At 32.8% G+C, this 72,089-nt stretch overlaps 3 protein-coding genes, 2 long non-coding RNA genes and 1 pseudogene across 11 annotated transcripts; 2 read left to right on the forward strand and 4 right to left on the reverse strand.

Annotated features, from left to right (window-relative positions):
- The first annotated feature begins 13,466 nt into the window (after nt 1-13,466).
- Nucleotides 13,467-16,877, forward strand: LOC114395802. Of its 5 annotated transcripts, none has more exons than XR_003663108.1 (6): nt 13,467-13,714; nt 14,694-14,808; nt 15,400-15,492; nt 15,592-16,339; nt 16,473-16,598; nt 16,679-16,877. It is a non-coding gene; the product is annotated as an uncharacterized LOC114395802 (long non-coding RNA). The 5 variants fall into 5 exon arrangements; XR_003663110.1 differs by lacking the exon at nt 16,473-16,598 and having other exon boundaries at nt 15,592-15,777; nt 16,196-16,339; XR_003663106.1 differs by lacking the exon at nt 16,473-16,598.
- A 2,866-nt stretch (nt 16,878-19,743) lies between these two features.
- Nucleotides 19,744-22,305, reverse strand: LOC114394534. 2 transcript variants are annotated; one of them, XM_028356143.1, is made up of 7 exons: nt 22,200-22,305; nt 21,921-22,035; nt 21,609-21,757; nt 21,185-21,332; nt 20,971-21,013; nt 20,417-20,622; nt 19,744-20,160 (listed from the first exon to the last, which is right to left on the reverse strand). In XM_028356143.1, exons 3-7 carry the CDS (start codon nt 21,630-21,632, stop codon nt 20,138-20,140), a joined length of 444 nt encoding a protein of 147 aa, XP_028211944.1. In that variant the 5' UTR covers nt 21,633-21,757; nt 21,921-22,035; nt 22,200-22,305; the 3' UTR covers nt 19,744-20,137. The 2 variants fall into 2 exon arrangements, with proteins under 2 accessions (XP_028211944.1, XP_028211945.1); XM_028356144.1 differs by lacking the exon at nt 21,921-22,035 and having other exon boundaries at nt 22,200-22,290.
- A 5,321-nt stretch (nt 22,306-27,626) lies between these two features.
- On the forward strand, nt 27,627-28,800 carry LOC114395724. The gene is made up of 2 exons (XR_003663091.1): nt 27,627-28,239; nt 28,566-28,800. It is a non-coding gene; the product is annotated as an uncharacterized LOC114395724 (long non-coding RNA).
- A 4,303-nt stretch (nt 28,801-33,103) lies between these two features.
- LOC114395725 (hevamine-A-like) lies at nt 33,104-34,269 on the reverse strand. The gene has a single exon (XM_028357563.1). The coding sequence runs from the start codon at nt 34,113-34,115 to the stop codon at nt 33,228-33,230; it is 888 nt and encodes a 295-aa protein (XP_028213364.1). The 5' UTR covers nt 34,116-34,269; the 3' UTR covers nt 33,104-33,227.
- A 2,258-nt stretch (nt 34,270-36,527) lies between these two features.
- On the reverse strand, nt 36,528-37,619 carry LOC114395703 (annotated as a pseudogene).
- An 8,034-nt stretch (nt 37,620-45,653) lies between these two features.
- On the reverse strand, nt 45,654-53,715 carry LOC114396000 (acidic endochitinase-like). 2 transcript variants are annotated; one of them, XM_028357892.1, is made up of 3 exons: nt 53,568-53,715; nt 53,115-53,118; nt 45,654-46,572 (listed from the first exon to the last, which is right to left on the reverse strand). In XM_028357892.1, exons 1-3 carry the CDS (start codon nt 53,607-53,609, stop codon nt 45,722-45,724), a joined length of 897 nt encoding a protein of 298 aa, XP_028213693.1. In that variant the 5' UTR covers nt 53,610-53,715; the 3' UTR covers nt 45,654-45,721. The 2 variants fall into 2 exon arrangements, with proteins under 2 accessions (XP_028213693.1, XP_028213692.1); XM_028357891.1 differs by lacking the exons at nt 53,115-53,118; nt 53,568-53,715 and having other exon boundaries at nt 45,654-46,652.
- Between the last annotated feature and the right edge of the window lie 18,374 nt (nt 53,716-72,089).

Genomic DNA, 72,089 nt, shown 5'->3' on the forward strand with positions numbered 1-72,089 from the left:
TCGTGGTATTCTTGAATCTGGAAAACTAGTCGGAGCCAATTATGATGATTGGTACCGCAACTTGAGAATTGTTCTCATGCATGAGAAGCTTATTGACACTATTGATAAGCCTTCCATGGAAGTACTTGATCTAAGTGATGCTGAAGCAACCAAGGTTTTTCAAAAGTACCTAGATGAGTGCCTTACTGCTAAGTGCATTATCTTGGCATCAATGAGTTCAGAACTCCAGAGGCAACATCAAGACATGGACCCATATGAGATTATCAAACATCTTAAGAAGACGTAGGGTGGTCAAAGCAGGACAGCTAGATTTCAGTTATCTAAGGACCTATTTAGATCCTCACTTGCTGCAAATGAAAAGGTTGGATCCCATGTTCTTAAGATGATTGATCTCATAGAACAACTTGAGAAGTTGGGATGCACTCTTGGGAAAGAGTTTTCTTAAGATTTGATTCTGTAATCACTTTCTGATTTATTTTCACAATTTATTGTGAATTTCAACATGAATAAGATGAGTTATGACTTACATGTGATGCTTAATCTGCTAATTGATTATGAGAATCAAATTGCTTTTGAGAAGACGAAAGGAACTGTCATGGTAGTTGGCAAGAGCTCCAAGAAGAAAGGCAAAGTACCAAAAAGGAAGAATCTTGGACCTAAGGGTGGTATGACCAAACCCAAGAACAAAAGGAACAAGATTGACCAAACTGATGCCGAATGTTTCTTCTGTAAGGAGAAAGGTCACTGGAAGAGAAATTGCAAGAAGTATTTTGATTCTTTGAAAAACAAGCAACAAGGTAAGACATTAATGAAAAATGTTTTCATGATTTCTTTAACTGTCACTGATTCTTCAATGTGGGTATTAGATACAGGCAGTAGTTTTAATATTTGCAATATCTTGCAAGGGACTACAGATAACTAGATGGTTGAAGAAAGGAGAAATAAATCTACAAGTAGGGAATGGAGCAAATGTTGTTGCCTTAGCTTTAAGATCAGTTTCTTTAATAATGCCTATTGGAAAAGTACTAGTATTGGAAGATTGTTATTATGTTCCGAAATTTGTTTCAAACATTATTTCAATTTCCATGTTGGACAAGCGAGGTTTTCGCATTATCTTTAATAATAAAATTTGCTTAATTTATCATGATGATGATTTATCTGTGAATGATTATCTCCAACGCGGCATTTATGTCTTACTCAATGTGAATCATAACTCGATTATGCATGTTTCTTCTAGTTTCAAAAGAAAAAGAGATAACCAAGTAAGTAAAACATATCTTTGGCATTGTAGGCTAGGTCACATTGGCGAGAAAAGAATTAACAAGTTGCACAAGGAAGGTTACCTTGATAATTATGATTATGAATCATGTGAAACTTGTGAATCTTGTCTCAAAGGAAAAATGACTAAATCTCCATTTACTGGAAGTGGAGAAAGAGCTTTTGAGTTATTGGGACTAATTCATACAGATGTTTGTGGGCCCATGAAGATTCAAGCCAAAGGAGGATATTCTTATTTTATCACTTTCACTGACGATATGTCTAGATATGGATTTTTGTATCTTATGAAACATAAATTTGAATCATTTGAGATGTTTAAAAGATTTCATAGTGAAATTGAAAAGCAAATTGGTAAGAGTATCAAAATGCTTAGATCTGATAGAGGAGGAGAATATCTTGGTGATAACTTTATTGACTATCTAAAGGAGAATGAGATTCTCTCTCAGTGGACACCTCTGGGAACACCACAACATAATGGTGTATCTGAAAGAAGAAATTGAACCTTACTAGATCTGGTTAGATCCATGATGGTGTTCACCGATCTTCCATTAAACTTATGGGGATATGCTTTAGAAGCAAATATGCTTTAGAAGCAGCAGCCTACTTGCTAAATAAAGTTCCTACAAAAGCAGTCTCTACAACTCCACATGAGATATGGAAAGGAAAGAAACCAAGTCTTAAACACATCAAGGTCTAGGGTTGCCCTGTTTATGTTAAAAGATTGCAAACAAATAAACTTGAGGCAAGGTCTGATAAGTGTAGATTCATTGGTTATCCTAAAGAAACAATGGGATATTATTTCTACCAACATTCTAACCATAAAGTGTTTGTGGCAAGAGGAGCAAACTTTTTGGAAAGCGAGTTTCTTGTAGAAGGAAACCATGGTAAAGAAACTGAACTTGATGAGACTCAAGTCACCAATGATGACATAACTCAAGAACATGAGATGGAAACTGAGAGGCCTTTCTTTGATGTTTTGAAATTAGGACAAAGCTTTTCAACTCAAACAATTATGGCTCAAGAACCAGCTATTGTTCAAGAACAAGTCGTTGTTCAAGAAGTTAATAAACCAATCTTAGAAAAATTGCAACAACCTTTGAACCCAACACAAGAACCTCTTAGAAGATCTACTCGAATGCATCATGCACCTGATAAATTAAACTTAATGGTGCTAGATGACATGTCAAATGAGGTTTATCATAATGATGATGACCCTAAGAGCTATGAAGAGGCCATGAAAAGCTCGGATTGCAACAAATGGCAGAAAGCCATGGAATCTGAAATAAAATCAATGAAGACCAACAAAGTATGGACTTTAGTTGAAGCTTCAAAGGATATAAAACCAATTAGTTGTAAATGGGTTTACAAGAAAAAGATTGGAGCAGATGGAAAGGTCGATACCTATAAAGCTCGCCTTGTTGCTAAAGGATATCGTCAACAGGAAGGAATAAATTATGACAAAACATTTTCTCCTGTGGCAATGCTCAAATCAATTCGGATTCTACTTGCCATAGCAGCATAATATGATTATGAGATATGAAAAATGGATGTGAAAACAACTTTCCTTAATGGTGAATTGAAAGAGGAAGTCTACATGACACAACCTGAAGGATTCACATCATTGGTTGGTTGTAATGAAGTTTGCAAGTTGCAACGATCTATATATGGATTGAAACAAGCTTCTAGAAGTTGGAACATTCATTTTAATAAGACAATCGAAAAGTTCGAGTTTGTTAAATGTGAGGAAGAGCCATGTGTTTACAAAAAGGTCAATGGGAGTGCAATTATTTTCTTAGTGTTATATGTAGATGACATATTACTAATTGGAAATGACATACCAACATTGCAAGGCACAAAGATTTGGATATCAGAACAATTCTCCATGAAAGATTTGGGAGAAGCAGTCTACATTCTAGGTATAAAAATTTATAGAGATATAAAAGGTTGCTTGGACTCTCCCAATCTATGTACATTGACACTATCTTAAAGAGATACAACATGGATAATTCCAAATGAGGCTAGTTGCCTGTAGATGTTGGAATTACTCTTAGTAGGGAGAATTGTCCAACAACTCCTGAAAAAAGAGAACGCATGAGTAGAGTACCATATGCTAGTGCAGTGGGAGCTATCATGTACACCATGACTTGTACACATCCTAATGTCGCTTATGCACTAGGTGTAACTAGTCGATATCAAGCAAACCCTGGTGAGGAACATTGGAAAGTGGTTAAGACCATACTTAAGAAGAACTAAAGACCAATTCCTCATTTATGGAGACTCTGAATCAAAACTAAAGGGTTATATTGATGCAAGCTTTGCATCAGACAAAGATGATGGCAAATCCATTTCAGGATATGTTTTCACTTTAAATGGTGGTGTAGTAAGTTGGAAAAGTTCCAAGCAAGCTACGGTAGCAGATTCAACTACTGAAGCAGAATATATAGCGGCAAGTGAAGCCGCTAAAGAAGTTGTTTGGATTAAAAAGTTCATATTTGAACTTGGTGTGGTTCCTTCAATAGAAGAGTCGGTCCCATTATTGTGCGACAATAATGGGGCTATTGCTCAAGCAAAGGAACCAAGATCACACCAGAAGTCCAAACATATTTTGTGAAGGTATCACTTGATTAGAGATAATAGAACGTGGTGATGTTAAGATTGAAAAGGTAGATGGAAAGAAGAATGTAGCAGATCCCTTCACCAAGGCGCTTGGCATAAAAGAGTTTGACAAGCATAAATGGGAATTAGGAATGAAGTTCATGAATGATTGACTCTAGGCAAGTGGGAGATTGTTGGGAATAAATTTGTATGCCGATGATCCAAGTCAACATGTAATCAATTCTAATTTTAATAATAAAGTATTATTTTATTTTCATTGTCATATTTCACTATTTGATTAAATGGTCCATTTGATAATGTCCTTGATTAAAATTAAAGACTTGTTATTATAATAGAGATTATGATAATGAGAAACAAGTTTGTTCTTATTTTAATCTAAACCGTTCTTGATCATAGGATTATTGTAAATAAGATATCAATAATCCAAATAGATTAATATATATGTGATAGTATTTATTGGATAAATATTAATAGATCTCATTTATTAATTTGCATATACAGATGAGTCACATGTTGATGTAATCATTGAACTGACTTAATTAAAATTTTCTAATGGTTAAAATTTACCATAAATTGTCAATAGAAAATTCTCAAGAAGAGGTATAATAAATTTCTTTGACCTGAGATTGTCATAGTAATGAACATTTTATTTATTGTATTTTGATTCCGGACACCGAATGCTTTAGAACACTTGTTGAATGGATATTGGATATGATTAAATACCTGTAGAATTAATGATTAATCAAGAAAGAATTCATCAACTCTTGGTAATGAGTTTGAGCTCTATGAATAAAATTATATCCTAGCCAGGAAAATTAAATGAAAGAAGAAATGAGTTTCTTAAGTCATTATGAGTTAACTCAAAAGGGTTTGACAGTAATACCATACTCTAGAGTTAACCCAGAGCTGTAAAGATGAAAGAAATTATTACACTACTCTTCTAATGGTTCTTGAAAGTAAAATGTTATTTCATGCTATTCGGACGTTAAGGAGTGTTGCTAGACGCCTACCTTGATTAGTATATTAATTTGATTAATATATTACCGGCTTAGTATTGAACCTATGGGATCACACACTAACGAGTGTCCTAATCTCTGTTAAAGAAATTATTTTAATATTTGATGATTAATTAAATTAGAGAATTTAATATGATCAAATGATTAATTGATTTCAAAAAGGTGAAATATTATTATATCTTTGCTAGCACTGAAAATATAAATAATATGAAAGATTTGGTGAAAGAAGAGAAACAAACATGTATGATTTTGTATTTGGAATTTGGGTTGAAAAGGCAACTAGATACAAGTTTGACTTGGTCAATTATTATTTCAATTTTAATTGCTAAATGGTTAGCAATAAAAGGTAACAAGAAATAATATAGCTTAAAAAAGGATACTATCAATAATGATTTTGATTTGATCAGAAATTTGGTATCCTTAGCGTACTATAAATAGAGCCTGGGGCTGCACTTTGAAACAATCACAATCCAAATATCACTTCTCTATTCTTATTTTTTCACATGTCAAAGTTGTTGATGAATAGAGGTTAGTCTCGGTGTGGATACACGTAAAGTCTTCACACTATTAATTTTTTTTTTGCTTCAAGAGTTCATCAAGAGGTACATTTTTAATATGTCATCTATTTATAATATAATTTAAATACAAAATAGATCCTTTTATTTCGCAATATGTGTTTTTGAACACCTTTTTTCCTACATAAACTTCATGGCTATGCAAAACTTCCAAGTGGACCTAGTGCTCATCATGCCAAGACTGCACCTTATTCTGCTGCAAATGATTAGATCATAGACTCTGGTGCAACCCACCACATCACACATGTTCTTGACAATTTGCACTGCAACAATCCTTATCATGGTATTGATCAATCACTAGTTGGGGATGGCTTGGGTCTCAACATAACACACACTGGTAAAACCCTTCTACACACCCATTCTCATACTCTACGTATTTCCAAAGAACTACATGTTATTGGTTGCTTGTCTCATCTTTTTGCCAAACTAACCCAAACACATCCTTTCTTTTGATGAAGGATCTGAAGAAAAGGGTCCGTCTAATCAAAGGTCACCATAAGAATGAACTCTACACCATGCCTCAGCCCACTCCCAATGCACTCCTTTCCATAACCCTTCAACACCTTCCTTGGCATCACACTCTGGGGCATTTGTCAGAGAACATTGTGAGACATTTTTCTTTCTTTCCAAGAATAAAAATGAGCACTAATCTCCCTTGCATCTCGTGCAACACAATCAAAAGTCATAAGCTTTCTTTCTTTCCTGTGAGTCTTACTAGCATAAAACCACTTGATTTAGTGTATACATATGTTTCGGGACCAACTCCAACAAAATCCTTAGATCAATTCATTTACTATCTTGTCTTTGTTGATCATTTCACCAAGTGCATTTGGTTGTATCCCATGAAATATAAATCAAATGTCTCAATAATACCAAAATTAAATGTCTTGTTGAAATTTTTTTAATTTACCATTATTACATTTTACTCTGACAACAGGGTAAGTTTATCAAACTCAAACAGTTTTTAAGTAGTCAAGGTATATCTCATTATACCACCCCCACCATACACCAAAGTGAAATGCCACCGCTAAAAGGTGCCACCGACACATAGTTGAAATCAGGAAAGCCTTACTCCACATAACCAACCTACCCCTCTAATTTTGGACATATGCCTTTCGCACTGCCACTTACCTCATAAATAGACTTCCTACTCCTGCACTTGACATGAGATCCCTATACCAACCCTTCACAAAATAGATTCAAACCTTAAACACCTTCATTCCTTTGAATGTCTATGCTTTCCATGGTTGCACCCTTATACCACTAACAAACTTCAACCATGATCAAAACCTTTCATCTTTATAGGATATGTAGACTCCCAATATGCCTACCATTGCCTTGGTCCCATAACTTATAAGATATATACCTCAAGGCATACAAAGTTCCATGACAGCATATTTCTATACCAGATGAGCAGAAATCAAACATCATTCGCACCTTATCAACCCACAATCCTAGCCTAACCTATCCACACCACTATTCCTATCAATCCAATCTTAAAACCACCCACCTCCTACTCCTCCACCCAACATGAGATCACAAGAGGGCTCTATGTGTTCAAACTCCTCATCAAGTAATGTATCAGATCCCTCTCGTTGCACCTTAAATATTTTTGCCTCCACTAACCCTTCCTCAGATGCCACAATCAAAAATCGATCCCATCCCATGGTGACTTGCTCTTAGAACAATATATTCAAGCCCAAAAAAAGCACTGACAACATCGAAGTACCCAACACCACAAAAACACAAGCCATCAAATGTCAAGGAAGATATGAAACATGAGCATTGGAGGAAAGCCACTACTGCTAAATTTAATGCCTTTCCCAGAAATGGAACATGGTACCTGATCCCTCCTCCCAAGTAAAAAACATAATGTTTTGCTAGGGTTGTTTTGAATCAAAAGGAACGCAAATGAATCCATTGCTCTCTATAAAGCGACACTTGTTGCCAAAAGGTTTACTCAATGTTCAAGTATTGACTTCTACTATAATCTTTGAGTTACAACCAAACTTACAAGCAAATGCACACCACAAATGCCTAAACTTTGAAAAATCTATCAAGAATTAAACCTTCTTGTAGAAAACCCACTATATGCTCACCATTGAGAAACCTACTCAATGAAAATGAAAATAAAAAAAGAAGATTAAGGAAAGATTTCACCTGATACGTGAAGGATGTGAAAGTTTGAAAACATTTTCTTTGTAGTATTAACTTCCCTTCATGATCCTTTGCAAAGATCCATTCCAAAATAAGGATAAAAGTGGTGATAACACTCAGAGGTTCTAAAACTTTCTCAATGAATATTGCAGTGTAAAATATGAGTGAAAAGCGTCACCCCCAAAGTCCTTTGAAAAACTTATTTTTATAGCCTCAGGATAGATGTAGTCGATTGTCTGCTAGAGATAGTCGACTAAATTGTACTTCGCTTCACCTGGGTTTCCTGATGAACAAATAGTTGACTATATTATCATATTGTCGATTGCTTGCGAAAGAGGAAACTCATGAAACTTGATATAGTCGATTATATATTAAGGATAGTCAACTAAATGCGAATCAATCTCAATTCTAAAAGAACAGAGGATCAATCTAATATACTATTTTAGGATATAATCGATTATATTGATGCAGAGTTGAAACTTTGTGATTTTAAAAACTAAGTTACGAGAGTTCCAACTCTTTAAGGCTAATGACCATGTGAATTAATGCATTGCCAATCATTTTGAACATGCTGAATTGCAACTCATAGTCTAGGATGCATGTATGCATCATATCACACACAATGAGGCATTAAAGCAATAAAAATCATCCTAATCAACTAGTGCTTATAAATTTTATTTATAACTCATCATCAACAAAAACTAAGAGTTACAATGGTCTTCATAAACCCTTCATGTTTACATCAAAGACTCCCAACATCCACATTATGTGTGCCAACTTTACAAAGCATTTTACAAACTGCGACAAGTATCACATGCCTGACATGACACACTGAAAACCTTCATCGTTGCTTATAGCTTCACAACAAGCATCAGTGATCCTTCATTATTCATATATAATTTAGAAGACATCACAACCTACTTCCTAGTATACGTGGATGACTTGCTTATCACTAGCTGCAACTACAAATTCTTGGAAACACTCATTGTTGCACTGTCACAGTAGTTCTCCCTGAAAAATATGGGCACTCATTATTTTTTAGGCATTGCATTGTCGCAACACAAACATATCCGAAAAGTCCTTCAAAGGTTTGACATGGAAGAAGTAAAGCCATCCCCCATGTCTCTATCATCATCAACCTCACTCAAGCTTCACGATGGAACACCTTCAACAGATGCAACCAAGTATCACAAAATCAAGCCTTCTAATATCTCACTCTCATTCAGCCAGACTTCTGCTTCTCTGTCAATAAGCTCTCTCAGTTCATGCATAATCCCATAATACTACATCTTCAACACCTGAAATGTGTAACAGCCGTAATTGTTAATAAATAAATAATACAGTAATAAGTTAATAAATAAATAAATAAATAAATAAAAAATATAATTAGGTCATAAATCTCCACTATATAAACCAAATGTTAACTTAGAGCAGCTTTTACAAAACACTTATGTCCCTTTTTCTTTTCTGACGCACAAGAACCCTAACAGAGCAATCAGAGGAGGAGCTCTAGAGAGCACCAGAGACGCCACCATTGCTAACAGAGAACATTTAAGCGACTACCTCGAGGTAAGGGATGAGTTACTCACGCTTGGGGATTAGAATAAACATGTATAGAGATCCCTAGAGGATCAATTTTGGGTTATTTTGGGTTGTTTCTTTTTAATTTAAACTCTATTTTCCCTAAATTTTTGTTTGTCATTGTGATTTAAATTCATTTGTGCAAAGATTAATTTATTTGCATATGCTGCAAGTTTTAGTTTCATGTGAATTGTTTGCCTAATTGCAAAGTTTGACTTAAAATTGAATTATATAATAATAGCAATCATATGTATATAACTGGAAGTGGGGCTCCAATTTGAGTTGTGTGGAGTGGATTAATTTTAAAAATAAACCTAGGGTTCCTTGATGTTATCTTTTATGTTTTTCATAAAAAAAAAAACCACAACAAAATATTCTATTGAGGCTAATGGTTTTCTTGGAGTGAATTTGTAAAAAAATGCTGATACTTAGATGTTTCCCTTGAAGGTGTAATATATGTGTTTAATTCGTTAAGGATCTGCATATTTAATTGGTAAATGGATGGTAGCTGAAATATATATATATATATATATATATATATATATATATATATATATATATATATATATATATATATATATATATTCTTTTCAAGGTGCAATAATATATGTTTAATATGATTGATCATTGAAAATATTATAATTGTGAGTGCAGCACCAGCAATACTGATACGCGTAGTTCTTGCTTTTATTTGTATTTATATTCATACTTGATTCTGGAAGATGATTCCCTGTACGTATATGCTTGTGAGTTACAAAGAAAAAAAATAATATATCAAACCAATTTAATTGACTCATTGTATATGTGCTTGTGGTCTATATCCTTGCTTTTAAGTTTTCAATAAATAAAATAAGGTTATAGAAATTATTTGTTTTTCAAAAAAATTAAATAGTGTTGTGAAATTATTATTTTATTCTTTTTCTGTTATATACGTTAATAATTAAAAATAGTTACTGTTACGTATGTTTCAAAATTAAATAGTAGTTATGTTTAAACATTGTTACTTATATTTCACGTTTAAACAATTGCAAATGTTATATATTAATAATCAAATATTTGTACAACAGCTTTAAATACTTTTTCTTTCTCAATTATATATATATATATATATATATATATATATATATATTTTTGTTACTTTATAAATTAATTGTTGTAAAAGTTTTTATTTTATTTTATTTTGTTGAATTAATATATTTCAATTTAATTTGTATTTTGTTATGTCAAGTAAATGTTACTATTGAATAATATGTGTAGGGTGCATGAGATGCGATAAATTATTTTATTAGGAAAATGTGATTGAGATGATGTGTAAGTGATAATCATTTGATACGTAATGGATTGTGAATTACATGACTCTTGAGATGTTGTATGTTTTGAGTTGTGAGCCATGAACTATGTAATCACACAACTGTAAGACCCTTTAAGGGCGACGAGTTAATGCGCGATGAGTTGTGATGGGATCCACTGTGGGAACCCGACGAGTTAATCACTTGAGGCGCACTGAGTTAAAATATTTTAAAAATATATATATACATTCGAGATTTTGAAAACAATTAAGTAGTTGTGTGTATTGCATAATTCAAAGGTAGAGTCTGTGTGTTCAAATGTTTTTTTTGGGTTGGACCTGAATCAGGAGAGAGAGGCCCTAACGGACTCTTCGGAGTGTAGGCCTTGGGGGTCATCCGGTTTGAGTGCTCCTATAAGTCTGTGCCGATCCCACATGGTTGGAGCATTCTCGCAAAACAGCGTGACCCTGACTGACCTAACTTACCCATTGCGAGGCATGTCCTGTCATGTACTCCTAGGCGCCCGACGAGGTTTTTCACTGAAAAATGGTACCACATTGCATGTAGGCTTGAGTCTAGAGTATTTGTTGCATAACGCATGTGTTTGTCTTTCATTGGGTTAACAATTGTGGTTTGATGTTATTTTCTGGAGTGGACGAACTTAAATGAATGTGCATAATATGTGTGTTTTTGTGAAAACGGTGTTAATTATATAAATTCAGTTGTAAGTATTATATGCTTACATGCTCTAATATTTTATTATATATGAATGTGATAACTCATTCCCGGTGTGTGTTTGTGTTTGGGCTGATTGCCATTTGTTCAGGTGAGCTATCATATGATGAATTCCATGTTAGAGCCGAAGAGACTTAATCTGTGATAGAGACATGCTCTGATAAGTGTGACATTGGGGCATAGGAATTACTTCGCATGCTATATTTTTCCGTAAACAATATCGTTGAGTTATGTTTTCTATTTTAGTTTTTTTTTTATTATTCATTCAGTATGGACGGCCTTGTTTTGAGCCGGAATAACTTTGTTGTTTTTATTTGAACAATTTCTATTATGTTTTCATTAAGTGAATGTGAACTCTTTATCTTTTGAAATCAATTTAAAGTCAATATGTTTAAAAAAAAAATTTCACATGATTTTATTTCCTTGTATTTGTTATTTGTGAGGGTAGAGGGTGTCACAAAATGCATCCTTTGCTACTTAAAGTCCACCTTCAACTATGGATTACTGCTACAACAACCTTCTAGTTTTAACTTGGTGGCCTTTTCTGATGCTGAGTGGGGAGGCAATGCTAATGACATCACATCTACTTCAACGTTTATCATTTTCTTTGAAAGAAATCCAATTTCCTAGTTCTCCAAAAAGCAAACAGTCGCTCGATCCTTCACAGAAGCTAAATATCAAGCAGTGGCTACAACTACACCTAAGATCATGTGGCTTTAATCTATTAATTGAATTGAAGGTACCAATGCAAAATCCACCAAGATTGTTTTGTGACAACATTGGTGCTACTTATCTCTGCTCGAATCTAGTGTTGCATTCTCCCGTGAAACACATCTCTCTTGACTACCACTTTGTGAGAGAACAAGTCCAAGGAAGCAACTGCACGTTTTGCATGTCTCAACAACAGATCAACTGGTGAACATTCTAACAAAGCCATTAACAACCGCCAAATTTCAAGATCTCACAGTCAAGATAAAAGTTATAGATGACAACTTTATCTTGAGGGGACGTATTAGGTGATATTAGGTGATATTTGGTTACAAGTTTAGATAAATATATTTATTTGAATTCAGCTGTATATTTAAATAAATACATTTATTTGAAATATAACCTTCTGTAATTATCTAGATGTTAGGATTATCGCTAGGTATATTTGAGAAGTTGTTACATGTACCTACTACCCTATTAATATACATCCTTGGTTCATCAATAAGCACATTTGAGAATCACATCTATTCTCATTATCATACCCACTGCAGCTAAATTCTAAATTAGTCACTCCACGTTATAAAGAAAAACCCTGACCAAACTCTCTCATCACTCTGCAATGGAAACATCAAGGTCCTTATTAACCATGATAGCAATATGTCTTAACAGCGGATAACAATATTATAATATTTCCTTATTAAACAATGATAACAATATTTATTTAAACAATGATATCCTTATTACGTTAGATTCGTAGAGGTAAAGAGCAAGTAGTAATTTTTAGTGGAAGAGAGAGATTACTGGACTAAATTCCTAAATAGGAGAGACATTAGTATTTTTTTTTTAAGAAATCATAATTAATAGTATGACACTGGTACAATACGACACAGATAAAAAAATATGATAATTTTTTTGAAATTAAAGATACAATACGTCTTGGATATATTAATAAAACAATTACATATGGATGTAAAATAAAATGAAATAGTATTAGTGTTAAAATGTAATTATGCAAATACTCTTGAGTGTTCTTAAAACACTGCAAGTTTTGTTTTAGCAAATACTTGCAGGAAAAATAAACTCCCTCATCAGAAAAACGTGCAGAACTATAGAAAGGAGTAGTCATGCTTGTAGAAGTGGGAAATGGTATGTGGTGTTTTTGTTTATGTTTTGAAAAGAGAAAAAAAGTTGTATTTTATGTTTGTTTCGATCTTTTTTTTTTTTAAATCTTAAAGTTAAAATGATAAAATTTAAAAAAAAAATCAAAAGTATATCAGAATATCTGAAACAACTTGAGCTATATCAGAGTTATGTGTAACCATCTTGAGTCGTATTGCAACTGTGTTCTACCTTTTTTTCCCTTAAAAATAAAAATAAAAAATTAAATACTTCTTAGATACGTATTGGAACTACTAAAAAAAGGGTTTTTCACGATGATATTTTATAAAATAAATTATTTTATTTAAAAGGATTTAAGACGTGCGGATATGCACCGTCTTTGAAACGTTGAGAGACAAGGACGTGATTTTAGGAACACCCTCTTTAATTGGTTTAATTAAAATTAAAAAATGACTTGCAGCCCATACGCGCCTTTTCATCTCCTAATCCCTCCTTCATTCGCTAATCACTGTCGTGTTGACGGAAGCTCCGCCGATGCCATCTCCACTCCTGTGTTGACCCCAACTCCAGCCGTCGTGCCATCTCTGTAGCTCCCACCATATCTCGAGTGACCGAAGCTCAGATCGCTAGCTGTACCCAGGTATTTATATGTAATCACTATTGATAGCTACTAACAATGATTTGGGTTTTATTCGTGTGTTGCTCGGCTGATACATTTGCTTGGGTGTTGCTATTTCTCAGATATTTGGCCCTTTTTATGTAGAGTTGTCAATGTGGGTTTTGGCCTAAGGGTTAACCCTACCTAGGGCTTTAACCTACTACTAGGGCTTCGGCTTCAACTTCTTGAGCTTCCCTTAAATTCTTTGCTGTCAGCTTCCCTTAAATTCTTTGTTGTCATGCAAACAAACACGACCTTGACGACCGTTTTTTTGGAAAATAAAAAGTATAAAACCGTGTTTTGTGAAGTTGTTGGGACTTGGAAGTGTATTTGTGTTGCTTGATTCTAGTTTTAGGAGTTCTTTGTTCCTGAGCGAGGTCACAAGTGGTGGATAGGTTTGTTAATTTCGCAATTCTCTACGCGTGCCGTGTTAGAAGTTGGGTGAATTTGCTTTGAACGGGGAAGATTTAAGTGACATGTATAGATTCTTTGTTTTTTTTTTTTGCTGGTTTTCAAAGTAGATTGCCATATAAAATATTGACGGAAGGCATTATTACCAGGTAGCATCTTTAAATGGAAATTCTCATGGGATAAGCAGTTCCAGTTAACAAGTAAAATCTGATGTATGGAAACTTTAGTTACCAGCATGATTCATTGTTAATTTTACTGCCTAAATTTCCTCTTAGTAATTTGGCTAAGAAGGTGAAACTAAATTGTTTTTCTTTCATTCTTTCTTGTGCATTTTTTGTTTTTTTTAGTTGTGTGTTTGGTCTATGCTAGATTTAACAAATGATTATCCAACTTGTGAGCTGAGTTGCATTGGCAGATTTTGGGAACTTCAAATCAAAAACAAAAAATTGTGGCTATAAAAATGTCTTCTAGTTAGATTAACACATGAATAATAGGATTCCATATTTTAATTAAAATTTCAATGATGTTTCTTTTATCTGTTTCAATGCAGGCTGCGATATCTTCCTGGTGCTATTGTAGCTGCGATATCTTCAATTCAGCATTTATAGTCATTTTCTATAAATGACTATAAATGGTAGGAATTTTCTTGGACTGATCCAACTTTTGTGAGTCTGTTGTGTTGCTATCATAATTTTCACTTAAAACTATGAATGACATCCCCTGTTTGATACTTGACCAAATATCAACAATTAGTTAGAATAGCCTGAATAAATTGGCTACTGTATCAACACTCAACATTTAGTCAGTTAGAACAGTGGACATATATAGTAAAAAAATATGAGGGAATTTAGTTCTCTTTTTTTTAGAATTTCAGAATTTAGTTCTTTGTTTATTAGAATTTCAGAATTTAGTTCTTTGTTTATTTACATGTTCTATGATTATTTTTATTAAACCTATAAAGATGTTCCCAATTGTTATTCACATACAGGACAACCCAAAACAAGTTCTTCGAGACTTGTGATATTTTCTTGGATTTTAGTCTATGATTCTATTGTTTTTTATGCTATTTTCAATTTATTTTTGCTGTTGTTTTTAGTGGATTTTCATCTGTGATGTTATGTGTTTTTATTTATTTATTTATGATATTTTCATGGATTTTATTCTATGGTGTTATAGGTGTTTTATCTATATTTTCTCTGCAATTCAGTGATATTAATCTGTCATTGATGCTTTTAATTGTGAATTCTTCGTACCAGTTAATAAGTGGCAAGAATGGGTATGATTTCAAATCTGTGAGGAGATGGACCAGCCAAAACAAATAGGGATATGGCCTACATGAATGTGATAAAGTAATTATGTTGAAAAAATTATCAAGTTTTGCTTTTCTTATAACCAATCAAATTATCAAATTGGTTTTTATGCTGATCTTTTACATTGTTTGATCCCAGATATTTGTACCTATCCATAAAGAGATTCATTGGTGCTTGGCTGTTATCAATAACAAAGATAAGAAATTTCAGTATCTGGACTCACTGAGAGGATATTTGAAGTTTTCTATCTGAAAATTAGGAATTTGGTTGTTTAGTTTTGTGTCTGAAAGGATATTTGAAGTTTTCCTGAGCATCATAGGTTTGGTATGAATGAACTCTTTTGAATTGTGCAGCTTTTTGCCAGTATAGTTCCTAGGACAGCAGAGAATTTTTGGGCACTCTGTACAAGTATCTTTAAATTGTTCAAATAACCGTCTTTTACCATTTTTTAAAAATATTTTTGTAATGTGAGACTGAAGCATGCATATGTATATTGGGTAATGTGAGACTGGAGTTTCTTGTTGACCAACAAGAATGTTTGGTCCAACAGTAAGGTACACACTAGTTTTATTGTGCGTGTGCGTGTGTTTGGATCAATTTGCCTATGCTGCTCAACTAATTATGAGCAAAGTTCCTTCATTGCCTTTTTTGTAATAGTTTATGCTTGGTGTGCTGTGTTGGTCTTTTTTTTAGCTTGCCTCGCATTTTGGTGATTGAATTGGTCTTTTGATTGTATTGCCAGGGTCATGAGAATGTGGTTGAAGATGTGCCATGGAATTTGAAGGATGAGAATATGTTTGGGTCTAGTGAAGATGACTGCAAATTGATCATTTGGGACTTGCGGACGAACAAAGCCCAACAATCAGTCAAACCACATGAAAAGGAGGTATGCTTCATAATCCTTGCAGTGTCTCTTGTTCGTCAAGTGTGTAGAATAGATTTAGTACAAGTCTTATTCTTAAATGGTTAAAAGTTCAGCAGTATGAGTCTGATGACTCTGATGAGAAAGACTTTGGCAGGGTTGTTTATAAATTGTGAAACAGGCAGAGCTAGCTAGTCAATTATCTTATTCAATATTTCTGCACAACCCTTTTTTTGGTGAATTATTCTGCACCTACACCCCTTGGTGAAGAATTATAATTAAGGTCTCTACTTAAATATCTCTTTGCATATATATATATATATATATATAATTGTTTTCTTACCTAAAGCTCTCTTTGTTCAGTTTGCAGGCCTTCTAATTAACATGGAGCCACAGTTTGCAATCAAGAAAGATGCCACTGAAGTAATATATTTTGTCATAATAACATTTTATTTTGCTGAAAAATTCAAAAAGGAAATATACGGACAATTGTTAGTGCTAGTTGCTTAATTTATTATTATAAGTAGTAGAAATACAATCGGTGCTCACTTCTCTCACTCAATCTCAGTATTTCAAATAGGTGAAATTTTTTCTCTCTCATAAAAATGAAGAGAGCTGCTCTTGGAGTAGGTGAAATTTTTTCTCTCTCATAAGAAAAAAATTCAAATTTTTTTAAATATAAGTAAAAATTTAACTATTTTTATCTTATTAATTTCTTTAGTTTTTTTATAATAAAAAATTCAATTTTTTTTAAATATAAATAAAATTTTAACTATTTTTATCTTATTTAATGATATTATATCTAAAACTAGTCTGTAACCTTGCGTACGCACGGGTCACTTGGTTAATAAAATTGCAATCACAGGAGCATAATTGAATATTAAATAGATATATAATTATAATGTTGATGAAATAGAGTGTTCGTGCTATAAGTATTATCTGTCAGGATGCTGTTTGTATCATTAGACTGTAAGTGAAAAAATAATATTTGTCAGGGTGCTGTTTGTATATTTTGACTATAAGTGATATAAATACTATTTGTTAAGATGCTCTTTGTATATAAGATAAAGATAATTTGCATGAAGACTTGATTGTGTTGAAAATATTTTAGAGTTGATTTAAATTATATAAAAGAAACATGAGAAATAAATTAGAAATATTTTGTTTTTCTGGAAAGAAATTATTTTAGATGTATTTAATTGTGAAGAGGAACTAAATTTTAAAAATAATTTTGTAAAAATGTTTAGTGAGCATATGAAAATAATATTTTGATTATAAAAGATAATTTAGACTCATAAAAAAACTGTTTTAGTCTTTGTTTAAAAAAATGTTTCAGTGTATACAAATAATTTGTTGTGATGTTAAATAATTTTGTTATCTTTATAAATAATAGTATTTAATTCTGATCCAAAATAAAATTTAATTTAATTCACTCATAAATATAAAGAGAAATAATTAAAATACACAGAAAATTAGAAATATATTATGTAAATAAAAATGCAGAAAGCAATCAACAAGATAAAAATAGAAATATTATTAATTAACTGAAAAAGAAAAAGGTGATTTAAAAAATAAAACATAAAAAAGGATATATAATAAGTTGAAAAGTTAATAAGATAAAAAATAAACACACTTGCTAAAGTTAAATTAACAACACATAATAATAATAATAATAATAATAATAATAATAATAATAATAATAATAATAACAACAACAACAACAAAATTAATTAATTAATTAATTAAATACAAAAAGAGAAAGTAAGGAAAATTTCTAATTTTCATTGCACTACCAACGTGATTTGTCTCCCGTGTGAATCTCGGCATTAAAGTTGATAGAGTATTTTCAATTACAATAAATAAGAAATTAAGAGTATAATTTGTTTTCACCTATAAATATAAAGAAAAATATCTAAAATACACAAAAAATATTATGTAAATAAAAATGCAGGAAGCAATCAACAAGATAAAAATAGAAACATTATTAATTAACTGAAAAGAAAAAGGTGATTTAAAAAATAAAAATCATAAAGGATATATAATAAGTTAAAAAGCTAATAAGATAAAAAATAAACACACTTGCTAAAGTTAAATCAACAACATAATAATAATAATAATAATAATAATAATAATAATAATAATAATAATAATAATAATAATAATAACAACAACAACAACAACAACAAAATAAATTAATTAATTAAATACAAAAAGAGAAAGTAAGAAAAATTTCTAATTTTCATTACACTACCGACGCGATTTGTCTCCTGTGTGAATCTCAGCATTAAGGTTGGTAGAGTATTTTCAATCACAATAAATAAGAAATTCAGAGTATAATTTGTTTTCACCCATAAATATAAAGAGAAATAACTAAAATACACAGAAAATAAAAAATATATGATCTAAATAAAAATGCAAGAAGCAATTAGTAAGATAAAAACAGAAACATTATTAATTAACTGAAAAAGAAAAAGATGATTTAAAAAATAAAACATCAAGAAGGATATATAATAAGTTGAAAAGTTAATAAGATAAAAAATAAACACACTTGCTAAAGTTAAATCAACAACACATAATAATAATAATAATAATAATAATAATAATAATAACAACAACAACAACAACAACAACAACAACAACAACAACAAAATAAATAAATAAATTAATTAAATACAAAAGGAGAAAGTAAGGAAAATTTCTAATTTTCATTGCACTACGGACGTGATTTGTCTCCGGTGTGAATCTCAGCATTAAAGTTGGTAGAGTATTTTCAATTACAATAAATAAGAAATTCAGAGTATAATTTGTTTTCACCCATAAATATAAAGAAAAATAACTAAAATACACAAAAAATCAGAAATATATTATGTAAATAAAAAATGCAGGAAGGAAACAGCAAGATAAAAATAGAAACATTATTAATTAATTGAAGAAGAAAAAGGTGATTTAAAAAACAAAACATCAAAAAGGATATATAATAAGTTGAAAAGTTAATAAGATAAAAAATAAACACATTTGCTAAAGTTAAATCAACAACACATAATAATAATAATAATAATAATAATAATAATAATAATAATAATAATAATAATAATAAAATAAATTAATTAATTAATTAAATACAAAAAGAGTAAGTAAGGAAAATTTCTAATTTTCATTGCACTACCAATGTGATTTGTGTCCCGTGTGAATCTCAACATTAAAATTGGTAGAGTATTTTTAATTATAATAAATAAGAAATTCAGAGTATAATTTATTTTCATCTATAAATATAAAGAGAAATAACTAAAATACACAGAAAGTAAAAAATATATCATGTAAACATAGAAACATTATAACTAAAATAGAAATATTATTAATTAACTGAAAAAGAAAAAGGTGACTAACCCATTATTCTTTTTTATATAAAAATTTCCAAACTCCACGCGAAAAAGAAAATCTACTTGACATATCCTATTTTATACATCTAATTTACTAAAACATGGGTTTTCAATTTAATCATAATTCATTAAGTATGGTAGGTAGAACACCAAATCTAAACTTAGTATTTAAATCTACAGGTGTGGAGTTTTTGCTAGTTTGTAGACCCAAATCTAACACAGCAATCTCGAACCCACCATCTTGAAACCATGCTCCCTGTGGCAGACCCAAAAACTGGTGTGGAGTTTTTACTTGGAGTTGGTTTTCAAAATAATCCACAATGTCTGAGATGACTGCATGAGAATCTTCCTGGCCCACTCTGTTAATAACAGCAACAATATCATTTTGCCCAATATCAAATATGTAGATAGCCTTGACAAAGTCCTCTAGCCTATGAAAGTGTTATCTGAAGGAGTTTCTCCCTTCTGCATGCATATCACCAACACACATTTAAGTAGCATTTTATAACATAAAATTACTTCACGATAGAAATATAAGGTGAATTGAAAGGAGAAGAAAAAGAAAAAAGGTTATAAGTTCAATCTCTAATAAAAACTAATATTCTAACAAACTAACATATTTGATGATATAGAAGAAATGTAAAATCACTTCATCATCGAAATAGAGGCTAAGTTAAATATATTATGTCATGTGTATATAGATATCTTGGAAGAACCTTGCCTGAAGAACTTTCCGATGCGTGCCTTAAACTGGTTGAACTGTGCAACCTGTATTTCAAAAGTGAAAGGAGTGCCACCCTCAAAGACTGTCCTTTTTTGGCGCCTAATGGTTGATGATCCTGCAGCAAATTAAGTTTGCTCCATGCCTGTAACTTGTTCCAATTGAGTTTATGTATGCACTGAAGAATGGAAAACCAAGATGCTGGGCTGCATAGATAAATGGCACCATATCATTATTTTGAACGAATAAAACTATATGATCTTCTCCTATTTTGTTTTCAGTGAATGAAAATTTTAGATTTTTTATATGACCATTATAGTTTTTTATGAATAATAAATACATAAGTTGATATCTATATATTTAATTATAATTAATATAATTATAAACAGAGATATATGTACAAAATTAATCTTCACGATTCATTCTTATTGAATCCCAGCTTTATAAACAGAGATATATAAAAAAGGACACCCAACTACATAATAATAATAATAATAATAATAATTAAAGAAAATAAAAAAAAAACACAAACTAAGAGAGAGCAAGAAAAAAACCTGTGCTTCTTCCTGTTGAACAAAAAACCTGGGCTTCTTCCTGCTGAATAATAGATTAAAATAATTAAAGAATATAAATAATATCAATACCAATCATGTCAATCTCACAAAGAATTGAGTAAATTATCAACTAATAACAAATGCAGTGTATAGGAGACAATAACATTTAGCGAGAATCCTAAGAACAAAATTACAATACAGTTAGAAAAGTTACAAATTGCAGCGATAGGGAGTGGATGAGAGGCAGTAGTGTGAAGCAGAGCACACAGCGGAAGCCAGAAGTGAGGGAAATAAATAATATACATGCTAGGAGTGAACCCGGAAGAAACATCTTGACCCAGAATCCATGCCTCTTTCGGCCACTGCACACCATGGCAAAAACAAATGCCACAGGAACAAAGTTTAGAGTACGATTTTCAATCAACCAAAAGAAAGTACACAACTGACAATTTTGTTCTTGTGCTTCCAACCAATAATACAACATGTATTCAACTATAAAATTTAGTAACTTCATTAATAATTTATGTAAATTTTTGAAGTGAAATATATTGATGTAATTAATTCATTAAAATCTTATGAGTATAATTTAATTCAATCTTTGTCCATTTGCTTAAATAAGATTCAGTACTAAAATAAACCTTCAAATCAGCCTTGATGGGCATGCAAGGCACACTGCGTGAATTTGGGTTTTGGGAATCTTTCGCTGCGTGATATTCTCAAACACTTGGTGAGCACGCTGCAAAGGGATTACTCATTGCTTTCTAAGAGTAGCACGACCCTGAACCATCTACTCTCACACACAAATAGATAACAAAAAGAAAGCAATACATTAGAACCCCATTCAAGTCAAGGGCAAAAACAAATAAAATTAAATCCTTCACAAACAACAAAATAATATCAAATCATATATATTGTTAAGCAACTCTCTTGCCCTCTTCATCTCCACTCACACTCTCTATGTATCTTGTTTGTGTTTCTTTTTGGATTTGTTTTGCATGAATGAATCTTCTTGTCTCTTGATTCTGGAGATCTTATAGAAATCTTTGATCTATTGGACAGCGTCAACTGTTACCAATTCCCAAAAATAATCAGAATTTTAGGATTGAGATAATGAACTTTGGGATAAAACAAAATTTCAATAGACATATATTATTTTGACATATATTATTTTTAATGAAAACTAAACTAATTATATATGGTATCATTAAAGAAAAAGATGGAGTTCACACCTTGCTTGGATTGAAGTTACAGAGAATCTCCAATAGTTTGAAGAGCCTATACAGAAAACATGCATGTAATTAGATTTCATATTCAAGAAATTGAAAATCACACTCATATATATTGTTATAAAGTGCGTGAACAACTTTAACAGGAGAAGAATCTCGTGACTCAACCACAAAAATAAAATAAAAAGAGAGGGAAAAAATTTTAAGATTAAAAACTAAAACTTCATTTAGGCATTTCATCAAACACATAACTTACAACCCATATGGGGAAGATGACAAAAAAATTAGCTTGGGAAAATAAAAAAGGAACCAAAAACAGAGTTGAAAAATCAGTAAAAAAAAAAATAACTATTATTAAGAAGCAAACATGCATAACAACAAACAAAATTAGAACCTTGCAAATAAAAACAAATAGTAATGAAACAAACATGCATAACAGCAAAAGAGGAAAAAACATGCTTGTTGGATGCTTCTTCGTCGATAGCCCGACAAAATAAAAAGGAACCAAAAACAAAATTGAAAAATCAGAAAGAAAAAATATAACATTGAGATGTTAATGCTATAAAAGGACACTCGTGAAGAAAATTGCAAAGCAGTGAAACCTGATAGTCTTCTGAACTGAGAAGAAGCCATGGCAGTGAGAATAAACTGCTCCATTCAAAACACCCTCTGTCTCCTTAACCCTCCCTTGTTTTCCCTTCGTTACAGAGCTTCTCCCCTGAAGCTGAAACCTCAATTGCATTTTCGTCAAAACCCCTCTCGAGGAGCTTTGTTTTGAGAGAGAGAAAGCTTCCAAGTTGTACAGAGAAAGAAAGTGAGTGAGAGAGAAAGAGAAAGGAGCCTTTTGCCACGGGAGAAAGAGAAATGGAAAAATAAAAAGAAAACTGAAAAGACTTGGGATGAAGATTGGAAAAGGAGACACTTGCAACAATACGTGGAACAACCAAGGGAGTGGAAAATGAAAAGGTTAGAAAAGAGGACACGTGGAGCAACCAAGGGAGTGGGAAATGAAAAGCCTAAAAGACCAAAACCCAACCTAGAAGGGCATAAATGACCAAGAAACAAAAAACTTGGACAGGTGTCAAGCTCTCAGCTATGGGTATTTTGACCAAAAAACCAAAATTCTGGACAGCTGTCAACCTCTCAACCATGGGTGTTTCAGTATTTTCAATTTCCTTCTCTTTTATATATAGATACCTTCATTTAATAAAGAGTTGCGCTTAATATCAAATTTGATTGAAGAGTAATTTAGAAAAAAATTATTTTTAATTGGAAACAATATGATTTAATAAAGGTAATGGTTTCTTGATTTGCGCAATAAACAACATATTGATACACTTTTAATTGAATTGTGTTCATGCTATTTGGGTTTTGGACTCTCTGTCCATTCAATACAGGGTGAGAAGATCAAAGAGAAAGTAAATAATGTAGATGAGAATGAAGTTGTTAGGTTGATAAAAGAGCAGGAGGACAAAAATTTGGAAATTTCAGCTTTGAAGGTAGAACTGGAAACAACCAAAAGAACATATGAAGTACAATTCTCACAGATGGAAGAAGAAGCTAACAGTTTTAAAGCAGCATTGACACGAAAGGTCCGAGAATATGAGCACCAATTGGAAGAATTAAGAAATGAGGTAAAGGTTTCTTACTTTGCACAAACAGCAGTATATTGGTACACTATGAGGGGAAGGACAAGACCAAGAGGTTTTAGTTAATCATAATATAATTTCACCTTGGTAATTTATGCTAAAACTTCTATCGCTCAGATACTTGACATAAAGCTCTAATTCTAATTGGAAAATAGCACTAGATACATTTAAGTTTTATTCTTTGAGAAATTAGTTTCATGTTATACGTATTATGAAATATTTGGCCCTTCAATACAGGCTGAAAAGATCAACGAGGAAGTAAAAACGACAGATGAAGAGGAATCTATTAAATTCATGAAAGAACAGGAGGACAAAAAATTGGAAATTTCATCATTAATGCAATGTTCATAGTTGGAAGAAGACGCTAAAGATGCTAAAGTAGAATTGACACAGAAGGCCCAAGAATATGAGAATCAATTGGAAGCATTAGGGAATAAGGTAATTGTTTCTTTACCTTGACTGCCACTCGCTAATAGTTAGTTTTTTTAACCAATCGATCAACATTGAAACTTGTATTTGCTAAATCTAAAAATTTGGAATTTGACATCTGTGTTGTTTCGCTTGGCTAGAAAGAACCTAAGCTGCTTCTTTTTTAGCCACTATCTTTGTTTTCTATATATGTTACATCTAAATTCATTGGTACTGCATAATTTGCTGATATCGGGTCTGCCAAGTTGTGTTTTAATGTCAAAATGTGGTTGGGGTTTACTTAGTTTGCTGCACAAGGTTAAGAGGCAAGTGTGAACCTAAAAGTCAAGTTTGGAAGATATATGCATTATCCTGTCTATTGCTCAAAAGTCAAGTTTGGTATTGCATAATTTGTTGATATAGGGTCTGCCAAGTTGTGTTTTATTGTCAAAATGTGGTTGGGGTTTACTTAGTTTGCTGCACAAGGTTAAGAGGCAAGTGTGAACCTAAAAGTCAAGTTTGGAAGATATATGCATTATCCTGTCTATTGCTCAAAAGTCAAGTTTGGTACTGCCTAATTTGCTGATATAGGGTCTGCCAAGTTGTATTTTAATGTCAAAATGCGGTTGGGGTTTAGTTAGTTTGCTGCACAAGGTTAAGAGTCAAGTGTGAACCCTTGTGCTAGCTGTCCAAATTAGTTTTTCTGTGTAAAATGGCCTTAGGAGCTGCATTAACATATCAGTACCCATGTCATGTAAGAGTTCATATTTTCACGAAGTACTAGTGTCATCAATGCACTTTTTCCATATTTGTTCATTTGCCAAATTCATTTAGAATTTATTTAGAATACACTAACAATGTAAAGATTTTTTATACTATCATCCTATCATAGATTGTCATGTATGATAAGTTTATTAACGTTAATAATAACTATCTTAAAAGTCAAACCTATTATTTTTGTATTGGTTAATCTTTACACTAATAGTGTACGAAAATCCATTGATTTATATAGAAAAAAAATATAAAAGAATATTTAAGGGATTATTTGAATTTTCATGACAAAAACATAAATGTACTTGAATGGTCTGCTAGGCAAAAGATTGCAGTTGGAGCAGCTCGTGGCTTGAGATACCAAAATTCTTAGGTTGGAAAACTAATTGACATGCATTTTGTCTTTAATTAAAATTATCTTAATCTATTGTAATTTTTATTAAAATTTATTTTAGAATTCAATTTTCTTAATCTGTTGTAATTAATAGTAAAATTTATTTTCCTAATCTATTGTAATTAATATTAAAATTTAATTTAATAATGAATATTTAAATGATAGATTAAATATAAATAATACATAAACCTCTTATTTTTATTTAATCTATCATTTAAATATTTATTTATTAAATAAATTTTACCATTAATATTAATTACAATCATGCTAATATATATTATTTTTAATTATTTATATTTTTTCTGATGAGATATCAACCATAAAAAATAAAAATAATTAAAAATAATATTTAATTTAAGGACGGTGCTTACATCAGCAGCGTCTTAGAATGCCTACCTTCAAAGACGTTGTTGAGGTAAGCGTCGTCTTAGAATGCATACTTTCAAAGACGATGTTTACCTCAGCAACGTCTTTGAAAGTAGGCATTCAAAGACGGTGCTTCCGTTAGCAACGTCTTAGAATGCCTACTTTCAAAGACATTGTTGATGTAAGCACCGTCTTTGAAAGTTGTTCACTTTCAAAGACGATGTTTTGGAATCCGTCGTTGAAATTTTTAAGCTTCGACGACGTCACATTCTACGATGGTCGAAAAACATCGTTGTATCCCTTATTTGACCGTCGTAGAAACACTTTTTCAAGTAGTGTGTATCGGTGCCCGACACAGTACGAAACCAATACTTTTTCATTTTTGTGGTATTGAGGCATCATAACTCAGAATTGATTGTGAGTGGATGTTTAATGACTTAACCTTTGCAATGTTACACAAAATAGAAAAACCAATTAAGAATAATAAGATTAACCCTTTGTTAGTGAATATCTCTTTGATTTTGATTATATGTGTCACGTGATTATTAATCCAAATAATAATGATGTGACGGTCTTAAACTATCTAATAATTTATAACTGGTCCAGCTCCTGCCAGAGAGTAACCATGAGATTGTAAAAGGTTGTGATATCCTTGTCTCCTTGTTTGGACTGCCACATCCGAGTCTTAAGTTCATAAATCTGAAAAAAGTTTTCTAGATCAGAATAGCAATCGCGGACGGCCTCCCACACATCTTTCGCAATTGGGAGGAATAAATATGGCTTCCCAAGGGAAGAGTCCATTGAGTTGATCAACCATGCGATGATTAGTGAATTTTCTGACTTCCATCTTAGGAGAGAGGGGTCGATCACTCCTGGTTGAGAGGTGTCTCCTGTCAGGTAGCCCAACTTTCCTTTGCCATCAAGGGTCAGTTTCACGGATTGAGCCCATTCAACATAATTTTTACCATTCAACTTTTGAATCACAAGCTGTAAATTGGTACCCATGGATAGAGAATCAGATATGATAGGGGATGATACAATTTCATTACCACCAGAATTCGTAGAAGTGGTGGAGGAATTTTCTTTGATCGCAGCGTTTTTTTCCATGGCGGGATAGCACAAGATCAGAGCCGAAGCTCTGATACCATGTGATTTTAGGGACTGCTGAGGAGAAAAACAATAAGAGAGGAAGAATAATTCTTGTATATTATTCAAGAACAAAAGATTTACATATATAGGCAAGGTTGCCAATTACATAATAAATGCAAAAAGGAAAGTAAATAAAAAGGGATCAGATCAAATAAGAGAGATTTGATTCTGACCCAAAATAATAATCAAATCAGATCAAATCGGAATAATCTGATCTTGATCCTAATTATTCAATCTTCTAGAAAATTAATTCCAAAAATAAACATCCAGCTGTCTAATTAATTCTTAATATAGATATACAGCTGTTCAATTACATCTAGCTCTGATACCATTATATCTGATTCTCTGTCCATGGGTACCAATTTACAGCTTGTGATTCAAAAGCTGAATGGTAAAAATTATGTTGAATGGGCTCAATCCGTGAAACTGGCCCTTGATGGCAAGGGAAAGTTGGGCTACCTGATGGGAGACACCTCTCAACCAGGAGTGACCGACCCCTTTCTCCCAAGATGAAAGTCTGAAAATTCACTAATCATCGCATGGCTGATTAACTCAATGGACTCTTCCATTGGGAAACCATACTTATTCCTCCCAACTGCAAAAGATGTGTGGGAGGTCGTCCGCGATTGCTATTCTGATCTAGAAAACTCTTCTCAGATTTATGAACTTAAGACTCAACTGTGGCAATCCAAACAAAGAGACAAGGATATCACAACCTTTTACAATCTCATGGTTACTCTCTGGCAGGAGCTGGACCAGTGCTATGAGAATGATTGGGAAAATCCCAATGATGCAACTAGGTTCAAGAAGAGAGAAAAGAATGATAGAGTTTGCATGTTTTTAGCAGGCTTAAATCAAGAACTGGATGAGGTGTGTGGTAGAATTTTGGGTAGAAAACCACTGCTGTCAATGCGAGAAGTGTTCTCTAAAGTTAGGAGGGAGGAATCCAGGAGGAAAATCATGTTGCGAAACTCTAATGGTACAAGGATGCAAGAAGCTGAAAGTTCAGCCTTGGTTGCAAGGGGACACGAACCAGAAGGAGAAAAAAAGAAACGACATTGGTGTAATCATTATAGAAGACCATGGCACACTAAGGAAACCTGCTGAAAACTCCATGGAAAACCACCCAACTCAAAAAAGAAACCAACTGGAGAGGGTCGGGCTTTCCAAACCTCAAATGCTGAAAATGTGGAGCAGAAAGGCAACTCTGAGTCATCTTCATTCACTAAGGAACAACTAGAGCACCTGTATAAACTCTTTACCACAAAAATGTCAGTGACTCCATCCTCTTCTTTGGCTCAAAAAGGTATCTCTTTCTCTACTACTCTCCTTAGTTCCAAACCTGATTCCAAAGCTCCATGGATCATCGATTCTGGAGCCTCTGACCATATGACAAACTGTTTAAAATTGTTTTCCACATATAGTCCTTGTGCAGGTTACAAAAAGGTCAAAATAGCTTATGGTACCTTTTTTACTATAGCCGGTGTTGGTTCTATTCTTGTATCTAAAACTTTAACCCTTCACAATGTCCTTCATGTTCCAAATTTATCATGTAATTTGTTGTATATAAGTAAATTAACACATGACTTAAATTGTTTGGCTATTTTTGATTACTTTACATGTAAATTTCAGGAGTTGAGTTCGGGGAGGATGATTGGTAGTTCTAAAGAGGTTGATGGTCCCTATCTCTTTGAAGATGAGTCTGGTCGTAAGGAGAAACTCCAGAAAAATTGTCTCAATTCAATTCTGATTCATAAAGATGAAGAAATAATGCTATAGCATTATCGGCTAGGTCACCCCAATTTTTTTGTATTTGAAGCATTTATTTCCTGACCTCTTTAAAAATAAAAATCCAAATTTATTTTCTTGTGAAATTTGTCAATTTGCAAAACATCATCGTTCCTCTTATTCCCCTAAGGATTATAAACAATCTAGTCCATTCTCCTTAATTCATAGTGACGTTTGGCGACCTTGTCGAGACCCTACACCAAATGGAAAAAGATGTTTTATAACCTCCATAGATGATCATACTCATATAACATGGGTTTACTTGATGAAAACAAAATATGAGGTTAAAAGCATATTCAAAACTTTTTTTCAAATGATACAAACACAATTTCAAGTGAAAATAAAAGTTTTCCGTAGTGACAATGGAAGGGAATATTTTAACAAGCACTTAAGCAAGTTCTTTCTTGAAAATGGCATAATTCATCAAAGCTCTTGTGTTGACACTCCACAACAAAAATAGAGTGGCTGAACGGAAAAATAGACACCTTCTTGAAGTAGCTAGGGCATTATTGTTTCAAAATAAGGCACCAAAATATCTTTGGGGTGAAGCAATTCTCACTAGAACATATTTGATAAATAGAATGCCTAGCAAAATCTTGAATTTCAGAACTCCATTAGATGTTTTCACAAGTGCTTTTCCAAATAACAGGCTCTCGTGTACTCTACCTCTTAAAATATTTGGGTGCACTGTTTTTGTACATATTCATGAACCAAACCAAGGGAAACTTGAGCCTAGAGCAAAAAAATGTGTTTTTGTTGGCTATGCTCCCAACCAAAAGGGATACAAATGTTTTGATCTCACTTCCAAGAAAACCTTTTTTACTATGGATGTTGCCTTTTTTGAAAAAACTCCTTTTTTTAGTGATCGTCTTCAGGGGGGGGGGAGACAAGAGGAAGATGTTCAATATTTTCAAACACAAAATTTAGATTTCTCAGAAAGTTTGGATTTTTTTGGAAAATTTAGAAGTGGCAGACATTGGAAAAGCAAAAAATTTGGGTGAATCAAACCAGTCAAATCAAGACAGCCATGAAAATGATATTTTAGAAACTGTATTGTCAAAACCAGAAGTTGAAAATGAGACAATTAGAGTTGGTAACAAAGGTATTCAACCCTTTGACCGTGTTTACTTAAGGAAAAAAAGACCTCAAAGAATATAACCAAATGATTCTCGAAACTGCCAGTCATCCGAGGATCCATCAGGTAAGAATCCTTCTAGTTTTTTTCAACCCATTCAAAATACTGTGGAATCCGAATTTGTTCTTACTGTTCCTGACCTTGTTGAACCTATTTTTGACAATTCTGACCTTCCTATTGTTGTTAGAAAAGGTGTAAGGTCATGTACAAAACATCCTATTTCTAATTTTATATCTTATGAAAAATTGTCTCCTACCTTTAGAGCTTTTACTTGTGAACTGACAAAAATAGAAATACCAAAAGATATACATGAAGCTCTAAGGGTTCCTAAGTGGAAGGAAGTTGTCTTGGAGGAGATGAGAGCTCTAGAAAAAAATCAGACTTGGAAAATGGTGGACCTACCAAGAGGAAAAACAACTGTGGGATGCAAATGGATGTTTACTATCAAGTATAACACATATGGGTCTGTTGAGACGTACAAGGTTAGGCTAGTTGCCAAAGGCTTCACCCAAACCTATGGTATTGATTACTTAGAAACTTTTGCTCCTGTTGCAAAACTTAACACCATTAGAGTCCTCTTATCATTGGCTACAAATTTAGATTGGTCATTACAACAACTTGACGTAAAGAATGCCTTTTTAAATGGGGACTTAGAGGAGGAAGTCTACATGGATTCACCTTCTGATTTTGAATCTCAGTTCAGTCAAAAGATTTGCAAGCTTCAAAAGTCTCTCTATGGCTTGAAACAGTCATCTAGAGCATGGTTTGAGAGATTTGCCCAGTTTATTAAGAAGCTGGGATATTCTCAGTGTCAAAGTGATCACACCATGTTTGTGAAACACTCTTCTGAAGGAAAGATGGTTGTATTAATTGTCTATGTGGATGATATTGTAATTACCGGGGATGATTATAGAGAAATAAATAATTTGAAGGCATCTCTTGTGGGTGAATTTGAGATTAAAGACCTTGGATCCCTAAAATATTTTTTAGGAATGGAGGTTGCAAGATCAAAAAAGGGGATTGTGGTGTCTCAATAGAAGTATATTTTGGACCTACTGAAAGAAACTGGGATGAACGGTTGTAGGCCAGCAAATACTCCAATAGACCCCAACCAAAAACTTCGGAGTAAAGGCAAAAGAAACCATGTAGACACAACCCGATATCAGAGATTAGTGGGGAGGTTAATTTATCTATCCCATACTCGTCCAAATATAGCCTTTGCGGTTAGTTTAGTGAGCCAATTCATGCAATCACCACACGAAGAACATTTGGAGGTTGTCCAGCGAATTTTAAGGTACCTTAAAAGTACTCCAGGCAGAGGATTATTTTTCAAAAAAACTGGACAACAAGCTATTGAAGTATTCACAGATGCAGACTGGGCAACAGGATCTATTTCTGATCAGAAATCAACATCCGGTTACTGCACATTTGTTTGGGGAAACTTGGTTACTTGGAGGAGCAAAAAACAAGATGTTGTGGCCAGGAGTAGTGTCGAGGCTGAGTATAGGGCAATGACCCAAGGTGTTTATGAGATTTTATGACTTAAAAGAATTCTAGAAGAATTGCAGCTTCCTATGATTCTTCTAATAAAATTGTATTGTGATAACAAGGCTGCAATCAGTATCTCCCAGAACCCTGTTCAACATGATCGAACCAAGCATGTTGAAATTGATAAACATTTCATAAAGGAGAAGGTGGACGCCGGCCTAATTTGCATGCCTTTTATTCCTTCTTCAGAGCAAGTTGTTGACATTCTTACAAAAGGATTGTTTAGGCCCAACTTTGAGTTTCTTGTAAGCAAGTTGGACATGTTGGACATCTATGCACCAACTTGAGGGGGGTCTATATTAAACATTAATTAGACAGCTGGATGTTTATTTTTGAAATTAATTTTCTAGAACATTGAATAATTAGGATCAAGATCAGATTATTTCGATTTGATCTGATTTGATTATTATTTTGGGTCAGAATCAAATCTCTCTAATTTTATTTACTTTCCTTTCTGTATTTATTATGCAATTGGCAGTCTTGCCTATATATGTATTTTAAATGGCTCTAGTCTTGTGCAGTAGATCGAGTTTGGAGGTGACAATGGACACCACAGAGATTGGACCCAAACCCAGCAACACCAACGCTTGATTGGTTGGTAAAGGGTATTGCTATTGGCATCCTTCAAATGGCTACTAAGACCCTCATTTTTTCTGAAACACGTATCGTGAGGAAAATATTTCTAACTTTCAACACACCATGACACAATGAAAATTGGTTTTCGCTGTGTATTTCAACCAAATACACAAGGGAAATAAGGTTTTAAATTGTGATTGTAGTTGTTGCAATTATAATTTTGTTGTGAGATCTTTGACATTGTGAGAAATTATAGAAAAATACAGCCGATGTAATTACAATTGGATTTTCCATATGCATTCTTTGTTAGTAAAAAAGGTCTTACGTTGTCTGTAATTGCAGTTGCAGACTGTTTTACTTCTCATATTTTAAACATAATTCTTACTTTTTATGCCCATCTTCTTTGTCATGTGTTAACCAAACAACATTTCAGTTTGTTACTTAAGCAGGACATATGTACGTAATTTCGTATTCTTCTCTATTGATCAAAGCAGTGATTATTTTGCTGTATGAATACATGATTTTTATTTTCAGATTTGCTATTATGACTTATGCTGATTGGATAGAAATCCCACCGACACGAGTACCTTTTGTTAACCACCATTTTTTGTTTGTTACTGGAAAATTAGAGGTAAAAGATCCCCAGTCTAAGGTAGAGGAAAAGTTTCTAAAATAAAAAAATGCTTACAAAGATACTTACACTTACCTCATTTCAAAGAGACAAGTGAAGGCTTGAAGTTACCACATGTCAAATTGGAAACTCTATTTTGCTTGACTAACTCCTCGAGGCTATTAACCACCAGTTTTAACACTACACTTTCTGCATATATGCTTAGTATAACTTTGCTTCACTTTACTGATTCAAGGAGATACAAGGTTGCTCTAGTGATGAAGGGAGAGGGAAAAGGGAGAGAGGTCACGTTACGGGTTTGAATTTCCCACTAACAACTGACACTTTTTAATAAAAAACATTTGTTTCTGATTCAAAAGTTTTGTCTTCATGTTGATTTATTGTTAATGCCTAGATACTAGTTAACATTCTCGGTAACAAACAGGAATGCTTGTTTGCATCTGATTATCTGAAGATGATAGAGCAAGGTTAGAAGTCCATGACAAACAAATATTAGAAAATCTATATATTTTATAAGACATAATAGTATACAAAGTTTCATACTGATGTCAATATCTCATTGACATCCATACATATATAATACATAAGTGAGTAACAGGAATTATTGGATTTGATTTCAAACATATTTCTTAATAGAAGAGCTGTAACCACTCTGAACATCATAATACCTTGACCACAGCATAACACCTCCATATTTAGAAGAACCCTTAATGGCTGGAAGCACCTTGGATGTAACATCAGCAGGAGGAATGAAACCACTTCCTGCTGCCAGTGGAGAAGCTGGTAACCCCAAGAATATCTTGTTGGCAGGGATACTTGTGATCCATTGCTTCCATGCATCTTCAAGGTTACTAATTGCCCCAGAATTGTATTGGCAAGGAGGGTTGTTGTAGAATTGGACCCAAACAAAGTCAAAAAGGCCTGTTGTGAGAGCATTTCCGATCCAAGCATCAGGAAATGGGCACTGAGGTGCTGCAGTAATGTACACTTGCTTTCCATACCCTTTAAGGAACTTGGCAAGATCACCCCAGTGTTGGTTTGATCCACCTTCAATGTCAAAATCAATACCATCAAGAACGGCGGGGCCAAGAGGGCGAGACGATGACTGTCCCCCCAAGAAGTTGTTCCAAAGGTAAGTGGCTACTTGGCTTGCATCTTGAGTTGATGCAATTGAGTAGCTTCCAGCACCTCCTCCTAGAGAGAGCAATACTTTGATGCCTTTGGCTTGACAAGATTTGATGTCAGAGCTTAATCCAGTGCAACCATTACTGTATGGATCACAATGACCAGCAAGGTTAATCATAGGAGTTTGGCCATTGCCAAAGGTTGGCAAAAAGGCTATGATCACATAATCATAGTTCCCCGTGGCACAAGCCTCGGCCAGCGTGCCCTCGTTGCCATTCTGGCCCCAGTAGATTGCAATTTTGCCAGCATTAGAACCATTTGCTAGTGCTAACAAGAGTAAGCACAAGAATCTGATTGAGAGTGATGATTTCGATGCCATTGTGAAGAGGGCAATACCTATGGAATTGTTTTAAGATACCTGTTAAGGATTTGGGCTGTTTCTATGCCAAACACTGCTGGGAAGAACGGCTTTTATAAAGTTCCTGTGTTCCAATTCCTTCAAAATTAAATTTGTTGGTTTGCTCATTGGAGCGTGACTTGTCAGTTATGTTTAATATACTAATCATTGATGCTGAATTCATGGAAGCAACGTGCAAATTCACCAATCTCTTGGCAATTATAACATCTTCTATTTGCTCTTGTTTAGTGCTCTCATAAATTTCTTCCACTATCCTCCACTTCTAAGAATGATAAATTAAAGTAGCAGTCAAATGTATGAAGCATGCTGGCAAATTAATATTTTTAATAGACATCAATGGTGAAGGTGATCATAACATTCAGAATTAGTTTCTTCTTATCTGAGCTTATTGATATTTATGAGCTTGTTGCTTTGATAGTTATGAGTTTTGAGCTTTTACACTGACAACATGGCCAGCACATATTTATTCCTGTTGGTTTGACAACTGACAAGAGAAACATACAAGTAACAACTCATGTTGGAAATCTAATATGCTGATATTGTTGGCTACTTTTTTTCCCTTCACATCTCAATAACCGGAGACAGTATAGAACAAAAATAAATATCAAAAGCAAAACAAAATTCTCTTAAATTCTCTGTCCACAGAATATAAGCTAAGCAGATGTGACTATTTTATTCATTCTTTATATTGGCTATATAGACAATACATGGTCGAACAATTCCAAAATTTATAGATAATATTCAAATCCCTCCTTCCTTGGCCAAAGTCACAGTATATTAAATAAATCTCTTTCTCTCTCTGCCTTTTCTTTTCTTCCACCCCCCCGTAGCTGTTTAATTTAGCACAGTGGGCTCACGAATTCGAATTCTAATTACTAGGTTCATATTTGTGTTTATCTCAGTGGAAAACTCTAAAATGATTAGGACTCAGGAGTTAAGTTTGAAACCAAGGATTATCTGTTCCCAAACCAAATCCGGATATTTTGCACCTTGACTCCAATAAATGACAAACCAGTGTTCTAATATCTCTTTTTAATTAAATCAAGACCTTTCATACATATGGATTATAATTGCTTCCTTTTTTTCTTTTAAATCTTTAAGTATAAAATATTTATAAATCTTTTTACTTTCTTGCATGTGGTCTGTAATGGATCAAGTAACCTGTTTTGTCACTTTCTAAGTAGAATGTCTGAATAAGTTTGCGAGAGTCTTGTATGATAATTGTTTTTCATATTTTATTTTGTGAGTAATTATCTTAATTTTTTTTAATATAGACTTTTAAGTTTTCTAAATTGTAAACAAAATTGTAAATAAATAAAGAATTTTTTTTATCAAAAATAAAACTTGTGTTGCATTGACAATTGAGATCAGTTTTATTGATTTTTGGGTTGATTTTCGCATGAAGGAATGAAGGTGAAAAGGAAGCAAAGTGGAGTTGTGAATCACAACGCTTGCTTAAGCGATCGCTTCCATAGAGGAATTTCAAGCCAAGACTCACTTAAGTGAGTTCTCAATCTTCCTTAAGTGAGAAAATGACCTTAGAGATATCATTTAGGTCGCTTAAGCGAGAATTGATGTGGGAGTTTTAGTTTAAGAAACTCTTTTATAATTGGGCAACACAGCTTATTTGACACTTTTTCATATTTCAGTTGGAGAAGACGATTTTTGTGTGATTTTTTCTCTCTCCTTCATGAATGGATACTTCTAGGATTAATCTACTCCATTTGTTCTTGGATTTTCACTCTTTCTATGGCTTGCAATAGCTAAATGCCTAGCTGCTGGGTTGAATTGTAGTAGGATCTCAAATCATGTAACATGAATTTCCATATCTACTACTTAATGCAGTTTTATTCTACTCCTATGCTTCAATTCTTCTTTGGCTTGATCAACCATGATTCTATGGATTACTGTGTGTTGAAAAACATGTTTTAATTCCAGATCTGAAGTGAAATTGTTGATGAATCTGATTTCTAATTAAGAATAGGGTTTTGGTTCATCAATTCTTGTAATCTTCTTCACTTAATCTAATTTCTAGAATAGATCTAATAAGGAATTTGAGATCTAATATAGAAATTAAGTTTGAATTACTTGAGGAATTAAGATTTGAGAATTTTACAAGGACTGCATTGTATTGAAGTAGAAGTGTGATTTAGGATTTTAATTGCATGTGAAGAGGTCCTACGAAGTTCAATATTGACCACGTTTGTTTCATCGTTTACGTTAAAATTTACACGTTCATCAATTGTTTGATAAAATTCCTAAACACAATTTACTTGTTATTTTACCATTTAATTGATTCCTTGGTATAACTTCTGCATTCCACTTCTTGTTAGTCACTTTAATCCTCAATTTCCTACGGCTTTAGTTAACAAATCATGTTAATTGCGCTTGATATTGCTTAAATCCTTGTGGATATATACGATACAAATACTCATTGATACTTGCACAGTTTAGTCCTCTTGCCAATATTTGTGAACACTATACATACTGTTGGAACTTCCAAGTAATTTTCTCACTATATTCGCCATGTTAATACATTAAAATATGTCAAAAAAGCTCTATAAATCTGCATATGTATCTTGTTGGCAGGGACACTTGTGCTCCATTATTGTTTCCATGAATCTTCAAGGTTGCTAATTTCACCAGAACTGTATTGGCAAGGAGGGCTATTGTAGAATTGGGAACCAAACAAAGTCAAAAAGGCCAGTTGTAAGGGAATTTCCTATCCAAACATCAGGAAATGGGCACTGAGGTGCTACAGTTATGTATACTTTAGGGTTATACCATTTAAGGAACTTGGCAAGATCACGCCAGTACTGCTTTGGTCCACCTTCAATGTCATAAACAATACCAAAATCAAAGCCATCAAGGACAGCAGGGCCAAGAGGGCGAGACGATGACTGTCCCCCCAAGAAGTTGTTCCAAAGGTAAGCGGCTACTTGACATGCATCCTGAGTGGAATTAGTATCTGAGTAGCTTCCAACACCTCCTACCAAAGAAAGCAATACCTTGATGCCTTTGTCTTGACAAGATTTGATGTCTGAGCTTAAGCCAGTGCACCCATTACTATAAGGGTCACAGTGATCAGCAAGATAAATCATGGGAGTTTGGCCATTTCCAAAGGTTGGCAGAAAGGCTATGATCACATAATCATAGTTCCCTGTGGCACAAACCTCGGCCAGCGTGCCCTCGTTATCTTTCTGGCCCCAATAGATTGCAATTATGCCACCATCAGAATCACTTGCTAGTGCTAAAGAGACTAAGGATAAGAATGTGACTGTGATTGCTGATTTCATTGCCATTGTGTAGGGGGCAATATCTAAGGATTTCTCAGGCTGCTTCTATGCCAAGCACTGCTTGGGGAGAATGGCTTATAAAGTTTATATGTTTAAATACCTCCAAAATCAACTTTTGGGCTTTGCTCATTAATTAGAGCGTGCCTTGTCAGACCTGTTTAATATAATAATAGATAATGCTGACTTCATGAAAGCAATGTTCATATTTACAAATATCTTGGCAATTCTAACATCTTCTATTTGCTCTTGTTCAGTGCTTTCCAAAATTTCTTCCACTATCCTCCACTTCTAAGAATGATAAATTAAAATAGAAGTCAAATGAATGAAGCATGCTGGCAAATTGATATTTTTTTATAGACATCAGTGGAGAAGTGATCATACCATTCAGGAATTAGTTAGTTAGTTGTTATGTGAGAGCTTATTGATATTCATGAACTTGTTTTTTTGATAGTCATCAGTTTTGAGCTTCTGCACTGACAACAAGGCTGGAACATATCTTGACAACTGACAAGAGAAACACACATGTAGCAACTCATGTTGGAAATTTAATTTTGATATTATTAGCTAGTTTTTTTCCCATTCACTTTAAAAACTGAAGACAATATAGAAAAAAGAAATATCAAAAGGAAAATTGCTTTCTAATAAAATATCTGTCCATAATAAAACATAAGCAGATATCGCTATTTTGTTCAACCTTTTATGTTGTCTGTATCAATAATTTTGCATTCAGATGGTCGAATAATTCCAAAATTAGGGATACTATTCAAATCCTTCCTCTCTTAGCCAAAGTCATAATACATTATATTCAATAACTGACAGCTCTCTCTCTCCCTCTCCCTTTCCCTCTCCTTTTTTGTTCCCTAGCTGTTTAATTTAGCAGTGTGGTTGTGACTTCCAATTCTAGTTCCTAGTTCATATGATTTTGATTTATGAGGGAAATATGATTTACATGAGCATAGGGTGATGGCAAAAACCGCTTCGAATCGAACTGGATTGTAACCGAACTAGTTCAAGAAAAAAGAAGTGTATTGTTTTATAAAACCAATTAAGTTAACTAAATTGTTTTAACAAAATTGGTTCGGTTAAATTGTTCCGACTCTTAGAATCAGTTTAAAACTAATTAAAAATTAAATTGGTTCTGAATCGGATTATTACTTTTTACTTTTTAATCTTTTTAAAGATATTTATAAGTATGTTTATGTAACGGTCCTAACATATGATTTTGGTCCTTTTCTTTTTGGTTTCACACATCCTTTTTTGAAAACTATATTGTTCGAAGGATGAAAAAAAAAATACATGCCTAGCTACTGCAGTTGAATTTATTTATTTATTTATTCTTTGTTGCGTAAAAACATAAAGTTAGTCAAAATATGTTTCGGTCAACCTTATTTCAAGGCAATTCTAAATAATGATCAAATGATTTATGTCAAGAAGAAAAAATTTACTCCTTGGCTATGAGTTCCCAAGCTACTACTTTGGAAAGTGCTTGATGTAAGTGAACAGAGAAGAAATGAAAAGGATAGGATTTTGCGTGAAAGGTTACATGGGAAAACGCTAAAGGAATGCAATAAAGAAGAGAAGTAAAGGAAAGGTTTACATGAAGATAACAAATGGTAGAAACAGCAAAGAAAAGTGATAAAATAAGTTCAGCATAAAATAGACTTATGTTTAATTGATTGTGTCCTTAAAATTTGAAATACAAGATCTATTTATAGGCTACAAACTCAAATCGCCAACTGGACCGCATCTTTCTAATTGATAATGTGCTAGAATGTGGTTTGGGAGTCATACAACTAGCTTTGGTGGTCATTTGGCTAGTCTTATGCTGATTCAGTTAATTCTATAGTTGAACTCAACACTAGTCCAGTTAAAGAATATGGCAACCACTTTTTATTTTTTAGGGAACACTATCATTAATTAATTTTAACCGCTACAAGCCATTTAAATATCATGATATCTTTATTAAATCAAATCTGACTTAATTCAATTAATGTCCTTATGTTTAATGTTAGTCCAAATATGTCATTTGACTAATTAATGTGGTAAATAGTCAAGATGACCTTATTCATGTTCAACTAACACGACAGTGAGCTAATATTGAGCGTAGCCAAAATGATCTTCTACTAGTTTAGTTAACATTGGTCGCCATATTAACCTTATCCATGTTTAACTAACATTAATGTCAAGTAAATATTGAAGATTAATGAACTACACATTCAATTGAATTGATCTTCTTCTCATTCAACTAACATTAATATTAACTAAATATCACCTTAACTGCCAACCATTCTGCAATCCTCATCATCATTATTTTTTATTATAATCTATAATTCCAAATACTCACATCAATTTATGTTATTTGATCAATATATAATCTTACAAGATTTTTCAACTTAAATATGTTGTAAGTTTCAATAGTTATATGTATTAGTGTTGTCAGTTAGTTTGAACTAGAATATATATTAAATGTAATTAATTTGAATTTTCAAATATTCAAAATCTTTATCTATCGTCAAATTTTTTTCAGAATATTTATATATGATATCGATTTACCTAGTAATTAGTAACAAACCATTTGGAAATTTGAAAAGTAGGTACGTACAACAGCCAGTGCTAATGTATACTAGGATTTTTGGTACTAGAGAAGTTTTCTTTTGGAAATCGTAGGTTGGAAAATTTATAAATAATATTTAAATCTAGTTTTCTATATTCGGGAGATATTTAAAAAATAACATTCTTCCGAAATAATATTTGTTTGGGAAAGATATTTCTCGTGAATATAGTTTAATCAGTTTCTATATAAAAAAAAAAGTTGATGGGAAAGGTAAAAATTTTATTTTTTTCGATAACAATGACTTGTTATTTTTTATTAAATTATATATCGAGATAAATAATTAAAATAATTAATAAAAATATGTATAAATGTTTTATTCCCAATAAAATTATCTAGAATTTTTTATTGATTAGCCAAATAAATTTTTGATTGTAAGGAAACATGTTTTCTGAGATTTGTGACACCCTCTGTCCCGGGCATACATATAAACAAATAAAACATATATAAAAATATTGATCAACAAATTTATGTACATAAAAGGTTCACATTCACTTCACTATTATCAAATAAGACTTACTAAAAATATATTCAGTTCAAAACAAGGCCGTCAAAATTTGCAAAAAAAATATTTTGTTAAATCAGTGAGATAAAATAAAATAACATCATACAATTAAAATAAAAACTAATCACATCCTATCAGAGCATTGTGTTCCAACGTCCTCTGACACGAGGTTTTTTAAAGTCATCTACCCAGTCATATGCTCCCACGAACACAAGGTTCGAAATTATCACAAGACCCAAACACAAATAACACACAAGAAGTGAGTTATCACACAAATAAAAATAACAAAACAAATAAACAAGACGTAATCAAAATAAATTAGGTAAATATTTATAACATAACTCAACTTAATACAACCCACATTACTTCACCACTTTATCTTTAAAATTCATTTTTTTCAATCACTAATCATATTACACATGAATCACACACTCGAGTCAAAATGCAATGACACTCATCAATTTCATAATAAACAATTAGCAAGCATTATGCAACAATTATACTAAGTCTCGAGCCTACATGCAATGCGGTACCATGTCAATGAAAAATCACCTGGGGCACTTAAGAGTACATAACAAGACACACCACATAATGGGTATGTCAGGTCACTCTCACTAAATAAAATCATAAGGTGACCAATCAGGATCACCTCGTTTTACGAGAATACTCCAACCATATGGGATCAACATAGGCTTAAATGAGTACTCAAAACGAATATGATTACCCCTAAGGCTTAGACTCCGAAGAATCCGTTAGAGCCTCACCTTCCTGATTCAGGTCCAACTCCTAAAATAATTTTTACAAGCAGACTGCTCATGAATTATACAATACTCATAACCTCATACTCATGTTTTTAATATGTTTAGCACATTGTACTACAATTTAACACTGGTTCCTAACTAGGAACTTACACTTTCTCTTTAACACTGGGCATCAACATTTTTTTCAAGATAAACATTGGTCGAGTTATTGTATAATTCACAACTCACAACACAAGTAATGTCACATCAAGTGTTAACCACACACTTATTCACAAATAAAACTCATGTTCACAACTTCACATCTTATTATGTCACAATCAATCATCTTATGTTTATGTGTATCTCGCAATTTAACACATTCAACTTTGCACTTATACTCAATTTCCATAACAATATTATAATCTCAAAGTAATATATTATTCTACAATTCATTATATATTGAATTTATCACTTATATACAATTTCAATCATAATTTCATAATCTCAATATAACTATTTATTATGCTAATCTTATTCAAAACACAACAAAATTATACAAAATTATTTCTCAATCCACGGGGAGTAAAATCCCTCAAACAATTTCACATAATCATACAAGAAGAATTTCAATACAATAAACATCCCAAAATAAATCTCAATTTGATTCTTTAAGAACCCCTACACATGTTCATTATAACCCCAATTGCGATAAACTCATCTCTTACCTCTAAGCAGGCTCACGTGTGTATTCTGAGAGTGATAGCGGCATCTCTAACAGTTTCCTGAGATTCCTCAAGCATTTCCTCTGATTGTTCTGATAGGATTTCCAAACGTTAGAGAGGAGAAGGGATTGAAACCTCCATTCCACCGTCTATGCGCGATGAGTATTTCTCCCTCCACAGACATTATTTTGCAATCCCAATGTGAAGATGTGCGGAAATGAGTCGTGAATCACATATCAAAATTTCACGACAATCCAACCGTTAACGAGTCCGGGAACATAGTTTTACTGAGACAGTTTTGGGTTTCTACTGGAAAAGAAAAAAACTACGATGCAAAGAGTATTTCTCTCAGCTTCGACATGTTTTCGTAATTTCCAATGGTAAGAATGTTTGGAAATGAGTTCCAAACGTGGTTCTGAAATTTCACGACGATCCAACGATGAATGACTCCGAGATCGTCGTTTTTCTGAGACAGGTTTGGTGATATACGAGAAAAAGAGAGTTTTGAGATGAGGAGCACGGAAAATGAAATTGAGAAAAAGATGAAACATAGAAAATTGACCTAAGATGTCTCTATTTATAACTAGGGTACTCACAATTTATTATTTATTCTATTTATTTATTTTTATTATTATAAAAAAGAATTCTATTTTATTTCCTATTAAATGAATAAATCAAATATTATTTTTATTTTCCTTTAAATTATTATTTTAATAAAATTATTTCTCTTTATTTATTTATAAAAAATTCATCATTTTCTATATTATTATTATTATTATTATTATTATTATTATTATTATTATTATTATTACTAAAAAATATTTTTAATTTATTTACGAAAAATTGAATGTCTCGCATATTAAACTCTTGTCACTATTGTTCTGCACAATGGCTGGGACGCTCAAGAGAAAACTTATGGTTTCCTTCGTCAGAGTGTGGGACGCTGTTTCTCGCGTTTTAAATCCCTGGCCATATGCAACTGTTTTGCTGCTGCCATTCCACGAGAAGTAGGCGTTTGACTAAGCAATTGTTCCCTCCTGTTATAGTACTTCCTGTGGAACTTATTGTGGAAATTCTGTCATGGCTGCCGTTAAAGACTCTCATGCTATTCAGATGGGTATCTAAGACTTGGAATTCCCTCATCTTCCATCCTACATCCGTTAAGTTACACCTTTAAAGGTTATCATTAGGTTTGTTTCCGACCAGGTTTGATTTGATTTTTTATTATAAACTCACTTGAATCAAACATGCATTATTTGATTCGATTGGCATTTAAAATAAAATTTAAAACAAATCAAATCAATATTTTATAATTTAATTCAGTTTAATTTTTGTAAATTTAACAAAAATATTATTTCATTAAAATTTTTATATTTTTTATCTTTTAAATTAAATTAGATTAAAAACATATTAATAACAATTTATTAAACTTATTAATTTATTAAATTTTTTACAATAATTTTTTTTCATATTTTAAATCAAATATATCTTAAAGTAAGAGTTGATTACTTGGGTAACACTTGTTGGAAAAATGTTATAACATGCCCGGTTTTTCCCACACTGGGACCCCCTAATAGGCAGTTTGTGGGTTGCACTGTCAACTGGTTGGCACTACGCAGTTTGAGATTTTCTTATACACGGAAAACTGTAAATATCGATAAGTTAGTAATTTTTTCATATGATAAGAGGAACGAGACATATATATATTTGTTGATGCCCGATGCTCTTCTCTATTCCCAAATGTGAGCCTTGTCTTCGGGTTTTGAAAGGTTGCCTGTGTCTTTCTCATGATCACAGGAAAACACATTTTGTTGTTTGGCTAATGAGGGAGTTTGAAGTTGAAAGATCTTGGACCTAGTTGCTGAAGGTTACAAATTTGTTCTTACATAAAAATTTGTCCGAAAATGAGCACGGTTCTTAAAAACTAGTGATGTGTAATTGAGGATTGAGAACCCTCCATAAAAATTGATGACTCGAGGTATGCTTTATCTTCACACTTTCTTTAGTACAATGTAAATCTATGGTTATTCCGATGCAAATTATCAGATAATAATTGATAATCTTGTAGATGAAAAAATGAGAAGAGATAAAGAATACCTCGAGTCATCAATTTACTGATTTGTCCTATATGAACAACCATTATGTGGCAGCTCAAGTGCAAGCCATTTGGGTTAAGAAGGAGGATTGACATTTGTGCTTGGTTAATTTTCTGGTGTATGTTTTGCTAGATATTGGTGTTTTCACAATATTTATTGTTCAGTGCACTAAAATAAAAGAGCTTAATGCTCTTGTAGCATAGCCGGCGTACCATCTTTAAAGGAAAATGGTAAGTTAAAGCTCTTGCAGCATAGCAATGTGAAAAGTCTCATAGCTGAACTTAGATGATGCGGTGAGGAGCATGGACGATAAAATAAATGTGTATCAAAAACTACTCAGGATGAGGTCAATAAGTAGTCAAGAAGGCCTATGGCTTGGGAGGAGTGACCTCCACTACACTTGGGAGGGATGTTGCTCTAAGGTTTGACCAAGTGGGAGATTTGTCAATTGAGGATGGAAAAATATTCTCTCCTTAGAGAGGTTCGATGGTCGGAAAGAGAAAGATTCATGAGTCTAGTGAATTACACTGATGGGTTCCACCAGATCTATGGGTCTTTCTATGATACAGAGTATATGAAAATATATTAAATATGAAATAAATTCCCAGCATATATTTTTATGAAGTACAATGTTTTATAAAAACGCAAATTTAAATTTAATGCATGTATATGAAAATATAATATACATCATACTACTAAGTTAGTATACCACTAAAACAATTCATCGTTTTAGCAATAAATCAGATTATATAAAATCGACTCTGCTGAATATACTACATAGGAATAGACATCTAAAGCATGAACAAATATGAATAATCCAATAGCGAATCTAGAATAGAACATCTTAAAATTTGTTTGCATATGTTGGCAGGGTAAGGTTAGAGGTATATTTTTCTTGTCCTAGGTTAGAAATCGTAGGTGTCTTTCAATCTACGGCCCAGAGAATAATTTAGAATCGTTTTGCTCACAGCGTGACTATCTGGACGAAAGGAAAGTTTCATCTTGATTTCAAAATCTCATTGACATCCTTGTTAGAATTTTCTGTTATGCAATTCATTGAAAGCTTTTTTTTCTTATTGTTTGTTTTACATTCAATTCCAGAGGAAATGATAAGATTTCTGAAACAACTAAGCATTAACCCTCATTGTCTGGAATTGAATGTGGAAAAGAAATCAATGTCTGATTATTGTCCATTTTTGCAGTCATATACAACCCATAATTTTAGCTGGACATTTAATTTAGACTCTCATGCCCATCTCTGTGATGGTTAGAGATCTATAAATTGAACGTGCTCTTTGTTTAGTATCACTAAGCATGCTCCTCCCTTTAGAAACAAAACAACATCAAATTTAAGTTAGTGAAGGTTTAGAAAAACGAAACTTAATGAGTTAGTGAAGGTTTAGAAAAACGAAACTGAATGAGTCTGAGTGCAAACGTATTCGCTTTAATTGCAATGACTAGATGTACACCCTATCCGATTATGCTTCCCCTTATTTTATTTTGAATGTATTTTTTGGACTGAGAGTATGTTTAGATCAGTAACTTAGTTTAACAATCCATACATATATAATTCAGTAGTTACAGGAATCATTGGATTTCAAACATAGCTCTTAATAGAAGAACTGTAACCACTCTGAACATCATAATACCTTGACCACAGCATAACACCTCCATATTTAGAAGAACCCTTAATGGCTGGAAGCACCTTGGATGTAAGATCAGCTGCAGGAATGAAGCCACTTCCTGCTGCCAGTGGAGAAGCTGGTAACCCCAAGAATATCTTGTTGGCAGGGATACTTGTGATCCATTGCTTCCATGCATCTTCAAGGTTACTAATTGCCCCAGAATTGTATTGGCAAGGAGGGTTGTTGTAGAATTGGACCCAAACAAAGTCAAAAAGGCCTGTTGTGAGAGCATTTCCAATCCAAGCATCTGGAAATGGGCACTGAGGTGCTGCAGTTATGTACACTTTCTTGCTTTGTTTGGCCATGCCATACCCTTTTAGGAGCCTGGCAAGGTCACCCCAGTGTTTGTTTGATCCACCTTCAATGTCAAAGTCAATGCCATCAAGAACGGCGGGGCCAAGAGGACGAGTCAATGAGTGTCCCCCAAGGAAGTTGTTCCAAAGATAAGTGGCTGCTTGGCTTGGATCAATTGAGGGGCTTCCAACATCTCCTCTCAAAGAGAGCAATACCTTGATGCCTTTGGCTTGACAAGATTTGATGTCTGAACTTAAGCCAGTGCACCCATTATTACTATGAGGGTCACAGTGACCAGCAAGATTAATCATGGGAGTTTGGCCTTTGCCAAAGGTTGGCAAAAAGGCTATGATCACATAATCATAGTTGCCTGTGGCACAAGCCTCGGCCAGCGTGCCCTCGTTGCCATTCTGGCCCCAGTAGACTGTAATTGTTCCAGCATAAGAACCATTTGCTAGTGCTAACAAGACTAGGCACAAGAATGTGACTGAGATTGCTGATTTCAATTCCATTGTGAAAAGGGCAATAAATGTTTTAAGGTGGTTAAAGATTTAGACTGCTTCTGTGCCAAGCACTGCTGGGGAAGAACTGCTTTTATAAAGTTCCTATGTTTTAATCTCTTCAAAATTAACTTTGGAGCTTTGCTCATTAGAGCGTGCCTTGTCAGTCATGGTTAATATAATAATTATTGATTCCGAGTTCATGGAAGCAACGTGCCAATTTACCAATCTCTTTGCAATTCTAACATCTTCTATTTGCTCTTGTTAAGTGTTTTCCTAAATTTCTTCCACCATTCTTCACTCTTATGAATGATAAATTAAAGTAGCAGTCAAATGTAAGAAGCATATATGCTGGAAAATTAATATTTTTTTATAGATATCAGCGGTAAAGTGATCATAATATTCAGGAATTAGTTACTTGTTATCTGATTATTCATGAGCTTGTTTCTTTGATAGTTATCAGTTTTGAGCTTCCGCACTGGCAACAGGGCAGCTCATGTCGGAAATTTAATTTTGATATTATTAGCTACTTTTTAACTCCCCTTCACATCTCAATAAATGTTAGTATAGAATAAAAGTAAACACCAAAAGCAAAATACCTTTCTATTAACATCTGTCCATAGAGTAAAAGCTAAGCAGATTTGAATATTTTGTTTAACCTTTGTATTGGGCCCATTGGCTATACAGATAATTTTGCGTTCAGATGGTGGAATAATTCCAAAATTTACAGATAATATTCAAATCCCCTCCGTTCTTAGGTAAAGTCACACTATATTAAATAAGTCTCTCTTTTTCCTTTTTTTTTTTTCCGTAGCTGTTTAATTTAGCACTGTAGGGCTCGTGAATTAATTATTCTGATTCCTAGTTGATTTGATTATAAGAGAAATATGGTTTCCCTGAACATGCATGTATGCATGAAACCTTTAGAATTATTGTCATTATAAGGTTGACTTAGTGAGTGAAAGGAAAATTTTAAGGGTTGAAAGAAAAAAAAAAATCGTTGGTTTAAATTCCTCCACTAGCATTGTAAAAATTAACAATTAACGTTCATGGATAAAAAAGAAGAGAAAATTCTTGTGATCATATGTGTTTATCTTTGTAACACCTTTCATTAAAATAACAACTCATACTAAAAGAATATAATATTTTAAAATTATATCAGTATGAAAATACTTCATGTATAATAAATAAAATCAAATAAATAAGGTTTTATATAAGTAAAAATATTATCTTTAAAATATAGGTATCTAAACTAATTGAATGCTAAAAATATAACGAAAGTGATCGTACCCGATGTCTTATTCTGAACTACTAACCAAGTTAAAATAAATGTAACTAAGAAAATTATGTCTTCAAGTTTTTTCAAACTCAACAACTTGTTCCTCGTGCTCTGAAACACTTATGGTGAGATGATAATTCCAGTGAATAAAACAGCTAACGAGAGTTCACAAATAGTATTTTTCTCCGCCGACATAGTAATTCAGAAAATTAATCATGGTATCCGCAATGAATTTAAAATAAGATTATATATATACACACAACAATAAAAATCATATTAATCACAATTCATGATATTTTGAATAAATAAAATATTTAAATAAATAGCAACACCTCATCGCATTCAAATAAATATAACCAACACAATTTGGTAATTCTCAAAATCATAAAACTCAATTCTTTGGTTTCCATAACTAGCTAATATGGATATTAGATTCTTCAAAGGGTCTATGAGCTCATAGCTCATATTTCATGCAATAGCGTCCTACTAACTTCCCCATCACAAACGGAGGTATCCAGGATCTCTTTCCAATCTCAAATGAAGGTATCTATCATATAATTCAAAATTATTAATTTATTATATAAGCAGTACATCATTCACAATCATACTTAAATACACAAATATACAAATATCAATGTACTCATTCATGCACAATGACAGAGAGACACTCTACTCATTAGCTAATTCACATATATGTACATACAATTTATATATATATATATATATATATATATATATATATATATATATATATATATATATATATATATATATATTTCTCCTCTCAATCAGGTATACTACAGTTCAAATATCAACTTCCTTAAAAGTGTAAAATTAAAGAATTAATAATAACTCAATCTTGAACTGAATATTAAATATACACACATACATCTTCATCCCAATATATACAACTAACGCATGTCATCATTCAGGGAGATAGAAAAAGTGAAAGTTAATGTCAATTTCTTCGATTAAAATACTTTGGCCGAATTTTAAAATGTGAAGGCTACACACACTTATTCATTTGTACTTTAGGAATAACATAGTTTCATTCCTACTCGAAGTAAGAAATTTGTGTTCTTCGTTATTTTTCTTCTTTACTAATTACATCAAAAGAATTTCTCCATTTTTTTTAATTCTTGAGCAATCCATTAATACCAAGAGAGACTGTTTATGTGTGTGATTTTAAGAGAAGGAATTGGCTATCCTTATATAAAAATTGTACGTAATTTTAAATTTGTTTAACCGATCTTTCTTTATCTATTATTTTTATTATCTTTAATTATAATTATCATTAATCACTACTAGAAAAATGATTTTAGCATTGCTACGTTAACATCGATTTTTTTAAAAATTAAAGTTAATAAAAATATGGTGATATATTTATAAATAACAGGAACTCGTTAGTATAGTTTTTTTTAAAAGAAAACTTAATGTTAACATGAATTGGTTAATATTGATTTTTTTAAAAACTGATGTTATTATAGAATTGTTAAGATTGATTTTTGAAAACCTATGTTAATGTAGCTTAACATTAGTTTTACATAAAAAGTTGATGTTGTCGTGTTTGTCCTATTTAGAATTTGTTTTCGCGCTCATTATGACTCTCACTCTCTCTCTCTCTCTCTCTCTGCGGCGTTAGAATTCTCCACCTCAAATCATCACTCTCAGCTCTCGGCTCTAACTGTCACTGTCACTCTCCGCGGAAGCACTTCTCAAGTCTCACTCCCACCCTTAACCTCAAATCCTCATTCCCACTCTCCGCGGCGGCATTTCTTGAGTCTCACTCTCCACGGCCTCTACACCGTTAGTCACGAAAGGTTAGCCTCCCGAATTAGCCATTAACTTTTATTGTAGATCTTCTTCCGGAGTTAGTGTGGTAGGTGGAGACTGGTACTATTGGTTGAGGGTTTTGTGCACTGTTAATTTGGTAGGGTCAAACGAACTGATTATGGGAATATATATTTACAAATTAGAACTTGTATTCGACTTTTGGTTGCTTTCTATTATCTCCTTATTGTTGTAAGTTTTGGAAGAGCATTCACGAAGTTGACCAAATATGTTCTGTTAATCACCTTCTTAAGATTTGAAGACCATGTACATAGTACTGTTGAAATTGCTACAAATTTCTAGAATATTCTTAAATATAATATGTATGAATATGGTAGAACAATCTAGAACTATAGTGTGTATGAATATGGTAGAACAATCTAGAACTATAATGTGTATGAATATGGTAGAACAATCTAGAACTATAAGTGTATGTATAAGATAGAAGAATCTAGAACTATCATGATACTAATCTATCATGAAAACTCTAGAAAGACCTAAAGTAATGTAGAAACATTCACCACCATTGAGAGGTTGGTGACTTGAGCCTATAAATAGGAAATTGGTATGTTGTAATGGATCAATCCAAGAAATCAATGACATAGCCTTCTTTCTGAAACAATTCTCTAAAACTATCAACTATCAACTATCATCTAACCAACTACCAACAGTGGCATCAGAGCTACGTTCGGTCATACATTGGGCGTAGTTATATTACCTACCTACCATTCCAAAATCCTCCCAACTACTTCAAAAATTTCCTTTGTACTATTAACCCACTTTAATAATATTTTTTTCTAAGCTATGGATAACACTACTGAATCGTCAACTATTTCTGTCCCTATCTTCAATGGTGAAAATTATGATTTCTGGCGTGTTAAAATGGAAACATATTTTTCATCTCAAGATTTATGGGACATAGTAGAAGAAGGCTTCACCATTCCCGCAAATACTTCAGCTCTTAATGCATCTCAAGAAAAAGAGTTGAAGAAAAATAAACAGAAAAATTCAAAGGCGTTGTTCACCTTGCAACAAGCGGTGACGGATCCAATTTTCCCAAGAATTATGGGAGCTAAGACTGCCAAAGAAGCGTGGAACACATTACAGGAGGAGTTTCAAGGAAGTGTTAAGGTACGTGCCGTTAAACATCAATCTCTAATAAGAGATTTTGAACTATTGAAGATGAAGGAGTCTGAGACAGTTAAAGATTACTATTCTAAAGTTAAAGAAATAGTTAGTCAAATGAGAGCTTTTGGGGAAGATATTCTTGACAAGAAAATTGTTGAGAAAATTATAATTACTATGCCCCAAAAGTTTGACCCAATCGTGACAACGATTGAGGAAACCAAAGATCTGTCCACTCTATCAGAGACAGAACTTGTGGGCTCTCTTGAAGCATATGAGCAAAGACTGTATAGGCATAAAGAAGATACAATTGAAAATGCCTTCCAGTCAAAGTTTAAATTTCAGCCCCAAAACAAAGAAAATAGAGGAAAGAAAATTTATGGAGAAACTTCCAGAAGAAGAGAAGGTTCTAGGAATTTCCTTAAGAGCGAAACAGATAAAAATCCTCCATGCAATATATGCAAAAGGCAAGGCCACGCAGAGAAAAATTGTTGGTTCTGTAATATGCCACAATGCAACCATTGCAAGAAGTTCGGGCACGTAGAGAAAAATTGTCGCAACAAAAATAGGCATCAAGCATATCACAAAGGAGCATGATCAAGAACAATGTACATTCTACGCCACTCAAGACTCAATAAAAGAAAAGGGAGGAAGCTGGTACTTGGATAGTGGATGTAGCAATCACATGGCCAAGGATGAGACTATTTTCAAATGTATTGATGAGTCTGTCAAAGTCAAAGGTCGACTGGGAAATAGAAGTGTGGTTGAATCAAAAGGCAAAGGCACTGTCATGGTGGAGACAAATAAAGGTACGCGACTCATCCATGATGTCTTACTAGTTCCCAGCCTAAAAGAAAATCTTCTAAGCATTGGCCAAATGATGGAGAGAGGCTACACACTTCACTTTGAAGGAGGTGTATGCAAAATCTTAGACAACAAAAATAAAAGGTCTGAGATAGCCCAAGTAAAGATGAATAAGAGCAATAGAAGCTTCCCTCTAAATTTAAAATATGCAACAAACATTGCCATGAAGGTACAAGTTGATGATTCATGGCTATGGCATCGAAGATTTGGCCACTTCAACACACATGCCTTGAAGTTGTTACATGAGAAGAACATGATGAGAGATCTTCCAAGCATAAAAGAGAACAATGAAGTGTGTGAAGGATGTCTCCTTGGTAAGCAACACCGATTTCCTTTCTCAACAAGCGGAGCATGGAAAGCGAAAGATCTATAGGAGCTGATACATACTGACGTTTGTGGACCAATGAGGATGCCATCACATGAGAACAACAGGTACTTCATACTCTTCATTGATGACTTCTCTAGAATGACATGGGTATATTTTCTAAAAGAAGAATCAGAAGTCTTTGGAGTATTCAAAAAGTTCAAGGCCCTTGCTGAAAATCAAAGTGGAAAATGGATAAAAGTACTAAGAAGTGATCGCGACAAAGAGTACACCTCTCGCGAGTTTGAAAGATTTTGTGAGGATGAAGGCATTGAGCGACAACTTACAGTCGCATATTCTCCTCAACAAAATGGAGTGTCCGAGAGAAAGAATCGCATAGTTATGGAGATGGCTAGATCGATGCTCAAGGAGAAGAGACTACCTAACACATTCTAGGCTGAAGCAGTCTACACTGCTGTTTACATACTCAACAGATGTCCAACTAAGTCTATAAAAGACAAGACTCCAATTGAAGCTTGGAACGGAAAGAAGCCATCAGCAAAGCACCTAAGGGTCTTTGGATCTATATGCTACATTCATATTCCAGACGTGAAGAGGCACAAGCTTGAAGACAAGACTATACGAGGTATCTTCCTTGGGTATAGCAATATCTCTAAAGGCTACCGTGTCTACAACTTGCAAACTAAGAAACTCGTCATTAGTCGAGATGTTGAAGTTGATGAGTACGCTTCTTGGAATTGGGATGAAGAAAAAGTGGAGAAGAACGTTCTTATACCCGCTCGACTACCTCACGAAGAAGCTGAGGAAGAAGACCCAGGTGAACCACCTTCACCTCCACCACAACAACAAGATCAAGAACTATCATCACCAGAGTCTACTCCAAGACGAGTAAGATCTTTGGTGGACATATATGAAACCTGTAACTTGGCCATACTTGAACCTGGAAGCTTTGAAGAAGCGTCAAAGCAGGAAGTATAGGTCAAGGCAATTGAAGAAGAGATACAGATGATCAAGAAAAACAACACATGGGAGTTAGTAAATCGTCCCCATGGAAAAGATATCATTGGAGTTAAGTGGGTCTATAAGACAAAGCTCAACCCTGATGGCACCATACAAAAACACAAGGCGAGGCTAGTAGCTAAGGGTTACTCACAGCAACCCGGAATTGACTACAATGAGAAATTTGCACCAGTAGCTCGTCTTGATACCATAAGAGCTCTAATAGCTCTTGCGTCACAAAAAGGATGGAGTATCCATCAACTAGATGTCAAATCCGCCTTCCTTAACGGCGTACTTGAAGAAGAGATCTATGTGGAGATGCCACAAGGATTCGTGTCTGAAAGCAAAGAAAACAAAGTGTTAAGACTAAGAAAAGCACTCTACGGTTTGAAGCAAGCACCTCGAGCATGGTATAGCAGAATCGATCAGTATTTCATGGATCGAGGATTCAGGAGGAGCAAGAGTGAGCCTACACTTTACATCAAGTCTCAAGGGCAATACACTCTTTTACTCTCTCTATATGTAGATGATCTTATCTACACGGGAAACAATACTAAGATGATGATGGAGTTTAAAGAAGACATGATGAAGACCTTTGAGATGACCGACCTTGGTTTGATGAGTTACTTCCTCGGCATAGAGGTAAGTCAGAGAAATGAAGGGATATTCATCTCGCAAAAGAAATACACAGAAGGCTTGCTTAAGAAATTCAAGATGTATGGTTGCAAACCTATTGCTACTCCACTCATAACAAATGAGAAACTGCAGAAGAATGATGGAGCACCAGAAGCTGATGCATCCAAATACCGAAGTCTAATTGGAAGCCTCCTATATTTGACAGCTACACGGCCTGACATAATGTATGCTACAAGTCTTCTATCAAGATTCATGCAAAGCCCAAGTCAAATACACTTTGGAGCAAGAAAAAGAATTTTGAGGTATCTACAAGGAACAAAAGAGTTCGGTATATGGTATACTACCGAAACCAACTCAGAATTACTTGGCTACACCGACAGTGATTGGACAGGTTCGGCAGATGACATGAAGAGTACATCTGGCTATGCTTTCCCACTAGGATCGGGAATGTTCTCTTGGGCGTCGAAGAAGCAAGCTACAGTAGCACAATAAACAGCAGAAGCAGAGTACGTGGCAGCTACTGAAACAACGAGCCAAGCTATATGGCTTCGTAGGATACTTGAAGACATGGGAGAAAAACAAGATGAGCCTACTAAAATCAACCGGGACAACAAATCAGCAATTGCAATGGCGAAGAATCCAGTTCATCATAGCAAAACAAAACACATAGCAATCAAGTATCACTTTATCAGAAGATAAAATTGCAGACATATTCACGAAGGCTCTGCCGAGACCAAGATTTGAAGAATTGCGAGCTATGCTTGGAGTCACAGAAATTTGCATCAAGGAAGAGTGTTGAAATTGCTACAAATTTCTAGAATATTCTTAAATATAATATGTATGAATATGGTAGAACAATCTAGAACTATAGTGTGTATGAATATGGTAGAATAATCTAGAACTATAATGTGTATGAATATGATAGAACAATCTAGAACTATAAGTGTATGTGTAAGATAGAAGAATCTAGAACTATCATGATACTAATCTATCATGAAAACTCTAGAAAGACCTAAAGAAATGTAGAAACATTCACCACCATTGAGAGGTTGGTAACTTTAGCCTATAAATAGGCAATTGGTATGTTGTAATGGATCAATCCAAGAAATCAATGACATAGCCTTCTTTCTAAAACAATTTTCTAAAACTATCAACTATCAACTATTATCTAACCAACTACCAACAAGTACATCTGAAATTAATATGGACTTTGTGGAACATTTTATTACATGTTTTTTCAATCTATTGTGAGTGGGAGTGCGTGCACTTTTCATATTTCAATTTATTACGTTTTGATTTATAATTTACAATAAATAGTATAAAAGGATGAGAAATTCTAAATACGGTGTTTTGACTTGTGTGCTCAGTTTCCTTGTATTTGAATATATTGAATTGGCAGGTGTATATGTCGTGAAAGCTTGCCCTGATTTAAACAGTTGATTTTTTTTTTGTTGTAGTAATCTGGTTTGTAAAAATCCAATACAGGGCATATTATTTCCACTTTTCTGCTTTTAAAACCAATGTTTAAAACTGATTTTGGAGAAAAAAAAAATAGTTTTAAAATCCATGATTTTTTAAACTGTTTTTAATTTTGGGACATGCTTTGCCTTCTAACTCGATTAATCTCACCGCCCGGGCTCTTTAGCAGTGTGCATGTATTGGGGGATTGTTTTTAGTCAAGTAGTCAACTAGAAGTTGCCTTCAGTTCATGAGTTTCTTTTGAATTGACGTATATTTGAGTAAATGTAAGGCAATGACTAGTGATTTCATAAATGAGACCCATAAAAGGGGTGCATGTGTGTAAACTGTGAACCATTCGTTCAAGATTTTAGCTGCCAGCTTTTTTATTTTATTGGTTATACTTTTATAAATTAACTTTTCTTTAATTGGTTGTAATTTTATAAATTAACTGTTCATAACTTTATAATCATGTGATAAAAAAATTAGACAAACACATTAATAATTTTGTTTTAAGAGTGGACTATTTAATCATCGATCTTTTGAATTTTATTATTATTTAAATGAATATCTAGTTTTAAGAGTCAATTATTTAAGAGTCCATTATCTCCTTTTCTTTTTCTCTCTCCATTATCTCTAATAATATGCTATAGCACTTATTCTCACAAACCATGTACCTTTCAAACCTATTCTTCAAATTTTTAGTGTATAAAAGAATAATTAAGTTAAAATTAAGAATTCATACAAATTATTTGAATTCTTTATCATTATTAAAATAATTATATAAAAATCAGTTCACCTTATGAAAATATTTTCTAATTTCTTAATTTATTTTAGGCTTAAATAACATTTTGGTTCCTATAAAATAGGAGTTTTATTTTTATTTTAGTCCTTTAAATATTTTTTTTTATTTTAGTCCCGTCAAATAACATTTTATAGTTGTAATTGTAATTTGTAGGAACTTTTTCTTTTGTTGTTTGCATCATTATCACGACATTGATTGTTATTATTAGTGACCATCTTCACAGGTACGAATGTTTTTCATAAATTTTTCATAATTTATTTTTGTTATGAATGCTTTTATAACTTGTGTTATGTGATTAATAACTATTGTTTTATATACAAGTTATGTTCATTATGAGTGAACCTTAGTTTCTCATTTGAGGTTCAATACAATTATTCTTTTGAACAATTTGAATTAATTGTTGTATTAAATCTTGAATTGTCCATTCAGACAGTGACAGTTTGGGAAAAGTATTTTTTTTATAATAGATTCATATGTATATGTTAAGTATATTTTCTTAAATTTGATGAAATTTTGTTACAATACATTTCCCTTCATACTTGTTTCACTATTTTCTCCACACAAATATCACCTAATGTCAACAGATAAGAAGAAGTTGACGATGTCCATGCAAATCGTAATGATCATGATGAAGGATAATTAATTAACATTGTATGATGTAATTTATTTTATATTTACTTGCTTTCATAATTTCAATTACATAACTAAATATAGTTTTCAATTGACTTCTTTTAATATTATTTTTTAACAGGCACATGGCTAAACCAACCAGTTCCCCTCCTCCTCCTCTTGAGTCAACACCTTTGTCATCTTTGCCGAAGAAGACTAGAAAAGCAACACATCTCAGATCATTGACTACCAGACCCGTCAGGATGGAAAGACCAGTGGTTCATGTGGATCCTGCCACTAGGAAAGCTAATGGTTCCCACAGAAAGAAATTAAGGACGTATTTGGGGATCATCGCTCGAGACAAGGTGGACATTACATTTTTTAACTGGAAAGAAGTTCCTGCAACTCAAAAGGATTTGATATGGGAGGACATTCAGGTATTTGAATTAAATGTTGAATGTTAGTGTAATTAGTTGTACTAAAAATATTATAATGTTGAATGTTATTGACTAACTATTAAATTTATTTTTTTATCACAGACTAAATTTGATATTCCAAAAGCGTTAAACCAAAGGACGAAGAAAAAAATCCATAAGACGATAGGAGAGAGATCAAGGCATTTTAAGTTTGATTAGACCTCCAAATGGGCTCTGGCACAAGGCAAGAAAGGGGACGATGACACTGTCTGTGATAAGTACGATATTAGCAAAGAAAAGTGGCAACAATTTTGTTAGAGTCGTAGAGACCCTTCGTGGGAGGTTAGTTGACTTGCATTGTTTATGAATTTGATGGTTATGCATTATTTTCAAGCAAATTTTGCAGACAAGTTTCAATGTAACTGTGGCAGGATGTTAGAAAGAAGGCTCAGACCATATAGAAATTAAACACTGCCTCTCATGCGTTGTCTCGTAGGAGTTATGATTTACTAGAAGAAAAGTTAATGGAGGAAAAACAACATAAACGATTGGAGCAAGCATCCCAATCTGAGAGCACATAAACAATCGTTGATCCTTCATCTCCCATTAGAAGACATGCAAAGTGGAAGATGGCTCGCACGAAAATATATGAAAAGATAACATCTGAGACAGCATGTGAAATAGCAGATAGCATTGTAAGTTATTTTTTTATTTCAATGGTTAATTTTTATAATAACAACAATAGTCCATAAACTCATGCAGTATTTTGATGACTGTAGGATTCCCTTGAAGAGTAGTCAGCACAGGGCAGCTTTGTCGCCCATGGACGTCAGGATGTGTTGATTGTTGTCATTGGGCGACAAAGCACTCTAGGCATGTCTATGTTGCTGGAGCCAGTCTTGCGATCGAACAATACTTTGGACCGACTCCAAAAAGCTCTCGCACGTCTACGTCCATGACTCACAAAGCCATGGAGCAGATGACACAAAAATTAGGGACTAGCTGGAAGAGTCGATCACTAAAAAAGTGACTTGATAACTAATATTGTCCTTCAACTAGATGTAGTCCTAGATGCAATCGCAGATGCAATCATAGGGACTTGTAATCCTTTTGAGCCTTAGGTTGGCCCTTCTGTTATCCGTGTCAGCACAAAAGGAAGTTGTGTCGATGCCTCGGGGTAGGAGCTAGACACGGGTGACTCAGAGAAATATGGGTTGTATGTTAATGACAATCCTTCCCATCTGGTTTCCCTTGAAAGATTTTATGAGGGGTCGACAACCATCCACAACTTCCCTTTAGGCAATGATTATGTGAAGATCGATGTTGAGGAAGTTCGAGATGCTGATGCTCGTGTTCATGTACCCACTCAAGAGGTTCAGTTAGTGGGATAGACCCTTAATACCTTCCTTGCTTAGCCGACACATCTTGTACAACCCTTTTTAGAACAAGTATTTCCTTTTTTTGTGCTTGTTATTATTAAAAAAAAGATTTATTATAAATAAAGTGTTGACGTTCATTGACATATGTTTATTAACTGTGTAGGATAAACAAGGAGCTGAGAGATCGACGAAACCTGTAGATAGGTCGGAACCTAATGGCGATCTCCTATACCAGATGACATTGACGATCCTACAACTTTTCCCCAAGCCTTTGCAAGTGTCGTGGGATGCAACTGTGTTTGGGGTGTATAATGATAACTTCCCTTGTACATAAAACATGAAGATCTTTTTGAAATATCGCATGGTGGTCAATGTCTCAACATCTATGTTATACAAATATGGATTCTGTAAGTCACTTTACATTTTTGTCCATTACCTAACTGATTGTCTTAAATTGATGCATGATTTACTTTATTTTAACAACAATAGGCATATGAATGGGACAAGTATGCGAGCGGGGAATGCCTTTGTGTATGGATTCCTCGAGCCATAGTCCATACAAAGATCTGAACAATCACAATTTGAATAAGAGGATTATATTAAGAAATGGATGCAAAATTCACTGAGAGACGTCTACCTAGGAGCCTACTTGAGTGGGTAACTAAAATTGAACAAATCAAATTAAATGTATGAACTATAATAACTTAATGTTCTCCAATATAGTGCACATTAGCAACCGGTCGTTAAATGCCCTAAGGATAATGTTGTCATCTGATTTTGTTCGTTGCACAATAAGCCCGACAACTACTTGAAATGAATTATTAAAAAATCAGTTGTATTTTGTAAGACATTTACTTTATCATTAATATTTAACATCAATATTTTAAAATTGTAAAATAGGCATGCATATTTCTCTTAATCAGTGCTTTGAAAGAATTCAATGATATTCAAGGAAGTAAATCCAAGGATACTGCTAAATGAATTGTAGTTAAAGTAAGTCATTTAAAAAATTGTTGATGTCTTAAAAATTACATTTTATTACTGTATACACTAATTTTTTATTAACTTTGAATATCTTATTCAATTTTTTTGTGATGCATTGGATGTCAATGATAGTCCTAAGAGGTTTCAAGGATAATTGGAAAATGGTAATTGTTTACTTCAAAACTAATTTCATTTGTTATACTTGTTATTATTTATACTGATTAAGTTATGTTTTATTATATCATGCAATATTTTTACTTATCCAATGCCATTGAAACCAGAGAGATTAAAGTTAATTCACATTTAGTGGGCAAGATTTTAGGTCAAAGTTAAAAATGAAGCACTAGGTGTTTAAGGAATTTTACAATTGTATATAATAATGTTTAATTAGATTAGGTTATGGTAGATGATTTTATGTATTGATATTATTGTTTTCTTTAATTATTTCTTATAATTGATAGTAATTATTAAATACTAAAATAAAAATTTGTACTGTGAAATTGCTAAGATTGGTCTGTTTTTTAATTTGCAGGTTTGGGTAATATAAAAAACCAAACAAGATATGAAAAATACTATAAAAAACAACATCGATTTTTTGAAAAATCGATATTGTCATGTGCAACAAAGCATCTTGTTAAGTGCAACACAATATCGGTTTTTCTAAAAACCAATGCTGTTTTTGCATATTTTACATTTTTTTGTTCTATCGCCTATTATAAGACATCGATTTTTCTTAAAAAAAACCGATTTTGTGTATTGTATGTTAACATTGGTTTTCACAAAATAATGTTAAAAATACTTCAAAAAACAAAGGATATTAGAAATACTACATTGATTTTTCTAAAAATTTGTAATGTGAAATTGCTAGGATTGGTCTGTTTTTAAATTTGCAGGTTTGAGTAATATTAAAAAAACAAATAGGATATTAAAAATACTACAAAAAGTATATTTTACATTTTTTTGTTTTATTTCTTATTTTATGACATCAATTTTTCTATAAAAAAAAAAACCAATGTTGTGTATTGTATGTTAACATTGGTTTTCAAAAACCTAATGTTAACATTGAGTTCGTTAAAGTCAATGGTTTCAACATCGATTAAAAACCGATGTTGAAAGTAGGAAAAAAAACCAATGTTAAAAATGTATTTTCTAGTAGTGAATCAATCTAATATATTATATTAACATCTTTTCAAAATAAAAATAACAATATAATATATTAAAACAAGTTAATCTATTACTTCACTTACTAAAATATATATTTAAATATCTTTATCTAAATCATTATTGGATTATTTTTTTTAATGTTACAATCTTTACTCAATAGAAAACTCCAAAATGGGTTTTTTTAGGACTCAAGAGTTAAGTTTGAGTCCAAGGATTATCTGACCCCAAACCAAGTCCTGATATTTTGCATCTTGACTCCAATAAATGACAAACCAGTGTTCTAATATCACTTTTTAAGTAGAAAATCATAGACCTTTCGTATGGATGATTATTGTTTCGTTTTTCAATTTTTTAAAATCTTGTATAGAGATAGTTGTAAATATTTATGTGTAGTTGTCCAAACATATGACTTTGGCCTTTACCTTTAAACTAAATTATGTTAAAATTTTCTATTCCAATAATTAATGTGGGTTAATATTATAAGATAATTATATTAATTATTTATCATTAGTGGGTTTTATTTTATATGGTCAAATTAAGTGAACACATTAGACAACTAAATAAGATATTGACTTAAATGAACAAATGTCAGTATTGGCTCATTAGGGGATAATGAGAACTTTATTAGCTTAATACTCTATAAGAAGGCTATAGTCCCCAATATACCGAGCGATCACACATAATTTCTCTTCTTCTCCCCATATGAAGAGTTACGAAAGTTCTATTGAAGAATAAAGAGGTTTCGGTTGGGAAAAAACCATAATGTCATTGTTTGTGATCGTGATGGATAACCACTAAGATCTTACAACAAATGTCAAAGAACACTTAGACCAAGAACCAACCACGGATCCAGGTATTTTATCTAATCCTTAATAATCAAACATGTTGTAGATCCTAGGGCTTTTAGTAAATTTTCCTAGATTATAGACACATGAATTTTTAGCTTTCGCATAAAGAATAAAGATTAAAGATATTCCAATAAATTATTCTTGTTTTGATAGCGTTGTTCAAGTCAAGATTCAACTTTTCAACCTTGAACCTTTGTTTTTTTAAGATGAAAGAAAATTATTATTTTAGCATATATAATGTATAAGATAAAAAATAAATAATGTATGTATTTTTTTTAAAGACAATAAATAGTATGTATTAATATTTAATATGGTAAATACTTTTTTATAGTAATATTTAATTATAAATGGTTATAGTAAGGTTGTTAATCTTGATAATATTACCGAATAAGTTGTATAAATAATGATTTTTTTATTGATGGACAATATAGCCTATAGAAATTAAAGTTTAAATATAATTAAAATATTTAACTAAAATAGAAGTTTATTTCTATACTAGTTGGTAACCCGTGCGTATGCAAGAGTCACTTGTAATTTATTTTGTACGATTATTTATTTATTCTATAATATAATATTAAAATGAAAAATAGTACGAAAATAAAAATATATGTAACGTTAATAATAATTACATTGTTTGCATTAAAAAAAAAAGAAGCTAGATCAAGGCAAAGTTAATAAACAAAACAAACAACCTAAACTTAATTTAGTCACTATCACTATCACTATCACTGTTGTCCCAATCCTTTTGACTTCTAATAATAGTTTCCCAAATTTGTTCATGATGCCTATAGTAGAATGAGATTTCATTACCATGAGAAAAATCACTTTCTTCAAGGAATTTATACCAAGGTTGCACAATATATTTTTCCCCAATTCCAATATCAAGTACAATAACATTCCACTGTAATGGAGGCCCTAATCTTCTAAGGATTGTCATGTGTTGATCGCAGTCATTTAGATGTCTAGTTACACAGCTTGGAAGATTCTGCAAAAGAGGATAAATAATAATTATATTTAAGTTTGTATTTATATAAGTCATAATAAACATTTTTTCAACATTACCAAAGGGTGCGGTGCGTCAATCATTGGCTGCGTTATTTCAAGTGTCCAAATATGCTGTCGGGATATCATCCACGGTCTTCCAGAGGTCTGCTGTTCTAGTGGTGGACTGAAATGAAGGTCGAATACTGAGATGTGGTCAATGGCAAAGAAATGAATGATGGTAGATTCATAAATGGCTAATTCTTTTCTAAACTGTTTCAGTCCTTCAACAAAGAAAACTTTTTCCTTATGGAGTCTGACTTGGATTTGGTATACAGCTCCATTATATTTGAAGCGGACAAATTCTGGATATTCTGGTGCCCACTGAATATGGTAAAAAAAAATGGGACTTTTATGATGTCTTGCAAGAAAATATTGTGAAAAATTAAAATAAATAAGCTACAAAAAAAAATGAGTTTCAATGCAATATTACCTTATCATTGTGGAACGTGGCTCTAAACTGCATGATTGTTGGTTTTCTGATTAATGGAAGTTCCACCTAGAATGAGATTTCACATAAAAAGAAAAATTGTTGTGCTATTCAGATAGATAATAATCAAACATGTGGACTTAGGAAGAAACAAAGCAATTAAATTTAATCTATCAAGCAAGTACATAAAGTGTAATTATGTTTAGTAATTTTAGAGGCATACACAATTCTAGATTTGCAGTAAAATTGTCGAAACAGTATATTAGGATCTGGCATTGCTGATCAAACATGGAGGAAATTAAACAACATTCCAGCTTGCCGAAATGATACAAAAATGGCATGATCTAATAGAAATGAAGATATAGATTGTAATTATGTTTAGTCATTTTAGAGGTATGTGTAATTCTAGATTAGGACATTTAGATGTATATAACCTTCTGCAATTGATGATCAAACATATAGGGAATTAAACAATATTTTAGCTTTTTGGAATGATTTAAAAATGTATGTAAGAAAAACTCGTCTCCAGCTGAAGAAATCAATACCAGGAAAAAATATGAATAACCAAACAACTACATAGAAAATAAAACAATCAAACAACATATTTGTTGTGAAAGAAAGCCAACATAAGTAACTTTGTATCATAGTACAGGGTGGCCCTATTTAATTGTGGCATTGGTCGACAACACAATAATAGTGTTTTCATTGTCACGCTAATACAATGATGAATAACAAAATTTCATGAGGGAGATTAACATGCACAAATCAACACCATATGAAAACAACAGTTGAAATAATCAGTATAGTCCCTAATATGAAATTATTTAATATGGTTTAGTAAGCTAGAAAATTCAATTAAGATCTAAGTTATGATGTGGCAATTTTAGGCATGGACGATAACAGTAACCTTACATGAATGAAATCTAAAGCAAGAAAGCTTGAAGTAAAAGCAAAGCCTCCACAAAATGGAAGGTGTGACCAGGTGAAAAATTAAAGTGCAAGTGATGGAGATACAAAAATGAAAAACAAACTGAGAAAAGACAAAAACAGATGAAGCAGAGTTAGAGTAGTTGAAGCAATGATCGAGAATGCATCCCAACATGCATGAAAAAAAAAATAAATCTCTAAGGCAGATGAAGATTCACAAACTGAAGTTCATATGAAAACAACAGTCCAAATAATCAATATAGTCCCTAATCTAGAATAATTTTAGCAATGTCGAATGAACGTCAACTATAAAACATAAAATATATCGGTGCATGCATTGAAAAGATGAACTGGGAAAGAAGAAAAACTCGATAAGGATTCCGCAACCAAGTAAGGAAATTTGGAATGTAGATAATAAATTTCATTATAGAATCACAAATAGAAGTCGAAATCGAAAAGAGCAGTCTAGAAATTAGGTAATGCAATTTTGGACGAATTTTTAAAAGATGGACTAACCAACGGAGTTTTTGGTTTGACATTTACTTTGTTTGAAGCGGTCGATGAGTCTGAACTCATAGTTGGAGGCTAGTCACTATTGTTTTTTAGGAAAGTTTTAAGAGGTGAATGTTTGTAAGGAAATGACATTTGTAGAATAAATAAGGCAGTAAAGTATTGGTTAGCCAAAAGGTGTGACGCGAGGCGTGCCAAGTAAATTGGAAATCATGGAATATTGAATGTTGGTCCAATAGATTGGACATGTAGAGGGAGTTGAATCATTGTCAATATTGTTGTGGTGCTAGATAGAGACTAAGTATTGTTTTGTCGCTGAATATCATGAGCAATATATATATCTTCAAAGATGTAGGCAAGAAAATCTTTTTTTGTGAAAATGTTGATGATTATATGGAAAACGTGATAAATGTTGTAATTGATAATAATTAGATTGTTATGTGCCATTATTTTCTCCTATTTCTTAATCCTTTTTGCACCATTTTAAGTACTGATTAGTACTAATTGTGAAATTAATTAGGCAGTTTTATTATTTGGGCCCATTCAGCTAATTTGATGTTTTTAATCTAATTTCAGGAATTGGGGTTGTTTGCTTTTGTAAATTAAACAGCGAGTAAAATTTAATTAGAAAATATCAGAATTAAAATACATTGTTTTCCCTTGATTCACAAGCAAGTCTCTTATCCTAGGTTGCGAGAATTTATCCTTTATCAGTTCAACCACTTAATCCAACCCTAAATTAAATTACTAAGCGAAATTCAACATAAGGCATTCATTATGTGATTAAGCATCACATACACCAATTACTCATAAACGATCATTAAGCATGAACGTAAATTAAGCGCATAGACAATTAATCAAGCACTAAACATGCATGAATTAATAGCAACAAATTCAGAGTAATTAGTGAAGAGGAAAAAGAACTGAACAAAATTTAACAATAATGATAGAACCTCAAAGACAGTTGTGCTTGATCCTCAAGAGAAAACAACGCTACGGACTTAGCCTTCCATTAATCAAATAGAGAATGAAATTTTATTGATAAAACTAAAAATCTGAACTGGAATTGTAAAGAACGAAAATAAAAGAGAAAGAGAAGAGAGACCAAAACTAAAAACGAAAAATAGAAGAGAGAGAGAGGAGAGAGAGAGAGCTTAAACTAGAACCTTGGTGTTGTTATATAGTTTTTTTTTCAGCCCCAAAGCATACAAATCTGTTTTAAATCCAAGTCCATAAGTAAAATCAAATCAAATCTAGATAAGATAAGATCTAGATGAAATAATATCTAGATGAGATCAAATCTAAATAATATCTAGATAAAATAAGATCTAATTTTGTAGAATAAAATAGTCTGCCCTCTTCAAGTCCAAGCTCAATGCTGGATTCAAGCCCAAGCCCAAGGTTCTAGATAAGATAAGATCTGATTTCATCTAGATCTTATCTTATCTAGATTTGATTTTATTTTATTTATGGGCTTGGATTTAAAACATATTTGTAAGCTTTGGGGCTGAAAAACTATATAACAGCACCAAGGTTCTACTTTAGCCTCTCTCTCTCTCCTCCTCTCTCCTATTTTCGTTTTTAGTTTTAGGCTCTCTCTTCTCTTTCTCCTTTTTTCGTTTTTGGCAATTCCAGTTCTGACTTTTAGTTTTGTCAATAAAATTTCATTCTTCAATCTATAATTTCGTTCTCTATTGATTAATGGAAGGCTAAGTCCCCAGCGTTGTTTTCTCTTGAGGATCAAGCACAGTTCTCTTTGAGGTTCTATTATTACTGTTAAATTCTGTTCAATTTTCCCTCTTCACTAATTACTCTGAATTTGTTGCTATTAATTCATGCATGCTTAGTGCTTGATTAATTGTCTATGCGCTTAATTTACGTTCATGCTTAATGATCGTTTATGAGTAATTGGTGTATGTGTTGCTTAATCACATAATGAATGCCTTATGTTAAATTTCGCTTAATAATTTAATTTAGGGTTGGATTAAGTGGTTAAACTGATAAAGGATAAATTCTCGCAACCTAGGATAAGAGACTTGCTTGTGAATCAAGGGGAAGCAACGTATTTTAATTCTGATATTTTCTAATTCAATTTTACTCACTGTTTAATTTACAAAAGCAAACAACCCCCCCCCCCCCCAATTTGTTACTATTTCTTACTATCTGTTATGAACATTTGGTTTATCATTGCTCGTTGGGAAATGACCTAGGATCACTTCCTAGTTACTGCATTTTAATGTTTATTAGATTCAGGTACGACCTCGATCAAATTGTATTTGTAAGAAAAATTCAGATATTTTTTTTAAAATAAGTGTTTGTAAAAAATAAATTTAAATTGTTTATTTACATTGACATTAAAATTTTAAAGAATTTAAAGATATTTTTTTAGTTTTCTGTTTAAATGTATTTATAGTATTTCATAGTAAATTTATTATTCTAGAAATGATTAAATATTTAATCAATCAATATATGTTACAAATTGGTGGCACAATAATTAATCAAAGATGAGTATTAAATAGTCGATGATATAGTTTTTTTTGCCTTAAATCAAGTTAATCGAATAATGTGATTCAATTGCGATTGTTTTTTTTACATTAATGCCTTCTAAATTATTTATGTATTTGTTGGACAGTACCAATTATCCAATGATTCAACTCCCTCTGGATCATTGTCAATATTGAATGCTAGCTTTCTATGTTACACATACACACACACACACACACACACACACACACACACACACACACACACACACACACACACACACATATATATATACATTGTTATTGGATTGCTGGACAATACCAATTATCCAATGAAACATCACAAAAATGCATTTGCCTTAGACATTTCCATCCTGTATTAATGTTCATGCAAAGAGTTTTAGGATGACAATGGTTTCAGAAGTTGGTGCAGTTATTGCAGGTGATATTGATGCAAATTCAAAGACAGATATTATTATTAGTGCAAAATCATGTGGTTCATGGTTCATATGGAATTTTGAGGCTTGCATCTCCATGTGTGAAGAAAGGAAATATGAGAAGTCAAGAAATGTTGATGGGACAATAACCCAAAAAGGGATTATAATTGATAACATATATATTGTACCCTATAATTCAGAATTGCTGAAAAAATATCAAGCACATTTAAATATTGAATGGTGTAACCAAAACACTTGTATCAAATATTTATTCAAGTACATGAATAAAGGATATGTTTCTACCTACATCTTGAACATCTGGCTTCAGCTCTTTTTTTCCTGGATTATTTTGTAAGGTTGCACCAAAAATAGACCTATTATATGTAGGATAACCAATCACAAGGCAACAATATTTTCAGTTATTTGTTTATTGGATTATGATGGTCTATGTGGAAAGATGTGACATAAAAATAGTATATATGATATGGTGCACCTGGTTAAGACAAAATCAGTACTTGAATTGATGTGTCGAAAGCTTCCTATTATCATTTTGTATCTAACTGCATGTTAGAGGATGGATAAGCAACTATCGAATATCATAGCATACAAAATAATAATTGAGAATATATATAAACTGGATTAACCTTTTAAGATTTGCAAAGACCTCTTTGAAGACAACATTGGTTGTAGAATTTGTATTTTGTTTGTCTTTGTCATGTATTAAAACTTTAAGGCCTTTTTTTTATTTTACCCTTGACAATGCCACATATAATTGTCCATGTGAGAAGACAGGTTTAGGTAAATAAAGCCCCACTGAGGATAGTGATTGACCTTGGGACTTGCTAATTGTCATTGCATAAGAAAGCATTATTGGGAACTATCTTCTCAAAAGCTTAAAAGGCCATGGGGATTGTGAAGGAGACATAGACATTCTTGGAATATAAACATTCTGACCAATATTTTTGCCAGAAATTATATCAACTGCAATCACATGTTTAGCTAACCTTATAACAATTAATCTAGTGTCATTACATAGCCCTTGACTTTGATCTAAGTTTCTTAACAACATGATAGGTGATCCAATTTTGATTTTGATGCTATGATTTGGTAGACCAGATGTTGTTAATGAATTAAGAAATTCTGTTGTGAGTGATCGAAAATGAGAAATCTCTAGAGTTTCTGATTTGTCCACAAAATCAGCACTTAGATATTCCATTTGTCCACTTGTGATTTTTTTTTCAGGTTATCATATTAGATAAAGAATGAAAAGAGTAAAAAATTAGAAGATCAGTATGGAGATAAAATATTGAATAGATTTGATTACTAATCCTACAGAATCTTGCATAAGAATGACATACATTCCAAATTGATATATAATAAGAATTAATGAAGTATGTTATAATAACCTGGGATCAATGATAGTATATAATCATTAACTTGTTGTATGGTTTCATTTGTGGAAGCTAATATCGTTGTAGATTGAAAGTATTCAGGATTGGTATGATGGTGAGATAAATTAGGAAATGTAGAATTAACTATTGCATAGAGTGGGTCATCATATTTTGTGATTAACAGATCTTTTGGAATTTCAATTCAACCATAACCATCATTTTCCTGGCCAACAATCCCATCACCAATATCAAGGATCCACTGTGCAAAAGCTAAAGTTTCTTCTCTGTCTGTTGCATCTATATTGGCTTCTAAACGCATGTTTTTCGACAGTGTCAAAACATGACAATAATTCCATAGATAAGACGAATTTATAGTTGTATTAACAATGTCAGACCGGCTACCCCTAGGAATGACTGGCAGAATCTGCCGAAAATCTCCACCAAATACCATAACTTTACCACCAAAGATTTTATCAGAACTTGATTTCGCCTTAATAACATCTCTTAGACTTTGATCAAGTGCTTCAAAATAGAATTTGTGAGCCATGGGGGCTTCATCCCAGATGATAAGACTTGCTTCATTCAATAATTCAGCCAATTGTGTTCCTTGATGAATATTGCATGTCGAGTCTTCAAATATCGGAATAGGAATTTTGAATTTTGAATGTGTTGTTCTTCCTCTAGGCAATAACAAAGAAGCTATGTCGCTAGAAGCAACCATAATAATTATTTTATTGTCAGCTCTCAATAAGGATGCAAGTGTTTTCCAAATGAATGTTTCTCCTATACCTCCATATCCATATAAGAAAAACATGCCACCTTCATTTTTATTGGCAGCCTGAATAATTTGGTTATAAATTTTTGCTTGTTGGTCTGTAGGCATAAAAATTGCTCTGGTTTTAATAACAGCTTGAAATTCCAAAGCGAAACACAAGGGAGGAAAATAAGCAAGGCAAGTTAGTACAATAAATAAACCTGTCATTTGAGAAAAAATGTTAAGGAATTCTGATCTAAGTTCTTCATTGTTGAAATTCAACTCAGACAAAATGAGGCCATTGTCTGCATGTGTTAGTAAATTTGCATTCTCAGGATATGGCATGAAAGGATAGTCTTCCAGGCAATACCAGATTCATCAGGTTGCAGTCATCAATATGTAATCCTAAGACATTTGAAAAGGAAGTTAGATTATGTTTATGATTAAACTTTTATGTGTTAAGCTATATGTAAGCCAACCTAGAGTGCTTGTTGATCTGTGATGACTATATATAATATCATCACTTAACCAATGCCAAGTTTTTGCCCACAGTTGTTCAAGTTTGTTCATGGTACCTATCAAAAGTAATAATACAAAAATATTCCTTAGATAAGGTGTTGAGCCCCAGTCTTTTGCTTCCTTGATTACGGCAATGAATTCTCTATCATCCTGTAAAAAACCCATAGCAAAACATGATTCTCTATATGTAGGATATTCAACACCAGCAACTGTTCTGATATCTTCAAATGAGATTGGTCCTTTAAAGGCAGTCAACATCATCCTCAAATAAAATAATTCCCCTGTAGTTGGGGGAACCCATTGAAGCCTGCCAATAGTATAACCCTTTTTCCTAAGTTGCCAACATCTCTGTTTTTGGTTATACACGAACTTAGTAACAAATTTAGAATAAGTCAGGCTTTGACCTTCAACAAAAGCTTGGTTTGTATTCGTCCAAGCTATAAATTTTGATTCAAAAATGCTTGGGTTAGAGAGGAGATCATCAATATCATCATGGTCTTGGTAGAGAACGCTACGTTGTCCTCGATGATGGAAGTGTAGCCTCTCTACAGCAGGTTTTCTACCATGTATTGGAAAACCAAAGATCCTCCAAGTAGATTCACATGGAAAAATGTATATGTAATCAAAATAAATATATTTTAAATACAATCATAACATGATTTACATATTAAACTTGACTCATACCTGCAATCCAGATATTCCTTGATTTCATTATTCGGAGTGTTTGCATGGGGAACTGTTCCATTGTCATCATGAACCATGACAACGGTAACTCTATCATATCCTTTATTGATGTACTTGAATAAATATTTGATAGAAGTGTTTTGGTTACACCATTCAATATTTATATGTGCTTGGTATTTTTTCAACAATTTTGGATTGTAGGGTACAATACATCTATTATCAATTATAATCTCATTCTTAGTTATTGTCTGACCAGTGTTTCTTCTACGATACACAGGATAACCATCTCCATCTATAAGAGTTGTGGGCTAAAACTTTTTTGGATAAAATCGACTGCATTTGCCTTCCTTCATGCATGGAGATGCAGGCCTCAAAATTCAACATGGACCATGAACCATATGATTTTGCACTAATTTATAGAGTTCTGGATCATCTTCCTGTGAAGGTATTTCTGCTGATATAATATGATCAATATCATTTGGAGATGGATATTTGTTGTTGGCGTGTAAAAATAACAATAAATGGACATGAGGAAGTCCTCGTTTTTGGAATTCTACTATGTACATGTCTGTAATTGTAACCAAATACCATTAATAGAAAGGTATTAAAGAAAACATAATTTACAATGATTAGCTTATCTGTTAGTAGCAAAAATAGGAATTAGCATCAACTTACATGCAACGAATTTCCCTAGTAAGTGATTCTTTGTAAGGTCTGATAACATCTGCTCATATTTAAGCTTGAAAATTCAGGAGATTATTTTTGGCCTATCTATTGCAATCAAATTCAAAGGTGTCAGCAACCTATGAATTTTAGGCCAATTTGGATTGCTGATAAAAGTAATAAAAAGATTTGGGAAGCCTACGTGACTGCATATAACTATGCCATCAAAATAAAGTTGATCCATGTAACGTGGGCTACCAATAAAGGTTGAAGGTAAGATGATTCTCTTGCCTTTACTTAAACCTTCTGTATTTCCAGCATCCGATGACTGTTGCAAGCTACAGAACTTGTCAACTCTGAGTTTCTTTTGGTTGTTTCTAACATAGGAAAGTCTTTCTGATTGAATCATTGTGTATCCTTCAACAACAAATTGTTGGAATAGTTTTCTAGAATGCAGTAGAGTTTGACCTTCATTGGGTCTGCATTGCAGTCTATAAGCAAACCATTCTCTCATTGTAAGACGATTCCTTTTTTCTTTTTTTTCCCACTTAATGTATCACGATGTAGAATGTCAGGCCTATACCCATCTTCTCCATAAGGAAACAATAGAGGATATTGTAGAGCTAGATAACTACAATGTAATTCATGTATCCTCTGTAATTGACCATTTTGAGTTTCAACAATAATATCTCTCTTCGAATTTGTATCAATATCACCTGCAATAAGTGCAACAACTTCTGGAACACTTGGTACATTATATGTACGACCATCTTTTTCCCGACCAGCGATCAATTTGAGTCTAACATTATGCACTTCAGTGGCTGTCAATCTATCCCTTGCCATCCTGAAACTCTTTGCATGAGCATTGTTTTCATCCAACATTTTTTGCAAATTTGAGACAATATGTGCCTCAATTTCATTATAGT

This window comes from Glycine soja, chromosome 18 (genome assembly GCF_004193775.1).
Source record: "Glycine soja cultivar W05 chromosome 18, ASM419377v2, whole genome shotgun sequence".
NCBI classification, from domain to species: domain Eukaryota; kingdom Viridiplantae; phylum Streptophyta; class Magnoliopsida; order Fabales; family Fabaceae; genus Glycine; species Glycine soja.

Excerpts from the sequence above, each read along its gene's own strand:
- LOC114394534 (XM_028356143.1), bottom strand. The coding sequence starts at position 21,632 with ATGCCCATCAAGGCTGATTTGAAG. Across the intron at positions 21,333-21,608 it reads CCATCAAGGCTGATTTGAAG|TGGCCGAAAGAGGCATGGAT; the intron begins GTTTATTTTAGT and ends CATGGTGTGCAG. Across the intron at positions 20,623-20,970 it reads TTCAACAGGAAGAAGCACAG|CCCAGCATCTTGGTTTTCCA; the intron begins GTTTTTTTCTTG and ends TTATCTATGCAG.
- LOC114395725 (XM_028357563.1), bottom strand. The coding sequence starts at position 34,115 with ATGGCATCGAAATCATCACTCTCAATCAGATTCTTGTGCTTACTCTTG.
- LOC114396000 (XM_028357892.1), bottom strand. The coding sequence starts at position 53,609 with ATGTCTTCTTTAAACTCCATCATCATCTTAGTATTGTTTCCC.